The 72,089-nt window shown below is 34.2% G+C and overlaps 1 protein-coding gene and 2 long non-coding RNA genes across 4 annotated transcripts; 1 reads left to right on the top strand and 2 right to left on the bottom strand.

The window, feature by feature from the left end:
• The first annotated feature begins 32,026 nt into the window (after positions 1-32,026).
• LOC130974874 (oxysterol-binding protein-related protein 4B-like) lies at positions 32,027-35,637 on the top strand. The gene is made up of 6 exons (XM_057899714.1): positions 32,027-32,173; positions 32,971-33,216; positions 33,975-34,071; positions 34,362-34,656; positions 34,760-34,862; positions 35,309-35,637. The coding sequence occupies exons 1-6, from the start codon at positions 32,027-32,029 to the stop codon at positions 35,558-35,560; spliced, it is 1,140 nt and encodes a 379-aa protein (XP_057755697.1). The 3' UTR covers positions 35,561-35,637.
• Positions 35,638-56,735: 21,098 nt separating this feature from the next.
• LOC130973702 (uncharacterized) lies at positions 56,736-57,579 on the bottom strand. Its single transcript, XR_009084241.1, has 3 exons — positions 57,532-57,579; positions 57,388-57,454; positions 56,736-56,790 (listed from the first exon to the last, which is right to left on the bottom strand). It is a non-coding gene; the product is annotated as an uncharacterized LOC130973702 (long non-coding RNA).
• A 174-nt stretch (positions 57,580-57,753) lies between these two features.
• On the bottom strand, positions 57,754-60,512 carry LOC130973057 (uncharacterized). Of its 2 annotated transcripts, none has more exons than XR_009084011.1 (3): positions 59,609-59,903; positions 57,979-58,079; positions 57,754-57,765 (listed from the first exon to the last, which is right to left on the bottom strand). It is a non-coding gene; the product is annotated as an uncharacterized LOC130973057 (long non-coding RNA). The 2 variants fall into 2 exon arrangements; XR_009084012.1 differs by lacking the exon at positions 57,754-57,765 and adding an exon at positions 60,343-60,512 and having other exon boundaries at positions 57,959-58,079; positions 59,609-59,879.
• Between the last annotated feature and the right edge of the window lie 11,577 nt (positions 60,513-72,089).

Genomic DNA, 72,089 nt, shown 5'->3' with positions numbered 1-72,089 from the left:
CCTCTTTCTTTATTTCTTTTTGCTTTCTGCTGCTACTAGGTTGTATTTGGGAAGAGGAGGGGAGATATTGGCAGCGGCTAGGTTTAGGGTTAGAGAGTGTGGGTGTGTGTTAAATAAAATTAGGGTTAGAATTTTAATTTAGGAATTTTTGGGTTAATTAAGATAGTGCAATTTGAATAAAATTAGGAGATAGAGTATTAATTTAAAATTTAATTTGATTATTAAAATTACTTTTAAAATATTATTATTTATTAATTTATTAATTGACTTTTAATTAAATATTTTAATTTAAAAATTAAAATATAAGATAATATAATTAATTTTTTATTCATAAAATTTAATAATATTTTATTTAATCTAAAATAATATAATTAATTTTTAATTTAAAATTAATAGTATTTTACTTAATTTTTTATTTATAAAATTAGATTTAAAATTTTAATATTTAAAGTAAATCATATAAAATTCTAATTAGTTTTATTAAAATTTTTAAATTTTAAATATATAAATTATTTAAAATCATAAAAAACATATAAGAATCTTAATTAATTTAAAATTAGATCACCCCCAAAACCGTGAGCATAGACCTTTTTAGGTCCCCCACAAAACTGTGATTATAGACCCCTTTAAGTCACCCCCAAAATCGTGATCATAGACCTCTTTAGGTCACTTCTCAAAAACCGTGACCATAAACCCTTTTAGGTCACCCTTTCAAAAAAACTGTAACCATAGACCTTTTTAGGTCGCCCCCCAAAACCGTGACCATAGACCCCTTTAGGTCACCCCTAAAACCGTGATCATAAACTCTTTTAGGTCACTCCCAAAAATCATGATTATAGACACCTTTAAGTCACCCCAAAACTGTGACTATAGACCATTTTAGGTCACCTTTTCGAAAAATCGTGACCATAGATCTTTTTAGGTTATCCTCCAAAACCGTGACCATAGACCCCTTTAGGTCACCCCCCAAAACCGTGACCATAGAACCCTTTAGGACATCCCCCAAAACTATGACCATAGACCCTTTTAGGTTACCTTTTTTTAAAAAACCGTGACCATAGACCCTTTTTGGTCATTTAAAATATCGTGACCATAGACCCATTTAGGTCACCCCCAAAACCGTGACTATAGATCGTTTTAGGCCACCCCCCAAAATCGTGACCATATATCCCTTTATGTCACCCCCCAAAACCGTGACCATAGACCCTTTTAGGTCACCCTTTTTTGAAAAACCATGACTATAGACCCTTTCTGGTCACTGTAAAAGACCGTGACTATTGACCCCTTTAGGTCACCATCCAAAACCGTGGCTACAGACCCTTTTAGGCCACCATTTTTTAAAAAATCGTGACCAAAAAAACCGTGGTCATAGACTCAAAATGTTGTAGTGCCACTAACCTCCAGTAACTCGTCGACCATGGAATGGGTTTGGCCGCCGTGACAGCAACGAGGTCTACCTGTTCAATTTTTATGGCTTCAAGGGGCTGACACAGAACGAACGATACAGAAAGTATGGGGCGTCCACAGTAGTCTTAGTACTAGAGCCGAGGCAAGTCGCGACCTAGGCTCCTGCAACGTTGAACTACGGCGACAACAAGGCTCTCTGGTGAAGCCCACGTGAGACCCACGACGGAAAGCGGGGGGGCGGGGGGCGGGGGGGAGCGAATTGGCTGCTACCGGCGACGTAGGAGGCGTGCGTTGGAGGGTGAGCAACAGGGGTCTGGTTGCCGCTGATGGAGGTGCGGAGTCACTCGGTGTCGCTACAGTGGAATGATCAAGAGAGGTCTCAAGGGTTGGGTAGAGAGGATTGTAGTTGGTGCTCAAAAAGAAAGGGATTGAGAAAAAATTGATTAGGGATTAGATGGTTATAATTAAAATTGAATGAAAATTTTGAGATTAGGGTGAGAGATGAGTTGATTTTCATTTTTAATTTATATTGGGCTAAATGCACAGCCCATTATACACATTACACATTGTACAAATATTCCATTAGATCTCTAGCAGGATTTAAACTTAAATAGAACTAAAACTAATTCCTAGCATTCACATAAACAGCACAAATGCAATCCTTGAACAAGATATGGACATTGATGGCTTTGATCCTAAATAGGAGGGGCAAAAATAATAAGAGTTAGAATAATATTAGTGAGATAAAAGAAATAGCTAAAATTTGCACCGCCACTCGTCACCATTTAACGACGGTTATTGAAATAAAAAAAAAGAAAGAAATCGCAATTTGTCCAATTTGGTGTGTAATGTAACTAACTAACAATAAATAAAGATGAAACACTAAAGTGACTATCAATAACTTAGAGGTTTACATTTTATATTTAGGATAAAGAATACGTAAAGTATATTTTTTATTTTTAATGTTTATAATTTTTTAAAATATATTTTTAATTTTAATTTAATTTAATTTTTTTAATATTTTTAATTTATATTAAAACTATTCTTAAATATTTTTAATTTTATTCTTAACACGTAAATTGAATTAATGTCTAAAAATAATTTTAATACAAATAAAAATATTACAAATATTTTTTTAAAAAAATTACAAACATTGATACTAAAAATATATTTTACTCTTTATATTATTAACTACACATATTAATAAAATCGTTTTATATCGGCCAAGTAAAACGTAAGGGGGAAAACGCTAACGTAATGTTGACTGTTACAATTTATTCATTTTCAGGGTTTTTTGAACTAACAACTACTTTAACGGATGAGCTTTTAAACGTTCTATTTTCATTTTTTCTTTAAAATGCTGCAGTTGGAGGAGAGAGATCGACAATCTCCACACACATGTCGAGAAGACAGAGTTTCTTTTTAGAGAGACTTTGGATCTAATAATAACTTATCACCTAACAAATTATTTTAAAAATAAATAATTATATTAAATTATAATTAATTAAATAATTATATTATTTATATATTAAAATTAGTTATTATATATTTATGTATAAATATATATATAATTTAACTTATTATTAATGTATATTTTATCTTGATAATTAATTTTAATATAACGTAGCATAATTATAGCTAAAAAAATTGACTAAAATAAATTGAAATTGTTATTCCTTAAATCGTTCTCTAATTTTAATGGATACAAGTGTCCATTTCTCTATCTAAAATATAAATGGATACAAAGGACAGGTCACCATCTTCTACTAAATGTGACACAATACCGGGTTCCATTCCGACTATATGTGGCAACTTCTCACGAGAAGAAATCGCTACCATTATTGCTTGAAAAGATATTTAACGGCATAGGTTGCCATTTGACAAATAATCTGTTGGAAATAACTAGTGTGGTCAAATAGGCTAGCTCGGTCCATTTAGATCTAGCCTGTTAAATTTGTGGGTTAAATAAATTGATTTATTTAATTTTACTTTATTCGTGGGTTAGAATTTTTTAATTCGGACCGTTTATGGTCAGTCTGATGGGTTAAATGGGTCAATCCGTTTATCATTTTATTTTATTTTTTGAAAAATATTTTTGATAAAAAATACCACTTTTAGGTAAAAAATCATTACAAAATAATATCTTTTAGTTGATGGGTCGGATTTTCGGGTCGGATTGGGAGAAATATTAGCTGAAAGTGCTACTTTTTCTAAAAAATGTAAAAAAAATTAAACGGACCATCCGTTTAGCCGTTTAACCCGTCATTTTTTCGGGTTAATCGGACTCAACTCGTTTAGCCCGAAATTTAAACAAGCTTAATTTTAGAGGCAAAGGCCGCCCATTTAAACAGGTAAATGGGCTCCCCACGATGGATTTAGCCCATTTTGACGGCCCTAGAAATAAGAAATATGATCAAATCCAATCAATTATGTGTCAAATAATTTTTTATTGTTATTATATTAAAATATTAATATAATAAATACTTTGATTAAATTTAGAGATTTATCATTGTGATAATAATCATAATATTGAGAGATAAATCTCTTATAATTTAATCTAAATTATTCTTAGTTATAGGATTATTTAAAAAGGACATTAATAATTCGAAAAGATCAAAATATATATATATATATATATATATATATATATATATATATATATATATATAATATGGTCTTCATTGGATGAAAATTAATAGATCTCATTTATTAAATTATATATATAGATAGTCCATATAGTGATATGACCATTGAATTGACTCACTTTGAGAATTCCTAATAGTTATAATAATTACCATATATTTGTCAATAGAATATTTTCAAGATGAATATAGTAATAAAGTTTCCTTTGACCTGCGACTATCATAGTAATTAACAATGTATTTATTATACTTTGATTCCGGACACCTAATACCCTAAGGTGCTAGTTGAATGGATATTAGGTATAATTTAAATACTTGTAGAATTAATGATTAGTCAATAAGAAATCCGTCAACTCTCGGTAAAGAGTTTGAGCTCTATGATTATAATGAAAGAGATGAATAAAACCTTGGCCAAGGAAATTGAATGAATGAAAAAAATAAATTTTTTAAGTCGTTCACAGTTCATTATAATAATGGTAACAAGTTAGAGCTTGACAATTAAACCATACTCTAAGGGTTAACCTAGAGTTAGAAAGATGGAAGGAATTATACTTTGTTCTTTTAAAGTTCTTAGTAAAAATATATTACTTCATACTATCAGGTTGTTGAGGAGTGTTGCTAGACGCCAATCTTGATTAGTAAATTTAGTATGACTAATTTACTACCCACTTAGTATTGAACTTATAGGGTCACACACTAACGACTGTTCTAATCTTTGTTATAGAATTATTTAATTGTTAATTTAATTTGATCAAATAAATAATTATATTAATTTAATTAGAATATTATTTTTTTTGCTAGCACCAATAATATAATAATAATATGATAATTGAAAATATTAAATGAGATTTGAGTGTAATTAGTTATTCTATTTCTAAATTTGGATGAGATCCTAACTGATTCTGTTTTCAAATTGAGTTATGATATGATTCATAAATTCGAAGGATTCAGATTTAGAATTTCAAGATATGATTTAAATTTGAATTGAGATTCAAATTTAAAATTAATAACAAATCTCATACTATATATATGTACGTCAAGAGTACAAGAAAGACATAAAAATAAAACACAATGGTTTTATTCCTTCACCTCTATACACATAAACGTATGTGAGGCTTATTCGTAGAGAAGAACTTCATGGCGTGCAAAGAGTTGTAAGAGGTTTTTCAAGTTAGATCAGATGTTCGTTGGTCAAGGAATTAATAGTAAATGTTGGTCTCGGTGTGGATAGGCATAAAGTCTTCGTACAGTCAAAGAATAAAGTTTTACTAGAGTGTCCAAAGGTATTTAGATCTGATTTATATATTATTATTATTGGAGTAAAATTTAAGTACAAAAATAAATCTTTAGAATTACTTTTTTTTTTCCTTTCGCTGCGTGTTATGAACACATGGTAATTTTTCAGTAGTATCAAAGCATTGACTTTTTTGTGTTTAAATCGTTATTCTTATATTTATAAAAGTTTGTGAATGAATAGGATTAATTCAAAAATTTTAACCATGAGATGCAGTTACTTCCATTGAAATAGTTTTTTAATAAATTAATAGTTAATTTATTTAAATATTAATTATTTAATTGTGATTAAATTATTATTTTTATGGTTATGATTTTAATCAAATTTTATTTGATTTTTTTTTATCATAACTTTGAAACGTCATCTTAAAAGAATAAAAATATTTATTTTATATATAAGTATATATATTGAGAGTGTCAAATTTGATTTGATAGTTTTATAAGGCTAAATGTTAGTCTATTAAAAATTAAATTTTAATTTTATTGATGTGTTTTGAACACTATAATTTTAAAAATTAATTTTTTCTAATGTTATTGATTATAAAGAGCGACTTGATAATCAGAAGTCTTATTTTCAAGATAATAACCAGTGTATACATTTAATGTATTAAGAATTTAATTTTATATTTTTACCTAGATAACCTGGGAGTATAAAATTTAATCCATGAATATTGGTAGAAATTCTCTAACAATTGAAATAAATCCTAAAAGTTAGGAGTTTGCCAAAAATAAATTTATCTCTTGTCTATAACAAACAACCTAACAACCAGAAGACTTGTACTCAAAAATAAAATTTATTTATGCATATGATGATGTATAAGATGAATTAATTTTATACTTGAATATAGACAACCTAGGGGTATAAAATATAATTCAGTTAAATAATTGTCTGACAACTAGATAATTATTTGAGATTATAATTGTATGTGATACAATTTAATCATATTTATTTAGAATAGGTATGAGTAACAATTTGACAACCAAGGTACTTATTCATAATTTTAAATAATTTTAATAGAATGATAGATTTTTTAATTTACTTTCATATTTTAAATTTTTAAATATGCCCATTTTTTTGTGTGGCATACTTGAAAGTAATATATTAACTACAATTTAAGAATTGTTCTCATGTATGAAAGGATTATCATGGACATGATAATTCTATTGAAATAATATTGTCCAATAAAATTAGTGATGGAATAGTCAGTACTTGTGAAGTATTTGAAATATTGCTTTACTGCAATATGTGTTGTTTTTGACAACTATGAGTTTCAATTTTAAATACATCTACCCACTATTTATTATTAAACATCTTGAGAAGATATATCGTGCCCAAAGTAAGATAATATGACTATAAAAAATTTTGTTTAAAATAGTAGGAGTATTGGATGATATATTTTAAATTAAACAACTTTAGAAGTTGAAATGCCATTAGGCAAATGACTTTTACGAGAATTGTTCTTAATTACAAGCATTTTTAGAGATTTATTTTATTACAAATAATTTATAATTGGCCTTAATATGATTAAGATTTGTGATCTTTTTGAAAAAATTCAATATGAGTATTGAAGATGCCAATCAAAATTGCTCTTGAGGGTTGGTTTGACCAATAATAAAGATATTGAGTATTTTTATTATAGGAGTTTAAAGTAAAATCTCTAATTATGTAATTGATATTCTATTGAATAGAGAATGAGATTCTCTCAATGCACGAATATTAGTACTCTATGTACCCTATCATATTTAAAAAAAAAAAACATAAAATTTGATTTAGTTGAGTATCATTGTTTGTTAAATATTTGGACTACATTTTAAAAATATTGCTAAATTAACAAATTTCTCACTAAATCAATTTTTTACCCATATGAGATATGAAAAATGCATAAGAAAAAACTCAAGAATATTAGAGTTTGGAGATGTCTTATATGTGTTAAGAGATTGAATAACAATAGAATTGATATTAGGTCTAATAAATGAGATTTATTGGTTACCCTAAGAAAATAATGAGATTATTTTTATCACTCTTATGGCAAAGTGTCTGTGATAAGAGGTTAAACTCTTTTTTAGAAAAGGGATTACATCTTAAAGAAAGAGTGGAGTATAATTACTTTTATTAGAATTGTATACCTCTCAATACAGGATATACTTACTTTTGAAAATATAAAAGGTTTGATCGTCAAACTAATTTTTTAAAAAAGTAGCCTATTTGTATAATGATACAATTTTATAAAATAGATCTAATAGTTACTTAGATTTTTTAATAATCATGTTCAATAAGGATTGTCCTTAAAATAAAATTATACGCTATTATAGTTGGAGATTTCATGTTTTGAGAAAACGTGATATTTATTATACACTAGGCGTATCTTGCAAAAGGTCAAGCACATGTGCTCAAAAGCTAAGGTGTTTAAGTTCAAAAGAATTTTGATAAAAACAAATGTGCATTAAAAATTATACACATGATTGATTGGCTCTAGTGCAAGTGGGAGATTATTGAGATAATAGTATGCCCAAGATCTAATCTATCATGATTGACCCTCGTACAAGTAGTAGATTGTTGGGAATAATAAGTATGACCACAATCCAATCAATCATGTATCAAATAATTTGTTATTGTTATTATATTAAAATGTTAATATAATAAGGTTCTTAATTAAATTTAGAGATTTATCATTGTGATAGTAATCATAATATTGAGAGATAAATCTTTTATAATTTAATTTAAATTATTCTTGGTCATATAATTATTAAAAAGGACATTAATAATTTGGAAAGATCAATATATATATTGGTCTTCATTGAATGAAGATTAATAGATCTCATTTATTAAATTATATATATTGATGGTGCATATAGAGATATGACCATTGAACTGATTCACTTTGAGAATTCCTAATAGTTATAATTACCGTATATTTGTCAATATGATATTCTCAAGATGAATATAGTAATAGAGTTTTCTTTGACTTGCGACTATCATAGTAATTAACAATATATTTATTATACTTTGATTTCGGACACCTAATACCCTAAGGTGCTAGTTGAATGGATATTAGGTATAATTTAAATACTTGTAGAATTAATGATTAGTCAATAAGGAATCCGTCAACTCTCGGTAAAGAGTTTGAGCTCTATGATTATAATGAAAGAGATGAATAAAACCTTGGCCAAGGAAAATGAATGAATGAAAAAATGAGTTTTTTAAGTCGTTCACAGTTCATTATAATAATGGTAACAAGTTAGAGCTTGACAATTAAACAATACTCTAAGGGTTAACCTAGAATTAGAAAGATGGAAGGAATTCACTACAAGAAAATGAAACATTTGTAACAAAAAATTTGTATCAAATTTAAAATTGTTACAAAAAATAGTATTTTGTAATAACAATTTCTTATTGTTACAAAAGAATAATATTTTGTAACAACATTACAAGTTGTTACAAAACATGATAATATTTTGTAACAATCTGTTTTATTTTGTTACAAATTATGTTAATTTTTGTAACAATATAATATTTTGTTACAAAATATTGTAATAATTTGTAACAAAAAAATAAGTTGCAAAAATTCAAAATATTTTGTAACAATTTTTATTTTTGTTTCAAAAACTCCAATTGTTTTGTAACAAAACAACTTTTTGTTTCAAAAACTCTAATTGTTTTGTAACAAAAAATTAATTTGTTACAAATTCAATATTGTTTGTAACAAGTTAACTATTTGTCATAAAATATAAGTATATTTTATAACAAATTCTTTTTTCAAAATGATAAATACCTTAAAAATAAAAAAATGTGTATATATTTTTTTAAAAATAATTTTATTTTGTTTAAAAAATTAAAATTTTTTACATAATGTATGTATTCATTAATTTTTAAAAATTATAAATATTATTTTATATTCTTTTAAATAATTAATATATAATTTTTATTAATAATCAGATTTTTAAAATTAACTAAAAATTAATTTATGTCACTTAAAGAAATTTTATTAAATTATAAGTATAAATAAAAGTAACTAAATATAAAAGAAAAAAAACAAAATACTAAAAATTGTAAAAAGGGATACACTGTAGTAAAAAATCCTAAGTATCCCCACTCCCTCACTCACGAACACTCTGCGCCGTCTACCACTCTAGGAAGCGCAATGGAGATCTTGTCAGAAGAAGAAGGACCGGCGTAGTTTTTGGAAAACGTTCTCCTCGTCGTCATCTCGTCTGTTATTACCGTCTCCTCCGCCGTTGTGTTGTGAGCGGCGATCTGGTGGTCTTCGGTGGTTTTCGTCCCGTCGTGTGCGTTGTAAGATGCATAAATTTCAGAAAAAATTTTATTAAGAGCTAATTTTGATTTATTTATTTATTAAGTACTTTAATCTTAGAAATCATTTTATTAAAGATAATTAAAGTAAATTTTGATTAATTGAATTTAAAGTAATTTAAGATTTTATCTGATTTTATAATTATCGAATTATTTTCTATATTTAAATAATAAAGTTTAGCAAATATAAAATAATAAGAATTTTATATGATTTAATTTAAATAATTGAGATTTTAGAATTTAATACTTTAATTTTTATAAACAGAAAATAAATTATATTATTTCTAATTTTAAATTAGAATACTTGATTAAAAGCTGATTAATAAATTGATAATTGAGTAATATTTTTAAAGTAATTTTAAGAGATTAAATTAAATTTCAAATTTATACAATATACTTTAATTTTATTAAAAATTTACCAACCCCAATTTACCCAAAATTCTTAATTTCGCTTTTGTCCCAAATTAAACCCTAATTCCCAAATTAAACCCTATAAACCCTAACCCTAATTAACCCATAATTTTTCCCTTTTACCCAGGAACCCTAACGCAGCCTTTTCTTTTCACTTTTCCTCCTCTTCAGAGCAACTTCATCCCCCATTCAGCCATTATCATTAAGTTTGATCATCACCACCTCATCACCACCGTTCACCCCCCTTGTTCCTCAGCGAGCTCACTGCCTCAGCTACCCGAACCACCCTTCTCTTCTTCTTCCTCCTCTGCTCCTTTCTCTTCTCCTCTGTCCGCTGAACCATGGCTGAACCACCATCGTCAGGGACCAGATAGCGTGCGCGAGGAAGGAGAAGTCCCTGTCCTTACGTCCGTCGTCGTCTCTCAGTGTTCCTGCAGACGCCATCGTCTTCGCCACGAAGCCAGCGCCGCCATCGTCACAATCACGGACTGCTGCTGCGCGTGCCGTCACCGCCGCCTCTGAGTCTGTCGCCGTCACTTGTGGGAGCTTGAGGAGAGACACGATCGAGAAGCCGCATCTTGTGGTCGCCGACGAAGAAATCACTGCCACCAAACCCCAGCCGAGCCGTCGCCATCGAACTAGGCAGAGAGGGAGAAAGTAACATCGTTGCCATTGTTAGAAGGGAGCTCGACCATCCTTGCCGCTGAAGCTTGTTGCCGGAAGAGAGGAGGTGACGGCGGAGGAAGTTGCCGCCGCTGTTCTGCCTCACCGAATGGCGCTGGAAAACCACTGCTGCAGCCGCTGGAGGACTCTCCTGCAGCTGCCAAACCCTATCCCACTCCAGTTTTGGTTCTGACCATGGTTCGTTTATGCCGGGTCTTGTTCTTCTAGGTGTCGGAGCTGCTTTCATTGACAAGGATGCGCCTCTTGAAGATGAGGAAATTGAAGGTTGGACTTGTTTGCCAATTTCATTATTCTAAATAAATTTGCCCAGATTTCTTTATTGCAAATACAATCTGTTTTAAAATGGACAATTTTTTTAGTCTTCCTATGTTTTCCTGATAATGCAACACAAGGTCCTGAATCCTGATAATGTAAACTTCATTTTTAATTGATCAAATGTTGAGTACTGTTGTTGTGTGCTTGTTAATACCACCAATATTTACTGATTTTAATTGTTCATTGCTTAGTCATGGTGATTCTTTTAATTATTGAATGCCAATGATATTTTTTCTTATAAATGATAATGAGTACTGGTTTGGGGTTTGGCTTGAAGCCTAAAACTTAATTGAACTGATTGTATTTGCCCACCTATCTACAATGGCTGAAGATGATGCTTTCTTGGTCAAGTAAATTGGCCAGAGTTTTCAGTGTTCTAAAATAGAGGTATATTCCTCTTCTTATATTCATGAATAGTCAGTTTTGTTCCTTGTTAACATACATGCATCATCTATGTATGGAAGACTAAACATAGATCGAATTCATTTTCTTATCAAGACAAGAAGGGAGGAACAAATCCAAGCTGCTCATGACGAAGCCATGGTTGGTGCTTCAGCACTTCCACCTCCTACCAGTACTGACAGTGAGCCTGAAAGGGAGAATGAGAAAGAAGTTGATAAAAAAACTGTTGTTACAAGCCTCTTAAGTGAAACGGTAAGTGGTTTCACTGCAGACTTATGTGGATAAGCATGATGAGTCATTTAAGTAATCCTTGTATTTGTGTGTGCATTTGTTGTTGAATAATTTCTCACATTAAGTTGTTATTGCTGCTCTATACTTGCTGTTAGTTGCTGCTGATTTGTCCTCCTCATTGCTTGCTTATTGAATGATTGTTAAATTCAATGAGAAAGGAAATGCTGCTGAGTTATTGTTGTTTGTGTTGGAATAGATGATGGTTGCTGAACTGAGATTGGTTTTATTGATAAATCTGTTGTTGAAATCGTTTAGTTTGACTTGATTGATTTTCTGTTGAATTAATGGATAAACTGCTATGCTCTTGCTGCTTGCAAGTGTAATGGTTATTGACTTCAATGAATAGAATGCTGCCTAAATCCATTACCTTTGTTCATTTTACTGTTTTGGGTGCTGTATGATGGACCATTGATTGCTGTTCTGCTGAGTGCTGCTTTGCTTCTTGCTGGTTGGATTGGTTTTAATTGTTTCCTCATGTTTTCTTGCTGAATTGGCTTATTTACTTCCTTCCTATGAATTCATTATGATTTTTTGTGTTTTTAACTATCAAAGAATTCATATGAAATTTGAATTGATTGATTGAAATTGTGAAATAGGCAAATTTACTGCTAAAATGCTGCCGAAATTTATTTTAAGTTATTTTCAATATTCATCTTTGATTCAATTAATTGATTGAGTTGGTATTTAATTGCTTTTGGTTTTCAACTGTTGCTAAGCTCAATTGATTGATTATCCGCCTAAGTGCTTCACTGTTTTGGTTATTGGAAGCTGGAAGCTTCGGATTTTGTTATTCACTATTTGGTTGTTGTCCTATTTGGTTGCTCAATTAAACTGCATTGTGTTGTTTGAAAGGGTGCAAGTTGTGAATTGGTTGTGTTTGTTGGAATCGTGGACGGTGGAAATATCTAAGTTTTAGGGGAGGTTTGGCCGAAATTTTTCTAAATATTTTGGATAAAACTTAGTGAAAAAATTATAATTAGTGTTATATCTTGTTTCTAACTTTTTTGTTTCGTTTTTTTTTTATTTACAGGAGTGCTGAAATGGTGACCATATGCTATCTTGAGGGCTCAAGAATGTTTTGATGCATAGAGACACTAATCTATGTTAGAACTTTTATGTTTTGGTTGAACTTTTATGTTAGAACTTTTATGTTTTGGTTGAACTAATCAATGTACTCACTAGCTAATGTTATTTTGTTTCAAGACAATTTTAGCTAAAAGGATCTTGTTTGACTTATGTATGTTTTTACATATTATATACATGTAAACTTGCTTATTAAAAGCGTTAATATCAGTGGCGGAACTTGAAACAAAATTTGGGGGGGGGGGGGCAGATAAAAAATAATTGTCAAAAAGCTTTTGATATGAACCCCATTTAAGATAATCTCGTCTAATCTCATCTCTCTGATTTGGATGATATTGCCAAATTTAAAACCATTTTTCAAGGTCTTGTTCTAAAAAATTAAGGTCAAACTTATCAGATATAACTTTTTGAACTTTTGAAGGTTGTATCTCACTTTCTTCGTGATTCATTAAAGTAGAAGAACTATCTACATGTGTTGATATTGTAAAAGTTATATGTTCTCCTTCTTAAATATTAGCCTTCTTCTTAAAAGATGCATCAATTCTTTGATTTTTCATTATTATTTTATATAAAAATTGAAATATATATCCTATAGAATATGTAAAGAAGAAGTTAGAAGGACAAATATTAAAATTTATAATATTTATTGAATTTTTTTACCAATTTATACAAATACAATAATACTAATACTTATTGAGTATTCTATTATTTTTTATCATATAAAAAATTAAATTAAATAAATAACAAAATATAAATAATATTAAATTAAATAAATAAAAAATATCCAATTTTTTATATTTAAACTTAAAGGTAGAGAGAGTGTTGCTTGTTGAACTTATTAGGTACTTTAAGTCATAGTAAAATATGTAAGCCAATTGAACTATTTTTTATCTTTTGAAAAAGTATTACTAATTTTTTTATAAAAAGTTTGGGCCCCTTGTCTGAACTAAGCTCCACCACTGGTTAATATATTAGTTAATTTAAAAAATAATTTAGTAAATTATGCATGTAATTTGTAATAAAAAAAAAGTTGTTACAAAATAATTAATTTGCTTTCGTAACTAAAGAAAAAATGTTACAAAATCATGTTACATTTTGTAACAAAATTTTTTGATAGGAAAAAAATTGACTGTCACAAAAAATACCTTCAAGATCAAAATTTGTTACCACTTTTGTAACGGCTTCTGATTTTTTGTATCAGGAAAAATTGTTACAAAATATGGTATTGAATTGTAACAGTTCCATTTTTCGTTACAAAAATTTTTTGTAACGGGACTTACTGCAATGGACCCTTTTTTTGTTACAAAAAACTTTTGTTTCAAAATTTTGACGTTTTGTAACAATATTTTTTATTACAAATACGCCTTTTTCTTGTAGTGATTATACTTTGTTCTTCTAAAGTTCTTAGTAAAAATATATTACTTCATACTATCAAGTCGTTGAGGAGTGTTGCTAGACGCCAATCTTGATTAGTAAATTTAGTATGACTAATTTACTACCCACTTAGTATTGAACCTATGGGGTCACACACTAACGAGTGTTCTAATCTTTGCTATAGAATTATTTAATTATTAATTTAATTTGATCAAATAAATAATTATATTAATTTAATTGGAATATTATTATTTTTTTTGCTAGCACCAAGAATATAATAATAATATAATAATTGAGAATATTAAATGAGATTTGAGTGTAATTAGTTATTTTATTTTTAAATTTGGATGAGATCCTAACTAATTCTGTTTTCAAATTGAGTTATGATATGATTCATAAATTCGAAGGATTCAGATTTAAAATTTCAAGATATGATTTAAATTTGAATTGAGATTCAAATTTAAAATCAATAACAAATCTCATACTATATATATGTACGTCAAGAGTACAGAAAAGACATAAAAATAAAATACAAGGGTTTTATTTCTTCACCTCTACACATAAACATATGTGAGCCTGATTCTTAGAGAAGAACTTTATGGCGTGCAAAGAGTTGTAAGAGGTTTCTCAAGTTAGATTAAATGTCCATTGGTTAAGGAGTTGACAGTAAATGTTAGTTTCGGTGTGGATACATATAGAGTCTTCATACAATCGAAAATGAATTTTACTAAAGCGTCCAAAGGTATTTAGATCTAATCTATATATTATTATTATTGAAATAAAGTTTAAACACAAAAAATAAATTTTTAAGATTTTTTTTTCTGTGTATTATGAACACATGGTCATTCTTGGTAATCTTTATACCCTCTTAGTTAGTTGGTGTTGAATTGGTATTCAATAATCATAGGATTCCTTTTTATGGATAGACAATGGAATAATATTTCTGACATTTTTGTCTAAAATATGAATTTAAGAGAGTTTATTTATAAACTGTGATTTAGTCTCATGTTAGTTTTCGTAAGTAGTTCATTTGAATGGTTCGGGAATTTTTGGGCGTCCATTGGGTAGGGTTTTTATTTTGAATGTTTAAGTTTAACTTAATATAAATAAATATCATATCATTTATGGTATTTTTTTTTTTTTTGGTTTCTCACAGTATCTTTCAATCCGGCAGACCAAGGATTAATCTGCTGTGGTACTGAGCTCTATTTAAGGGTTTGTCGTTGGCCAATGAGTTACTGCATGCACAAGGCGGGATTCAAACCCCAACACTTACTTAAGCAGACTAGTGAGCTAACCACAGGACCAACCCAACTTTATTTTATAGTATTATCTTTTATCACAGTGTTGAATAGGATATAACTGTGAATTATATGATATCCTTTTTTTTGTTTTGGATCGAGCGTATAACAAAAGATTTAGAAAAACTCATATTTATAGTTGTTCTAATATAAGTATCTTATTTTTGAATTTTTTTTGGTGAATTTTTAGATGCTCTTTTGGTATTAGGATTCAAATGTTTATTTAGATAATTTGGTATAATTTTTCAATGCGTTAGATATCTTATTTTCGGTTTAATAATTTTTTGAAGATTTTAACTTTGGTAAAGTCATGCGATAATCAACGAGAGGTCGCCTACGAGTGAGGAGGTTATGATAATAATAGTGATGATAGAAGTACGATGCTAGAAGTACCAAAGTTTATACATAATTTATAAAAAAGAAATTGAAATTTAGGGGCCACAGCTCCCCTTTATATATGAGAAGCTCTGCCCCGAGTGTGAATGTAAGAGTTGAAACAATATATTAGTCCTCTAGCGAAAATTATATCAATTTTTTTTTTTTTGCAAAAATGTTATCTACATACAAAAATATTAATTATTATATATTTCAAGTTTCAACACATATTTTATAACGATTATTAATTTAATAGCTGTTTCTTTTATACACAGAACAATATTATTTATATTAAAAATAAGAAATTAAACTGAAAAAAGAATTTGTATATTATTGAGTGTATTTAAATTATCTAGAATAATATAATATAAAAGAATATTTATAAGTGTTAAAAGAATCAAAATAATAAAAATGTAATATTCTATAATAAATATTCAGATATGCTAAATAATGCTAATTAATCCTTATTGATCATAATTATATTGTAACGGTTTGCATTATTCTCTGTAGTCTATGTTATGTAGCTTTTTGCTGTATGTATAGTTACATACGCTCTACCTTTAAAATATTTCCGATTCCTTATATATATTGTCACACCTAAACCACAACTCATCTAACTTGTGCTCATCTTTTTTTTTTTTTTATTTAACTTCCAACTTTTTCTTTGCTTCTGCTTCTTACTCCGATCCATCCTCGTCACTACTTTAGGTCTCTCAACAACTTGCTCTCAACTTAGTCATGGTTTGTGTTCTCTCTTTTAATCTACTCTTTAGTCTTTTCCTATATATTCATTCATATATACTTTAGCATATATACTTAATATATGTTATATTTGTATTTATTATTATTATTTCCCGACATGAATGGTTTTTTTATTGCAACTACAGTTTATTGGATAGCATGTATAAAGTTCTCACCATGTTAAATATATATAAAAATTAGCTATCAAATTAATTATTTATATAGAATATTCATATTGAAATGATTTAAATTTAGATGAAGTTATTTTTATGTGAAGTTTATAATAAAAAATTATTAGATAATAATTTAGTTAAACATATCAAATTATTTAACAGTTTTTAATTATTAACTTCATAGTTCACACGAAGATATCTACATGTGAGTCTCCACTTATAGAAATATAAAATACACATTAAAAATAAATTAAACAATACATGTATTTACACAGAAATACATAATAACTAATTCGGTAATATTCAGAGGCTATATCTAAAGTTATCTTATATAACATAATATTTATAATTTTATACATCTAACATTTATAATATTACATATTTATTATATCTAAAATTACATAATTATTCTAACAATAATTAATGTGTAACAAATGAAGCTATTAGGCCTTATGCCAGCCAAATGAGTGGTATTTCAAACATGCATGCAAACACATAGAATCACATAAGCTTTCTATAATCCACTGAGATTGATGATTTCATCCTTAAATTCGTGCGTACGAATTGGAATTTGGGTATACCAGCAACATACATGTTAATAAGACATTGAAAAAACAAAAAAAAGGCAAGAATTTCATTGAACATTTTATTCCTGAGGATTTCACTTCTGAAACTGTTGCAAATTTTGATATCTACAATTTTTGTATAATTCTTTATTTGTTTAAATCCACACGTGTTTTAATAAAGGAAAATAGTCGTTTCCACGCACGTTCTTTTCATCATAGAAAATACATCCATTTGATTCATAAAAGATTAGAAAAGTCACTTTCCTTAATGGAATTTATGGTTCTTAAAAACTGGAAGATACAAGTCAAATCATTTAAAAAACTAAAAACGATGTTTATGAATATATATAGCTACCCAATTAAATTAGTTATAACGTGTGTATGAATATATCACATGTTTTGACAATTAATGTCATATTGATATTAAAAATTGAAAATTTCTTTGAAACATTCAGGAACTCGTTGATCTGGGATTTCTTTTTTAAATAAATATTTTAATTATTTTATTTATTGAAATAGATATTTTAGATATTATTTACATTTTTAGTTTTTATTACATATCTTGTTTACTGTGTACATTATACGGCATATCTCGTTTGCAATGCTATATTTCATTTACAAGGTAAATACCAAATCAGTATCCGAAAGATTTTGGCGCTGACAAAATGGTACCTGACTTTTGTTATTAACAAAATAGTCCTTAAAAGATTTTAAAATTTGACAAGCGTACCCACGAGTTCGCCGGAGCACATCTCCGGCAAGTACAATACTGACATGGCCACTACATTTTAATGACATGACAAAAACCCTCCACCACCCTAATTCTTCCTTCCCAACGCACTTCTCCTTCTTCTTCCCCCTTCCCAACGCACTCCCCCCTTCCCCTTCCTGAATGCACTTTTTCCCTCCCCAACCCTAATCCTTTCCTCCCCCTCCCTAACCCTAATCCTCCATCTCCAATGCACTTCCCCCCTCCTCGATCCAAAATCTCCCTTTCTAAACCCTAATCCCCTTCCCTTGTCCCTTTGAATCCTAATCCCCTTCCCAACACAGTGTCTCACACTTTCAACTCACTCTCTCCCAAAGCGGCAGTGGAGCTCAATCTTTTCAGTTTTACAGAGCCAGTGTCATTGACACCGCACTGTCGCCATCTCGTCGTCGGGTCTTCTACGTCCGCCAGTGTCGTCTGTCTCCTTCGTGGCATTGCGTCATCTGTGCGCCTTCACTGCTTGTATTTGCTTGCTGCTAGCCCCCAGTCGCTGCCATGCCTCCTCTGTCTGAGTTCTATCTTGACTCCATCGTGTCGTGCCTCCTCTATGTCTGGTGTTCTTCTTCTGTTCTTGTTTTGGTGGTTTCTGTATTAAGTTTTATTTTATTTTGTTTTATTTTGATTATTGTATATGAATTTGTTTGTTTTCTCTGAGTTTTATTGTTATTAATCTTTTTGAATGATAATTTAACCTAAAAATTTGGGATAATTCATGATTTGGGGCAACTCTGTTGATGTTGAACTTGTTGTTGCTATGAATGGTGGTGTTGAGAAAGAGAGAGGGGAGTGTGCGTTGGGAAAGGGGGAGTGATAGAGATTATTGTTGCTGTTGATATTGAGACTGTTGTTACTGCGAGTGATGGGGTTGAGGGAGGGAGGGATAGTATGCGTTGGAGAAGGAGAGTGGTGGAGGTTGTTGTTACTGTTGATGTTAAAGTTGTTGTTGCTGCGAATGGTGGTGTTGAGGGAGGAAGGGAGAGTGTACGTTGGGGAGAGGGTTGTGATGGGACGGGGACAGCGATGGAGGAGAAGTGTGCGTTGGAGATGGGGATTGCGACAGGGAGGGAGAGGGAAGGGGAAAGAGTGTGCGTTAGGAAAGGAACTTTAGGGGTAGTTTGCCAAGTCACCAAAACACAGTGGCCACATCAGTGTTGTACTTGCCGGAAATTTGCTCCGGCGAGCTCGGGGGCACGCTTGTCAAATTTTAAAATCTTTTAGGGACTATTTTGTCAATAACAAAAGTTAGGTACCATTTTATCAGTGTCAGAATCTTTCAGATACCAATTTGGTATTTACCTCTTCATTTACAAACGAAATATATAGAATTTGAAAAAATACTGTAAATGGGATATATGTATTATTATAAAAAAATTTAAAAATTTTATTATTTATCAATTTAATTAAATTAATTAACAATATTTTTTAAATTTATTTTTGAATTTGTAAGGTTATAAAAAATATGTGTCAAGATGCATTTAACTTTTAATTTTTTTAATTTAGCATCTTCTTTCATTATTTATTTAAATTTTTCATTTATTGATTTTTTGTTTTCATTTATTTTTGGTTAAATTACATAGTTGGTCCCTATATTTTTACTGAAATTATAAATTGATCCCTACATTTTAAAAATTTGTAATTAGGTCCCTGTACAAAATATAATTTTATAATTAGGTCCTCAATGATGTTTATTGTAAAAAAAATGTACATTTACCATAATGTCCTCTTCTCCCTTTTCTTCCTCCTCCCCTATTCAGCATTTTTGTTCTTCTTCTTCCATTACCTCCTTGAGCCACCATCGCCAATGCCTGCCCCCGTCCCCTTCTTCTATTATCCCTTCTCGTCCCCTCTTCTTTTTTCTTCTTCCATTTCGTCCACAAATCAACATAAAAATAGTAGCTCAAATCAACATATTATATAATCCAAGAAAAATCCATAATTTGTTTCACAAAAAAGTTTAGATCTTTGTGCCTTCTCACACAATTTTCATTGTCAAATTTCGTGCTTAGAGAGATTCGAACTCTCATCAATCTCTGTCGAGTGAGTCCAAAGGTGAAGGGTGAAGAATTTGGAGAAAGGAGTGTGAAAGAGAGAGAGGAACAGATGAGGGAGGTTCGGTGAAGAAGAAGCTGTTAGTGAATTGGAATTGGAGAAAGAGAAAATTGGAGAAGATGAGAACAAAGAATTGGCGAAGATGAAATAATGTGTTCATTCATCATCAGTTTCTGCATCACATGCTTATATTTTATAGAGTTACATAAGAGCTAATTAACTTAATCTACCTAACTAACTTTGCTAGCTGGCAATTCTAACTGACTAATGCTAACATCAGTAACTAACTAATTCTAAGTCTACTAATGCTAACAGCAACCAATTATATCAGGTTACAGCCTCCCTCAAACTAGGACTATGAATATCCAAAAGGCCTAGTTTGAAAATGTTGCTTGAGAAGGGACCAGGAGCTAAGGCCTTGGTAAGGAAGTCAACCAACTAGTTCGATGAAGAAACCGGCATTAGGTGTGTGAGACCTGAGAGATGCTGGTTTCGAGCAGTGTGGCAATCAACCTCGATGTGCTTAGTTCTCTCGTGGAAGATAGGATTGGTGGCTATGTGGATGGCTGATCTATTGTCGCAGAAAAGTGTGATGGGCTCTGTCAGTGACATGCCCAAATCATTCATGATGTAAGATAGCCATTGAGCTTGGCATGTTGCCAGGGCCAGAGCTCTGTACTCAGCTTCTGAGGACGACCTCGCAACAGTGTTCTGTTTCTTACTTTTCCAACTGATGAGTGACTTTCTAATGTAGAAGCAATGGTTAGTGATGGATTTTCTGGAATCTGAACATGTCGCCCAGTCTGCATCCGAGAACACTGTGAGTTTAAGATCATTAGCAGCTAGGAAGAACAAACCAACTGAGGAACATCCTTTTAAGTATCGCATCACCCTGTGAGCAGCTTGCAGGTGTACATCTATGGGACAATCAATAAACTGACTGAGTCTTCCCATTGCGTAAGCTAAATCTGGCCTTGTGTTGGTCAAGTACAAGAGCCTGGCAACCAGTTGTCTGTATGGGGCTCGATCCTCTAATGCAGTGCCACTTTTCCTTGACAATTTTGATGCAGAAGTGTAATCTATTGGAGTGCTAGCTGGCTTGCACTCTAAGAAGCTAAAGTCCTTGAGGATGTCTAAGGCATACTTGCGTTGACAAAGATGGATCCCTTTTGACGAGCGGGCCATTTCCATGCCTAGGAAGTACTTCAAGTCCCCCAAATCTTTAATTTTGAATTTTTGATCAAGTAGCTGCTTGATTGAATTAATCTCAGCAAGGTCATTACCGGTCAAGACCAAGTCGTCCACGTAAACCATAATGATTGTAACCCCTTGAGCTATGATTTTGGTGTACAAGGAATGATCTGATTCTAATTTGGAGAAACCAGCCGAACTCAATGTTTTAGTCAATTTCAAATTCCACTGCCTACTAGCTTGCTGCAGGCCGTAGAGCGATTTTCGCAATTTATATACTAAGTTTACTACCAGTTCAGATTGTTGAAGCCCTGGCGGAAGCCTCATATAGACCTCTTCATGTAGGTCGCCGTGCAAGAAGGCAGTAGTCACGTCCAGCTGCTTGATATACCATTGTTTTGCAGCGGCTAAGGCCAAAACTACTCTCAAAGTTGACATTTGAACCACTGGACTGAATGTGTCGATGAAGTCGACACCTTCAATTTGTGTGAAGCCCTTTGCAACCAACCTGCCTTTGTATTTTTCGATGGTTCTGTCAGGGAGGAATTTAATCATGAACACCCATTTGTAGCCTATAGCTTTCTTGCCATGAGGGAGTGTTGTGATTTGCCAAGTTTGATTTTTCTTCAAAGCCTCAAGTTCGCTTTGTATAGCTTCTCTCCAGCAAGGGTGAGCAGCAGCTTCCTCATAGTTACTAGGTACAGCGTTTGTAGAAATAGCTAAAGAAAAAACCTTGTGTTTTGGATTGAGTGCATCATAGGAAATATGCTGTGAAATAGGATACCTGCAAAGAGGATGAGTGGAACTAGAAACTGAATTGTTAACTTTAGTCTTTGAGATAGGCTGGCAACCTTTTAATTCTTGTGGATTTTCTAAATTCAAGTGGCTGTGGATTTCGATGTGATGCATGTGATGTGAGATTTTCTGTTTGTTCAACAGTGTGTGTTGAATGTGCAGGTTCATTTACGGTGTCATCAACAAATTCAGAATGCAAATTTGATGGTGTTTGAAGATTTTGATGGTTTTGATGATGTGTAAGTGGAACATGAGTTTGAGGCATGTGTGGTTGATGCGAACTAGGAGCAAATGAGTCAATGTAGTGAGAATCATAAGTGAATGGATCAAAGGTGTAATTTTGCTGTGAAACTTCATTATAATTGTGCATATTGGAATCATCATGGGCACAATATGGAAAGTGATTTTCATAGAAAATGACATCTCTAGATGTTAAAATTCTTTTGGTTTTCACATCAATGAGTGTGAATCCTTTTTTTCCTTCTTTAAAATCGAGAAAAGCACATTTTTGTGCTCTCGGGTCCAATTTAGTTCTTTCATTTGAAAGAGTTGATGCATAGGCGAGACACCCAAAAACCTTTAAATTGGACAGATTAGGTGTTTGGTTAAAAGGTGATTGTTGTTAAGAAATTGGCTTGGCAATATATTGATGATATGCACAGCATGCTTTACAGCAAAATTTCAAAAACATTTAAGCATAGATGAGTGGAATAGCAATGCTCTAGCCACCCCCAAAATGTTTTGGTATTTTCTCTCTACTATCCCATTTTGCTGTGGAGTTTCAACACATGAAGTGTGGTACACAATGCCTTGTGATGCATAAAATGATTGCATAGTGAACTCAGGACCATTGTCAGTTCTTAGACACTTGACAGTGTGATTGAATTGAGTTTGAACAAATTTTATAAAAGTTTTAACCAAGTCTAAAGTTTCTGACTTTGCTTTCATACAAAAAATTCAAGTGTATCTGCTTTTATCATCAACTATGGTAAAAAAATATTTGTGGGCATTAATAGAGGGAACTGAAATTGGTCCCCAGATATCAAGATGCAGCAAATCAAAACAAGCATTAGATTCAGAATTGCTATAAGAAAAAGGTAAGCGTTTTTGCTTTGCTAAATGACATGAGTTACATGGGTTTATTTGCTCATTACAATCAATGAAGGGATGAGTTTTGTGCATTACATGCAATCTATTTTGAGGGATATGACCTAATCTAGAATGCCAAAATGCATTTGTTTGAACTGATGATGCAGTGCAAGTTGCAGTGCTATTATTGGTGGAAAGTGATGTTGTGAAAGTGAGCGGCAGCTTTGCTGAATTATGCATGCTATGATTATTGTGTGTTGCAGAATTAAAAGGTTGGCTATCCATTGTATAGAGACCGTCAGCACATTTAGCTACTCCAATCCTCTTCGAAGTAGCTTGGTCCTGAATCTCACAAATTTTATCATCAATTAACATTTAACACTTCAATCCATCAGTCAGTTTTGAAACAGAAATCAATTTGAATTCAGAAGTTGGGATGAATAGCACATTTGAAAGAAATAATTGATTAGAAAATCTAATGGTGCCAATGATGCTACTTGTCGTGTGGCTGCCATCAGGCATTCTAACAATTATAGGCTTTACTTGGCAGTGTGAATAATAGTCATTCATGTCAAAAGTGACGTAATCAGTGGCCCCTGTGTCTATGACCCAGAGGGGGAATTTTACAGTAACAAAGGATGAAATATTGCTATTGTATTTTAAAACAACAATTTTACCTTGATTCATGGGAGTAGCATTTGGAGGGTGTTGAACCTGGGTTGTGACTTGAGGTTGTTGTTGAGCCTCTTGTCCTTTGAGAAATTTGATAATTGCTTTCTTTTGGATTGAATTGAGATCATAACTTGGCTCCTCACTAGCTTCCTTATGACAATTGCCCAGACTGACTTGGCTGAGATCATCATTTCTCTTCTCAGCATGTGTTTCAGCAGTGGTGAAATTGATGCTGCCAGTTTGTCGTTGCCTTAGATGGGGTGGCAAACCATGCTTTTTGTAGCATGTATCGATGGTGTGTCCTGATTTGTCACAGAATGTACATTGCATTCTGGTACCTCTACGGCTCTGCCTCTACCAGTGCCTTGGTATCTTCCTTTGCCTCTACCTCTCCCTCTATTTTTGTCATCAGTTGGTTGATAAGGAGGTATTGCTTTATTAAAGAAGATCTTTGAATCTTGGCAATCATTGAATTGTCTTTCCTGTTGTGTCAACATGGAGAAGGCAGTGTCTATATCAGGCATGGGAGTCATCAACATCAGCTATGATATGACAGCAGCATATTGGTCATTGAGACCTCTCAAAAATCTTATTGTGTAATCCTCTCTTCTGAATTCTCGCATCACACTTAGTCCACATATGTACGATTGTTCACAATGAGTGCACTCTGGAATTGGCTTGAAATTGTTCAAGTCTTCCCAAATTGATTGCAGCTTCGTGTAGTAAGCAGTTATAGTGGCATCTCCTTGCCTGAGTTGGAAGAGCTCTTCTTGCAACTCAGCAACTCTGAACTTGTCACCTTGGTAGTACCTCCGTTTCAATTCTTTTCACAAGTCTGAGGCGTTGTTGTTCCAAATTACACTTCCTGAGATTTCTGGACTGAGCGACACAGTTATCCATGATACCAGATAGGTGTTGCACTTTTCCCAGGCTTCAAATAGTGGATCGAGTTCATCCGGTTTCACAATGGATCCATTGATGAATTTTAATTTGTTCTTTGATTTCAGAGCTAAAAGCATGTCGCGGCTCCATGAACTATAATTGCTTGCATTCAATTTAACAAGTATGAGAGGATTACCCGGACTTTCACTCGGATGGATGAAATAGGAGCTCGCTGGATCTTGCATCGAATTCACAGTAGTTCTTGCCACATGAGCTTGAATCGAAGATATCTGATTCAGAAAATTTGCAATTGATTGTGCGTTCATAGGAAAGGCTGGATTCGCAGCAGTATTCGGTTGATCAGTTGTCATCGTTGATTGAGGAATTGATGTAGATTCAAGAAATTGAGAAATTGAAAAGAATTAGGTTTTAACAGCTTCAAGTGAAAAGCAAGAAAAGAAAGGTAATCGATGAATCCGGTTTGATTTCAGATACAGATCTTTCACCCTTGGTCTTGTTGATCGGAATTGCGATCTCTCCTCCACGCTCATTGCACCATGTGAAATTTCGTGCTTGGAGAGATTCAAACTCTCATCAATCTCTGTCGAGTGAGTCCAAAGACGAAGGGTGAAGAACTTGGAGAAAGGAGTGAGAGAGAGAGAGAGAGAGGAACAGAGGAGGGAGGTTTGGTGAAGAAGAAGCTGTTAGTGAATTGGAATTTGGAAAAAGAGAATATTGGAGAAGATGAGAAAGAAGGATTGACGAAGATGAAATGATGTGTTCATTCATCATCAGTTTCTGCATCACATGCTTATCTTTTATAGAGTTATATAAGAGCTAATTAACTTAATCTACCTAACTAACTTTGCTAGCTGGCAATTCTAACTGACTAATACTAACAGCAGTAACTAACTAATTCTAAGTCTACTAATGCTAACAGCAACCAATTATATCAGGTTACATTCATCATTAACAGTATGAGGGACATAGTATCTTGTTTAAGTGAAAACATAGTGAATGTATCTAATTACACTTCATGTTCTTCAAGCTACCCATCAATCAACAACCCTTGCATCATTAACCAAACAACACTTTCTTCTTTACCACCTTCAATCCAAAACTCAATTTCCAGTGTCTACAAATTGGTCTTCTCTATCTTGAAGCAGCTCTTGTTCACTGTCACATGGTGCAGAACCAACTCCAACCAAGGACTCACCATAAGCTTCGATAATCATCTATTCATCAGCACCACCAACGTTACAAATTCAAGGTTCTTTAGGAAGAAGAAAGGAAGCAAATTGATTGAGTTATATGATGAATCATCATCAAAGATTGAAGTGTTTTAGGACCTATCAAATGCAAGATATGAATCTGAGCCTGAACCAGTTGAAGGTATCTATTTTGTGATCGTTGTTAACTCAGAAGTAGGGGTGGGGATAGAATTTTTTGATCATTTTCAAATGGTTAAATTATATAGTTGGTTTCTATACTTTCATTAAAATTACAAATTAGTTTTTATTGTCAAACACGTGCAATTTACATGTTTAAAATAGGGAATATGCTGACAAATATTCTGTTAAATTAAATATTGAGGACTAAATTACAAAATATAATTTTATTTAAGGGTTCAATTATAAACTTTTAAAGTGTAAAGACTAATTTGTAATTTTAATAAAAATATAAGAATTAACCGTGTAATTTAACCTTTAATTTTTTTAATTTTCTAAAAATCAGATTTAAAACTGTCCACTACTTTTTCCTAAGGAGGATTTGATAAATATTTTAATTGGATGGTTGGATTAAAAAAACTTATCAAATACAGTGAACAGTTACGAGAATATGTTCATTAGTGAAAACTTTGATAAACTGATGTGGTAGTGTTACAAATAATATTAAACAAAAAATTTAACTTAAAATCACACAAAAATCGTTTCGTGTCATCGTGTGTGTCTGGTGTTTGTTTTGTTTGCGTCAAAATCGTCTCTCGCTCTTTAGTTTTAAAAGTTATAAAATAAAGGGTTAAGTATTAGGGGTATGCATGGCTCGACCCGGTTCGAAGATTCGATCCGGTTCTGAAAACTTTAGGAACTAATTTGGTGTAATTTTATTGGGTTTAGGGTCGGATAAGGGTCTCAAAAATAGACCCGGTCATTATTTCGGGTCGGGTCCGGGCCATAGCTCAGGTCATCCGAAATCGGTCCGGTGGCCCGGTCACCATACACAATAAATATTTTGTATTATTAGTGATGGATGATGGCTATTATTATGTGAAATTTAAATATTGTAAACCTTAATATTTTGTGTTATTAGTCATTATATATAAGACTATAAGTTAATGTTTTATATTTAAAATGCATAAGACTTTAGACTAATGCATAATATTGTGTTATTTGTATTGATTTAAATATTTGATGTTATTAGGAAATATTAGTATTGATTATGGTTATGCTTTAATTTTAGAGAAGAGTTGGTTCTTGTTATATTTTTCTAAGTGAATTTTACCATGTCAAATAATGGTTGGAGTCTTGGAAATATGGATATTTTTACATGCTAACTTACAAGAAGGTATCAAGGTAATATAATATTAACGGCCCGGTTTTCACCCGGTATAGTTGTGGCCCGAAAGGGTATAGGTTTTATCGGATCTAGGGTCGGATTCGGGTCTCAAAAATGGGCCCGGTACATATTTCGGGTCGGGAAGGGGAAAGGGAAGGGGGAATCACGCGGAGGGTGGGGGGCAGGGAAGAAGAAAGGTAAAGGGGGAAGGGGAAGGGGAAGGGGAAGAGAAGGGGTGGAGGGGAATCACTCGCTGCTATGCTTGGCATCACCACCATTGCTGCTCTTCTCCGTCGTCGCACCAGTACAACCGCAGTTTGCTGGCGTCACCACTGACTTGGATTCGCGTCACTGTCATTGCCATTTGAGGTCATGCTAGCGCCGCCGTGGTGAAGGGAAGGGGAATCCTCGCCGCGGCCACTGCTCCTCGTCGTTCAGTCCTCGCCGCTAGATTTTGCCGCCAGATCTCGTCGCTGCTCCTCTTCCTTGCTCGACATCGACGCCAGCAGATCCAAGAGGGTGGATGTCACGCGCCGCTCGCCATTTCTGCTGCTCCTCCTCGCTCAGTCGCCGGTCGTCGCTGCTCCTCGCCGTTTTTGCTACTCGCCGTTTCTGTTATTTATGTTGTTGAATTTGTTTGATTTGTGGATTTGTTGATTTTGTTAATTACATTGATTTCTGATTATGCTCCTCATCGTTTGTTGATTTTGTTAATTTCTACTGATTATGTTTCTAATTTCATTCTGCTTCTAGTTATGGTTCTGGTTGCTTGTGCTTCTGGTTCTAGTATTTCTTCTAATTCAATTTCATTCTACTTCTGCTTTTGGTTGTTTGTGCTTCTGATTTTGGTTTTGCTTCTAATTTCATTGTTTCTACTTTTGCTTTTGGTTGCTTTTTTTTAAATGTTTATTACATTGTTACATTGTTGTTGTTACTGATGCTTTGATGAAGATGATGGTGGTAGTGGTTCTGGTTGAGCTTCAGCTTCTATTCTGTTTCTGGTTAATTTTAGGGAAGAAGGAGGAAGGGTATTTTCGTCCGAAGAACGATTTTAAAACTAAGTTAAACTTTTGAGACCATTTTATAGCAAAAAAAGGTCGGGAATGAAAAAAATTTTCAGCCTCTACATTAAGAAATAAAATCGTACTTAATCCTAAAATAAAAATAAATAAATAAATAAAAATAAGCAGAAATATATAAGCATTTGCATGTTTTACTGTTTCGAATATTTGCGGTCAATTAACTCTCTACATTCTCTACTATATTTAAGCAAATAATTTTTTTATAATCTATTTAAATTTTTAAATCGTGCAATTTCTTTTTTTTTTATTTTAATTTTCAAATTTTAAGAAATTACGATCACCATTTTTTTTTCCGCGTAATTACTATATGTATTCGAAATTTTTTAATCTAATTATTCAACTAAAATATTTGTTAATATTCCATTCGATCTAAATAATAAAAAAATATATTTATTTTTTAATTTTTAAATCAATCAAAATTAAATTATTAATATTTTTTATTATTTTAAAAAATTATATTTTTATACTTATAATACACGTATCTCGTTTATATTATAAATAAGATATGTTGGTATCTTATTTACAGTGTAAATGAAATACATAGAGTATATCAATTTTCATGTATCTCAAGTGCAAATTATTTATTTGTCTAACTTATCTTGTTTACTGTATATTTTATAAAGAATAAAGCCTTATATCCAAGTCATAACTCTAACGAACTCCAATCAAGTATTTTAAATTCACGCGCGCACATTTCACTGCGTCGCTTGTTCGTTATCTTTCTTTTTTATTATCGTCATCACCAACAACAACAACATTTTTCTAACATCTTTATTGGTTCTGATTTTCTCTGGTGGCATCATTAAAAAATTTCGATTCATTTCTTAGTTTATTTGAGGTTTATTTGGATCCAGAAATGAATTCGATGTGTTTTTGTTGATGATTGAGTTTTTTTACTGCTTGCTCAAATTTGAACTAATTTCGATTCATTTGTGAATTAATTGAGGTTCACTTGATACTGCTGATAAGTATTGACCAAATTTATTATTTCTTAAGTAATTTCGGTTTATTTCTTAGTTTAATTGAGATTCATTTAGATCCAAAATTGAATTTGATGTGTTTTTATTGATGATTGAGGCTTTTTTATTACTTATTCAAATCTGAACTAATTTTAGTTTATTTGTGTATTAATTGATGTTCACTTGATGCTGCTAATAAGTATTGACCAAATTTTTTATTCCTTAAGTAATTTCAGTTCATTTTTCAATTTAATTGAGGTTGATTTAGATCCAGAAATGAATTCAATAAGTTTTTGTTTATGATTGAGTCTTTTTTATTACTTGTTCAAATCTGAACTAATTTCAGTTCATTTGTGTATTAATTGAGGTTCACTTGATGCTGCTGATAAGTATTGACCAAATTTTTTATTCCTTAAATAATTTCGATTCATTTCTTAGTTTAACTGAGGTTAATTTGGATCTAGAAATGAATTCGATGTGTTTTTGTTGATGATGGAATCTTTTTTACTGTTTGTTCAAACTCTGAACTAATTTTGGTTAATTTGTGTGTTAATTGAGGTTCACTTAATGCTGCTGATAAGTATTGACCAAATTTCTTATTCCTTAAGTAATTTCAGTTTATTTCTTTCTTTAATTGAGGTTGATTTGGATCCAGAAATGAATTCAATATTTTTTTGTTGATGATTGAGTCTTTTTTATTACTTATTCAAATCTGAACTAATTTCAGTTTATTTGTGTGTTAATTAAGATTCACTTGATGCTGGTGATAAGTATTGACCAAATTTTTTATTCCTTAAGTAATTTCGATTCATTTCTTAGTTTAATTGAGGTTCATTCGCATCCAAAAATAAATTCGATGTGTGTTTTATTGATGATTGAGTCTTTTTAACTGCTTGTGCAAATTTGAACTAATTTCGATTTATTTGTGTGTTAATTGAGGTTCATTTTATGCTACTGATAAGTATTGACTAAATTTTGTAGCAAAGAAGAATGAAATTATTCATTATCACTTTATTCAATTTGTCTTGAATGTCATCCCAACCTTTGGGACAAATTGTTCATCGACAACACACCTGGACTGCAAATGAACTGAAATATTATTATAACAACACCATTGTGTAATAACAAATGAATCGGCAATTTGGCATTCTATAAACTCAGAAACTCCTATAATTTCGGTGTATTTCTGAGTTAATTATGTCGCAATCACTATGTAATTTTGATGCATTTGATCTCGTTGTCCTGCACAATTCAAAGCTCTTCTTCCTCCTCTTCCTCATCTTTCGCTTTGTCGTATTCTTCTTTTTCATCCTTTTTTCTTCATCTTCTCCTTATTTTATTTTCTCAAAATTCTTCTTAATTTACTCTCTTGAAAAGAGTAAAACAAAAAAAAGATATCAAACAAAAAAGAAGAATAAATGATTGCAATAACATGAAAAAGAAGAGGAGAAGAAGAAACAAAAACAAAACGCAGTAATAATATCACCAATAGAAGAAGGAGGAGGAGACACACGAAGAATAAACGCAAAGTGAAGCGAGATTTTGTTTGCGTTAGTGAAGTGCGTGTGTACATGCTACGTATAATGAAAGTAGTTTTTGTTAGGTTTAGGCCAACTTGGTTGAATTTAGTTGCCGAAAATACTTAAATGTGTAATAGCTCTCAATGATAAATATCCCTAAATTACGTATTTCAATAAATAAAATATTTAATTTATTTATTTAAAAAAATTCCATTGATATATGTGAAAATATAGTTCTTATTTTATGTTTATAAAATAATATATGTTTGCAAATTTTCAAAAATTAGGAAAGGTTATTGATTTACCAAAATAATATTTTGTTTCTAAATAGAGAAAATAATAAAAATATATTTGGTTGATTTATTTTTAAAATATATTTTTAAATTAATTCAATGAAATCTAAAAGTATAGTTTGGGCAGAAGAGTATTATATAGAATTCGAATTGATAGCTCATAAATATTTTAAAGAAGTCTCATAATTAAATATTTTATTATCTTTTCTTTTAATGTATGGAATAAAATATATTTTTTTAATTTTTAAATAAATAATTTTTTAATAAAATCTTTTAATTTTTAAATTATTAATTTTTTAATAATTTTTTTAATAAATTATTAATTTTTAATAAAAGAATAGACAGAAGAGTATTGCAAATTATATCATAAAACGTGTGTAGTACGAATCAAGGTAATTCGAATTACCTCTGAAATTCATGCATGTATAATTCGAATTGGTCCAATTTGATTTATGTTGATCAGTTATAATTCGAATTTAATTACTTCGAATTACTCTTGGTTTGTGTAATTCGAATGAGTCTCATTCTAACTACATAAAATTGTACTTCTCATAGATGTTTGTACAGTTTTAAATTTGGTAGAATGGTATAATATATATTTCATTTGGTTTATATATATGATTTATCCAAAAAATTTATTAGGAAACTCAAAACATCTTTAAACAATGTGTAACCAAACACATCTTTAAGGGTTTTTCTTGCTATTATTGCTACATTTAATTTTTATTTGAGGTTATTGATTTACTGCTTTAGAAAATAATATTGGGTAGAATATATAGTATTTGACATGTGATGGTGCATGAAGGAGGGACAGAGGAGAAAAATTGTGGTGACCAAGCCATTGTCGTTAGAAGGCGAATCTGATTTGGACGCTCCTAATCTTTTGCAACGTATACTAAGCCTTTTTAAGAATGTACGGCCAGGATCTGATCTCTCGCGCTTCCAGGTTACTGTTTTTTACAGAAATAAATCTTTTTAATTTTTTTAATTAATAGAATAAAATATAATTTTTAATTCTTCAATATATTTTTATATTTTTTATTTATAAAATATATAATAAAAAACCACATTTTACTTTCTTAAATAAAAAAATTAAAAGAATCTATTTTCGTCTTTTACTTCTCAGCTCCCCCTCCTTCTTATATAAAATAAATATAAAAACCATTAGTTATCTAACATTTTTTTCTTCTCAATTTTGTCAGAAAAATAATAAAAAAAATTATTTTACGTAAATTAAGAAAATAATTAAAAAGTAAGAGTTATAAAAATTAGAAAATAAGTTACAAAATTATTTCTTGATAATAGTAATTACTTTTTTTTATTATTATTATTATTCTCTTTTATCTTTAACAGATACTAATATACATTAATTTGTTAAATATTTGCAAGAGAATTTTTTTTATAAAATGCACACTTATTTAAAAATAGGAGAAATAGTCAAAAAACAATTATAAAAAACTATTAACATTTTATTTTTATATTCTTGACAAATAATTTAAAATTTAATATGAAAAGCCTCTTTTTTGCAGTTGATGATTATTTCTAATCATTAATTTTTCAGAATTTTTTCATAACTAAAATATTTATATTATTAATTATCAAAACAATGTTTTTCATATTCTAAAATAAATCTTACAGGAATAACTAATTTAATAGCTGATTTTAAATATACAGTTATGACAGTTGATATTTTTATATATAAAGGAATATAAAATTGTTTTACCTTATTGTTATGATTTGAAGGTGCCAGCATTGTTTAATTTGCCAAAGTCGCAACTTCAGTGCTATGGTGAGTCAGTGTACAGCACAGGAATGGAGTTAATAAGAGAATGCAACAGAGGGCAGAGTCCATTGGATAGGTTGATAGCAGTGATGGCATGGTCCATTTCCACCACTCGCCCTGCAACTTTTGGTGTTGCTCCCTATAATCCCATTCTTGGTGAGACTCATCATGTTTCTAAGGGAACTCTTAACATATTATTGGAACAGGTATTTAATTAATCATTCTCAATTCTACATTCGCTATTTCTGTTAGGCTTTGTCGATAAATAATGCTTAGTTTGGCTACATAATTCTAAAACTTGAGATTACTTTGATTCGGACAAGCATATAGTGATACAGTTATTTGGTTTATGAAATTTTTTTATTATTATTTTAAGTGTTTTTATGTTTTAAAATGATAAATTAAATCAATGTTAAGGGAAAATGGATCCTCTCAAATTTTTTTAACAATTAAAGAAGTAAAATGTGATCTTTTACTATTAATTTTACAAGTGAAACTAAAAATAAATATGAAAGAACAATAAAGAGCTAGAGATCACATTTTATCCTTTCAATTTTTTTTTTAACAATAGAGAGAATCCACGAGAATCCACTCCGAGTATGGTTCCAGCAATTTTCAAAAGAGAGTATTGCTAGGGAAATCACCAACCAATAAACTAATTTCAGCTAACACAGAAATTAATTTTTTAAAATTACTCTCTTTTATTTTTGTCCTTCTTCCATTTCCTTCCAATACCGCAATTTCACGCACTACGACTAGTTGCTACTACCATCGCCAGCCGATCATGGCCGCGGACGACCGATCGTCGGTCAACCACTGACTTGATTTTCAGATGTTTTTTTATTATTTTTAGTTTTGGATATTTTTTTTTACATTCAATTCTAAATAATAAATATTAGCTATAATATTAGATTATTAGTTGAATACTTCAAGGGCGTTGGCTTATAGTTTTACCTGTTGGCAGATATCACACCACCCTCCAGTAACTGCCCTACATGCAACAGATGAGAAAGAAAACATAGAAATGGTTTGGTGCCAACAACCTGTCCCAAAGTTTTATGGTATATTTTCTCCTTTTAATGGCCAGATATAAGATTCTTCTTCATATGAAATTGAAAAATACTATTCGTATATCCGTATAAAAATACAATTATCATTAATTAATTACATGTTTAAATTATTTTCTAATTAATAAAATAAAAAAATCGTATATATGATTGTTAAAAAAATACTGGTGTCGATTCAGTGTTTATTATAAAAAATGTACACACAGACACACAGTGGAATTGTAATAAATTCTGGCCACACCGTAGGCTACCTTTTTTATTTCCATAGCCAAACAAATATGCAGGTACATCAGTTGAAGCTAAAGTGCATGGTAAACGACAATTGAAGCTTTTGAATCATGGAGAAACATATGAGATGAACTGTCCTCATCTTTTATTCAGAATAATTCCTGTTCCTAGTGTTGATTGGGTTGGTACAGTTAATATAAAGTGCATAGAGACAGGACTTGTGGCTGATTTATCTTACAAATCAACACATTCTTTTCTTGGCTTTGGTGGAAATCAGAAAGTGGTCAAAGGGAAGATCCGTAATTCATCAACTTTGAATGTTCTGTATGAAGTTGATGGTCATTGGAATAGGTATTATATCGTCTTTAAAATTTTTCACTTATCGATTCTTAAACAATTAATTTTATTCTATGTTTAGATTTATGCTAATTTCAAAACCATTTTGATGGTGCAGAACAATAAAAGTAAAGGATACAAATAACGGAAAAATGAGAGTGATATATGATGCAAAAGAAGTCATTAATGGACTGCAAGCACCAATGGTTAAGGATGCAGAGGTAACATATATAAGACTATTCTCTATCCCATTTCTCTTGACTATGTAAGATTCATACTCGAAAAAAAATGTCACATCGTGAGCTCAACATCTAAAAAGGAGTTTTATAAAATCTTATATTTTCTTATCATACGAGCTAATTTTTGTGGTAATACTTCTAAGGACTTATAACTCATTAGTCATTACATAACATTTTAATTTTTTACATACATATTGAACGACCATAAGAACATAATTGAAGTTTTTTTTTAATTCTTTTTCTTTTCATTTCTTTCTTTTTTTAAAAAAAGTATAGAGACTTAGGTTACAAATTTCTTAAACTATAAAGCTAATCACATAAACATCAAACCATAATAATATAGTAGTGTTTTTAGATATTGATTTAAATAATTGTATGTCACGTTTTCCTAAATATGCATGACATGAGATTGTGTTGTTTATGGTCAGAGTGTGTGGCCAACCGAATCAGCTTATGTTTGGAGTGAAGTGAGTGAAGCCATAATGAAGAAAGAATGGGAGAAAGCAAGAGAAGCAAAGCATGCAGTGGAAGAGAGACAAAGGGAACTCTTAAGAGAAAGAGAGTCAAAGGGTCAAACATGGATTTCTAACCATTTTTTGGTGTCTAATACCAAAGAGCATGGCTGGGAATGTTCACCTATGCATACCTCTGTGTCAGATGCCCCTATCATTGCTGAGTGATTACTATTTTATATTTATATTTATATTTATAGCTTTCTTGCAGACATGCATGAATATTTATTATGATACATTACTTAAAAGGCTAATTCTAATATGATTATATTATGGTGACTATAATTATTGTTCGATTGTTTGTTGGGATGAGATGTCGGTCAGGCGGCTAGTCGAGAGCAACCGGAGGGTATAAGGTATCTAGACTTGGGTGCGAGCTTGACGAAGAGGAGTGCAACCACGATCGTCAGTGGTTGGTAGGTGGGTTATTTTGGGGGAGGGGTAGGTCCGGCTAGTCGAGAGCAATTGGAGGGTGTAAAGTGTCTGGACCTGGGTGCGAGTTTGGAGAGTGATGCGAAATTTATAACTCACAAACTAATCAGCAAGTGCACCAAGTCATACCAAGTAGTACCTCAAGTGAATGAGGGTCGATCCCACGAGGATTGATGGACTAACCAACAATGGTTGATTAAATTACTTAGCTAGACAAATAGAAAAGAGCGTTTTGGGTCTCAATTGCACTAAACAGTAAATTCAGAAAATTAATAAAGCAAGCAGTAAACAAGTTGTGAATAATATATGGAGAAAACAGTTAAGACTTCAGAGTTATCTATTTTTCGGATTGACTTTTTTTATTAATTTATTTTAATCATGCAAGATTTAATTCCTGACAAACTATATATGACTAAACCCTAATTCCTTAGACCTTTTTAGTCTCCTCTAAAATTCATCAATCGCCAATTCCTTGGTCAATTAATTCCAATAAGAGGGTAAAGTTCAATTCTAGTTATATGCCACAAAAATCCTAATTACCCAAATATAAGAGGATTATATGTCACGTATCCCGTTAAATCCAGATAATTAGAAATTTAGGAGAATATGTTTTCAAGCTGTTGTTCAAGTAAAGAGCTCAATTAGAAGAACTCAATTAGAAAGGGGATCATACTTCCGTTCCACCCAATTTCATAAAATAAAGAACGAAAATAATTCTTGAATTATATGAATCAATACATAAATTAAAATAGAAAAAACAAGAGAATCAATCCATACAATAGACAGAGCTCCTAATATTAACAATGGAGGTTTAGTTGCTCATGGTTCAGAGAGAAAAACTAGGATTCAGGTAAACTGTAAATTGAAATGAGATGGAATAGAAGAGAAGTTTCTTTTCTCTTTTATATCTAATCCTAATTAATTTAAAATCTATTTTCTAAAACTAAAATAATATCTTTTCCTATTTTAAAATAAAATAAAATTTAAATCAAAATTAATTAAAAGATCTCGCACAGCTTGTAGGAGAGGCGTGGGGACCACCTGATTGGAGGAGGCCTTGCGCCTAACTTGGAATAGTGTGCACCTTACTTGAAATGCCTCCTCCAATATTGCTTGTTGTGTTGTGCATTGCTGTGCCTTACTTGAGGAGTTGTTGTGTCTTACTTGAGGTGGGCAGCACATCTTGGTGTGGAAGGCTTGAAGCTGCGCCTTACTTGGAGACATCTTGCGCCTTACTTGAAGAGTCAAGGCTAAATGTTACGTGTTGTTGTTGTGTATTGCGCCTAACTTGAGAAATCTCAAGTTAGGCGCAGCCTTGGCCGTGTGTCTCAGAAGAGAAGTATGAACTATTATATATCGTTGGAAAGCTCTGAAAGTTAGCTTTTTAACGCCACTAAAATCACGTCCATTGGATCTATGTAGCTCGAGTTATTCAGGTTTGAGTGCAGAGAGGTCACGGTTGGCATCATCATTTGCCTTCTTCTCTTTTTCTGCGAAAACTCCATCAAATCCAGCCAAATACTATCTAAAATAAACAAAATTGCACACGACTCAAAGTAACATCCATAGTGGCTAAAAGATAATTAATTATTGATTAAACTCAATAAATTAAATGCAAATTCATTAGGAAAAGATAGGAAAGATGCTCACGCATCAGAGAGGAGGAGTGCAACCACAATCGTCGGTGGGTCGGCGAGTGGGGATACATGCAAAGACACTCCGATACTAAAATAAGTGTTCGTACGACGAGGAGGCTAATTAGGATAAAAAATGACGTACTTTGGGGGAAGGCTAGGTTCCTCCCCTTTTATACCTTGTACTCGAGTGGACCCTTTTAACCCATCCACCTGAAAGCTTCCGCCAAATGTCCAGATCTTTTCCACCAGGTGATGTGACGCGTGGGTCAATTTGGCTCATACGGGTTGGGAACCTGTCAGGTCAGTAGTCCGCTGAATGGAGCCCAGCCTTTATTGGGGTGGGCCATAACAGTGCTCCGAACATAGTAAGCCGTGAGGATCGTGGTTGGCACGTTCATCTTACTCGTATCTTCTCATGCAACTGTCTTCCCCTGCTCGTGACTCTGTTTGTGAGATTCATGAAGGAGAAGACTGTGTTGCCATGATTCTAGCCGTTAGTAGCAATTCTGTGGTTGCTGAAACAACCGCCGGGCTGTCGCTACTTGGCTCAGTCATTTTTCTTTAGTTGTAGTAAGCATTTTCGTTCTGAAAATCCCTTTAATCGCTGTGTTGTTATCATATGCTGAGGTTTTGCGGCATTGTTTGCCATAGGATTCAGTTCCAATTATTTCATGTCGTAATTAGAATTGTTGTTGTTGCTGCGAAAGTAGTTCGGAGCTTGGTTGTGGTTGTCACTGTTGCGGGCTGAGGAAAAAAGGGATTTAATGCATTTAATTATGTGAATTGCAGTAAATCGAGGTAAGGGGATGGTACATGAAATCGTGATACACAACTTCGTGTAGGTGACCAGCAAGTGCACTGGGTCGTCCAAGTAATACCTTACGTGAGTAAGGGTCGATCCCACGGAGATTGTCGGGTTGAAGCAAGCTATGGTCACCTTGTAAATCTCAGTCAGGCAGATTCAAATGGTTATGGGGTTTTGATAATTAAAAGAACGAAATAGAACATAAAATAGGATAGAAATACTTATGCAATTCATTGGCAGAAATTTCAGATAAGCGTATGAAGATGCTTTGTTCCCTCTGAGCCTCTGCTTTCCTATTTCCTTCATCCAATCATTCATACTTCTTTCCATGGCAAGTTGTATGTAGGTGGATCACCGTCGTCAATGGCTACCATCCATCCTCTCAGTGAAAATGGTCCTCTACGGTTTCCCGCATGGCTAATCATCTGTCGGTTCTCGATCATGTCGGAATAAGATCCATTGATCCTTTTGCACACTATCACTGCGCCCAACACTCGCGAGTTTGAAGCTCATCACAGTCATCCCATCCCAGTACCTACTCGGAATATCACAGACAAGGTTTAGACTTTCGGGATCTCAAGAATGCTGCCCATGTGATTCTAGCTTATACCACGAAGACTCTGATTGCACGGAATGGAAGCTCTGTTGTCAGGAGAGGCAACCATGCGTCATGAACCAGGAGGCCAAGAGATACGCACTCAAGCTCTTGCAGATAAAACGGAGGTGGTTGTCAGGCACGCGTTCATAAGGAAGGATGATAATGAGTGTCACGGATCATCACATCCATCAGGTTGAAGTACGAGTGAATATCTTAGAATAAGATTAAGCTTGAATTGAATAGAAGAACAATAGTACTTTGCATTAATTCATGAGGAACAGCAGAGCTCCACACCTTAATCTATGGTGTGTAGAAACTCCACCATTGAAAATACATAAGTGATAATGGTGTTCATTGGCTTCGGTCCCAGAGGGGGAACCAGAATAACCAAGACGTCTAATACAATGAGAAAAAGTAATATTTATACTAAAACTAGTAGCTAAGGTTTATAGAGATAAGTAAATGATGCAGAAATCTACTTTCGGGCACACTTGGTGTGTGCTTGGGCTGAGCATTGAAGCTTTCATGTGTTGAGACTTTTCTTGGAGTTAAACGCCAGCTTTGGTGCCATTTGGGTGTTTAACTCCAGCTTGTAACTCAGTTCTGGCGTTTAATGCCAGAATAGGGCAGGAAGTTGGAGTTTAAACGCCAGTTTGCATCGTCAAAACTCGGGCAAAGTATGAACTATTATATATTGCTAGAAAGCCCAGGATGTTTACTTTCCAACGCAATTAAGAGCGCGCCAATTGGGTTTCTGTAGCTCTAGAAAATCCACTTTGAGTGCAGGGAGGTCAAAATCCAACAGCATCTTCAGTCCTTTTTTAGCCTTTGAATAAGATTTTTGTTCAGGTCCCTCAATTTCAGCCAGAAAATACCTGAAATCATAGAAAAATACAAAAACTCATAGTAAAGTCCAGAAATGTGATTTTTGCATAAAAACTAATAAAAATATACTAAAAACTATTTAAATAATACTAAAAACTAACTAAAAACAATGCCAAAAAGCATATAAATTATCCGCTTATCACAACACCAAACTTAAATTGTTGCTTGTCCCCAAGCAACTGAAAACAAAATAGAATAAAAAGAAGAGAATATACAATGAATTCCACAATATCAATGAAACTTAGTCCTAATTAGACGAGCGAGGCTAGTAGCTTTTTGCTTCTGAATAGTTTTGGCATCTCACTTTATCCTTTGAAATTCAAAATGATTGGCATCTATAGGAATTCAGAATTTTGGATAGTGTTATTGATTCTCCTCGTTCAGTATGTTGATTCTTGAACACAGCTACTTTATAAGTCTTGGCCGTGACCCTAAGCACTTTGTTTTCCAGTATTACCATCATCACATAAATGCCACAGACACATAATTGGATGAACCTTTTCAGATTGTGACTCAGCTTTGCTAAAGTCCCCAGTTAGAGGTGTCCAGAGTTCTTAAGCACACTCTTTTGCTTTGGATCACGACTTTAACCACTCAGTCTCAAGCTTTTCACTTGGACCTTCATGACACAAGCACATGGTTAGGGACAGCTTGGTTTAGCCATTTAGCAAGGATTTTATTCCTTTGGGCCCTCCTATCCACTGATGCTCAAAGCCTTGGATCCCTTTTTACCCTTGCCTTTTGGTTTAAAGGGCTATTGGCTTTTTCTTGCTTTTTTTCTTTCTTTTATTTTTCACCATTTTTTTCTTTTTTTTTTCTTTTTTTCGCAAGCTTTGTTATTCACTGCTTTTTCTTGCTTCAAGAATCAATTTCATGATTTTTCAGATTATCAATAACATTTTTCTTTATTCATCATTCTTTCAAGAGCCAACAATTTTAACATTCATAAACTTCACTATAAAAAAATGCACTGTTCAAGCATTCATTAAGAAAACAAAAAGTATTGCCACCACATCAAAATAATTAAACTAATTTCAAGATAAAATTTGAAATTCATGTACTTCTTATTCTTTTGTAATTAGGCACATTTTTCATTTAAGAGAGGTTAAGGATTCATGGAATTATTCATAGCTTTAAGGCATAGGTACTAGACACTAATGATCATGTAATAAAGACACAAACATAAAGCATCAAATTCGAAAAACAGAAAAATAAGAACAAGGAAATCAAAGAACGGGTCCACCTTAGTGATGGCGGCTAGTTCTTCCTCTTGAAGATCCAATGGAACGCCTAAGCTCCTCTATGTCTCTTCCTTGCCTTTGTTGCTCTTCCCTCATGGCTATTTGATCCTCTCTAATTTCATAGAGAATAATAGAGTGCTCTTGGTGCTCCATCCTTAGTTGCTCCATGTTGGAACGCAAATCTCCCAAAGAGGTGTTGAGTTGCTCCCAATAGTTGTGTGGAGGAAAATGCATCCCTTGAGGCATCTCAGGGATTTCTTGATGAGGAACTTCCTCATGCTCTTGTTAAGGTCCATGAGTGGGCTCTCTTATTTGCTCCATCCTCTTTTTGGTGATGGGCTTGTCCTCTTCAATGAGTATGTCTTCCTCTATGACAATTCCAGCTAAACTACATAGGTGACAAATGAAATGAGGAAAGGCTAATCTTGCCAAAGTGGAGGGCTTATCAGCCACCTTGTAGAGTTCTAGAGGTATGATCTCATGAACTTCCACTTCCTCCCCAATCATGATACTATGGATCATGATGGCCCGATCCACAATTACTTCGGATTGGTTTCTAGTAGGAATGGGAGCGTTGGATGAACTCCAACCATCCTCTAGCCACATGCTTAAGGTCTGGTCATCTCAATTGAACCGGCTTGCCTCTTGAGTCTCTTTTCCATTGAGCTCCTTCTACACATATGTCCATGAGGACTTGGTCCAACTTTTGATCAAAGTTGACCCTTCTAGTGTAAGGGCGTGTGTTTTCTTGCATCATTGGCAAGTTGAACGCCAACCTTACATTTTTCGGACTGAAATCTAAGTATTTCCCTCGAACCATTGTAAGCTAATTCTTTGGATTCGGGTTCATACTTTGATCATGGTTCTTAGTGATCCATGCGTTTGCATAGAACTCTTGAACCATTAAGATTTCGACTTGTTGAATGGGGTTGGTAAGAACTTCCTAACCTCTTCTTCGAATCTCATGTCGGATCTCTGGATACTCGTTCCTTTTGAGCATGAAAGGGACCTTGAGGATCACCTTCTTCTTAGCCACAACTTTATAGAAGTGGTCTTGATGGACCTTTGAGATGAATCTCTTCATCTCCCATGACTCGGAGGTGGAAGCTTTTGCCTTCCCTTTCCTCTTTCTAGAGGTTTCTCCGGCCTTAGGTGCCATAAATAGTTATGGAAAAACAAAAAACCAATTCTTTTACCATACTAAACTTAAAAGGTTTGCTCGTCCTCGAGCAAAAGGAGAAAGAAAGAAGGGAAAGAAGAGGAAAATAGAGGAGATGGAGGGTGGTATGCGGTTCGGCCAAGGGGTAGTAGTGGTGTTGGTAATGTGTGAAAATGAAGGAGTGTGGAGGGGTTTATATAGGAGTGGGGGGGGGGGAGAGGTAGGTTCGTGTATTTGGGGTTGGGTTTGGGAGGGAAAAGTGTTTGAATTTGAAAAGTGAGGTAGGTGGGGGGTGGGTTTTTTGGGGAAGAGGGAGGGAGGTGATTGGTGAAGAGAATATAGGGAAGATGATAGGATTTGATAGGTGAGTAGTGTTTTGGGTAGAGTGTTATAGAGATGTGTGAGGGGGAGAAAGAGAGAGGTGGGGTAGGTGGGGATTCTGTGGTGTCCACAGATCCTGAGGTGTCAAGGATTTCTCATCCCTGCACCATTTAGGCGTGTAAACGCCCTCTGTATGCAATACTGGCGTTTAGCGCTAGACTGCTGCTTGTTTCTGGCGTTAAACGCCAGCTTTATACCTTTTCTAGTGTTAAATGCCAAGCTATAGCCTGTTTCTGGCGTTAAACGCCAGTCTGTTGCTTCTTTCTGGCGTTAAATGCTAGTCTGGTGCCCATTTCTGGTGTTAAACGCCCAGAATGGTGCCAAACTGGGCGTTTAACGCCCATCTTGCTACTCTTACTGGCGTTTAAACGCCAGTAAGTTCTTCCTCCAGGGTGTGCTGTTTTTAATGCTGTTTTTGAATTTGCTTTGATTTTTTTGCAGTTGTTTTTGTGACTCTACATGATCATCAACCTAAAAAAAACATAAAATAATAATAAAAAATGGAAATGTAACATAGATAAACAAAAATTGGGTTGCCTCCCAATAAGCGCTTCTTTAATGTCAATAGCTTGATAGTGGGCTCTCATGGAGCCTCACAGATAATCAGAGCATGGTTGTGGCCTCTCAACACCAAACTTAGAGTTTGGTTGTCGCCTCCCAACACCAAACTTAGAGTTTGAATGTGGGGGCTTTGTTTGACTCTGTATTGAGAGAAGCTTTTCATGCTTCTTCTCCACGTGTACAGAAGGAGAACCTTGAGTCTTGAATATAAGGTATTTCTCATTCAATTGAAGGACCAACTCTCCTCTGTCAACATTAATCACAGCTTTTGCTGTGGCTAGAAAAGGTCTGCCTAGGATGATGTATTCATTCTCATCCTTCCCAGTGTCTAGGATTATGAAATCAGCAGGGATGTAAAGGCCTTCAACTTTCACTAGCACGTCCTCTACTAGTCCATAAGCCTGTTTCATTGATTTGTCTGCCAGCTCTAGTGAGATTCTTACAGCTTGTACCTCAAAGATTCCTAGTTTCTCCATTACAGAGAGTGGAATGAGGTTAATACCTGACCCTAGGTCACACACAGCCTTTTCAAAGGTCATGGTGCCTATGGTATATGGTATTAAGAATTTACCAGGATCCTGTTTCTTTTGAGGTAAAGTTTGCTGAACCCAGGTATTCAGTTCATTAATGAGCAATGGAGGTTCATCCTCCCAAGTCTCATTACCAAATAGCTTGGCATTCAGCTTCATGATTGCTCCTAAATACTGGGCAACTCGCCCTTCAGCAATGTCTTCATCCTCTTCAGAAGATGAAAAGTTATCAGAGCTCATGAATGGTAAAAGAAAGTTCAATGGAATCTCTATGGTCTCTATATGAGTCTCAGATTCCTGTGGTTCCTCATTGAGGTACTCCTTAATGGCCAGTGGACATTCCCTGAGGTCTTCCTCACTGGGAATCATCGCCTTTTCACTCTCTCCATGTTTGGCCATGTTGGTCACGGTTTTGGCCTTACACTCTCTTTTGGGATTTTCTTCTGTATTGCTTGGGAGAGTGCTAGGAGGAGTTTCAGTAACCCTTTTACTCAGCTGACCTACTTGTGCCTCCAAGTTTCTAATGGAGGACCTTGTTTCATTCATGAAACTGAGAGTGACCTTAGATAGATCAGAGACTATATTTGCTAAGCTAGATGGATTTTGCTCAGAATTCTCTGTCTGTTGCTGAGAGGATAATGAAAAAGGCTTGCCATTGCTAAACCTATTTCTTCCACCATTATTATTGTTAAAGCCTTGTTGAGGCTTTTGTTGATCATTCCATGAGAAATTTGGATGATTTCTCCATGACGGATTATAGGTATTTCCATAGGCTTCACCCATGTAATTCACCTTTGCCATTGCAGGGTTCTCAGGATCATAAGCTTCTTCTTCAGAAGATAATTCTTTAGTACTGTTGGATGCAGCTTGCAATCCATTCAGACTCTGAGAAATCATATTGACTTGCTGAGTCAACATTTTGTTTTGAGCCAATATGGCATTTAGAGCATCAATTTCAAGAACTCCCTTCTTCTGAGGCATCCCATTATTCACAGGATTCCTTTCAGAGGTGTACATGAACTGGTTATTTGCAACCATTTCAATATGTTCCTGAGCTTCTGTAGGTGTTTTCTTTAGGTGAATAGATCTACCTGCAGAATGGTCCAATGACATCTTAGACAATTCAGACAGACCATCATAGAATATATCCAGGATGGTCCATTCTGAGAGCATGTCAGAAGGACACTTTTTTTGTCAGTTGCTTGTATCTTTCCCAAGCTTCATAGAGGGATTCACCTTCTTTCTGCCTGAAGGTTTGAACATCCACTCTAAGCTTGCTCAGCTTTTGAGTAGGAAAGAATTTGGCTAATAAAGCCGTGATCAACTTATCCCAAGAGTTCAGGCTATCTCTAGGTTGAGAGTCTAACCATATTCTAACTTTGTCTCTTACAGCAAAAGGGAAAAGCATAAGCTTGTAGACCTCGGGATAAACTCCATTGGTCTTAACAGTATCATAGATCTACAAGAATTCAGTTAAGAATTGAAAAGGATCTTCTGATGAAAGTCCATAAAACTTGCAATTTTGTTGCATCAGAGAAACTAATTGAGGCTTTAGCTCAAAATTGTTTGCTCCAATGGCAGGGATTGAGATGCTTCTTCCATGGAAGTTAGAAGTTGGTGCAGTGTAGTCACTAAGCATCTTCCTTGTATTGTTGGCATTGTTGTTATTTTCGGCTGTAATGTCTTCTTCTTTTTCAAAAATTTCTGTTAGGTTCTCTCCGGAGAGTTGTGCTTTAGCTTCTCTTAACTTCCTCTTAAGAGTCCTTTCAGGTTCAGGACCAGCTTCAACAAGAATGCCTTTATCTTTGTTCCTACTCATATGAAGGAGAAGAAAACAAAGAAAGTATGGAATTCTCTATGTCACAGTATATAGATTCCTTGATGTGTCAGAGGAAAAGAAGAATAGAAGGATGAGGTAGAAAGAGGAATTTGAACTTATAGAGAGGGAGGGGGTCCGAATTATTAAAGGAGGATAGGTGTTAGTGATTAAATAGAAAGAGATGGGAGAGAGAAGAAATTCGAAAATTAAAATTAAAATAATTAGTTAATTAAAAAGATTTTTGAAAAATGGTTAATGGTTTTCGAAAATCAAAAGTGAGAAAGTGGTTAGGTGGTTTTGAAAAAGATAAGAAATACTAAATTTGAAAAGATAAGAAGTTAGAAAGAGATTTTGAAATTAGAATTTTAAAAAGATGTGATTTGAAAAAGATTGGATTGAAAAAGAAATTTTTTGAAAAGATATGATTGAAAAAGATTTGATTTTTAAAAAGATATGATGGAAAAGATATGGTTGAAAAAGATTTTTGAAAAGATTTGATTTTTAAAATTGATGACTTAGACTAACAAGAAACTAAAAGATATGATTCTAAAATTCAAATATTGAACCTTTCTTAACAAGAAAGTATCAAACTTAAAATTTTTGAATTACAACATTAATTGTTAGCAAGGATTTTCAAAAATATTAAAAGAAAAATGAAAAAGATTTGATTTTGAAAAAGATATGATTGATATGAGAGGATATGAAAAAGATAAGATTTTGAAAAATTAGTTTTAAAACTTGAAGATTTGAAAAAGATTTGAATTGAAAACAAAACTACCTCTTTGGTGCTATCCTAGCGTTAAACGCCAAGAATGGTATCCATTCTGGCATTTAACGCCCACTTGTCTACCTCTTTGGGCGTTAAACGCCCAGCCAGATACCTTGGCTGGCGTTCAAACGCCAGAATTCCTTCTTCACTGGGCGTTTTGAACGCTAGCTTTTTCTCTGTGATTTCTCTGCTGTATGTTCTAAATCTTCAATTCTCTATATTATTGACTTGAAAAGACATCATTTTGAATTTTTTTTGAATTTTTAATGAGGAGAAAGAAAAACAACAAAATGAACTAATCATGAAAAATTAGAATCAAACAGATAATGCATGCAAGAACACTTTGAATGTCAAGATGAACACCAAGAACACTTTGAAGATCATGATGAACATCAAGAACATATTTTTGAAAATTTTTAAGAAAAGAGAGACATGAAAGACACAAAACTTAGAAATTTTCATACTTGAGACACTAACAATTTGAGAATGCACATGAGAAACAACAAAAGCCACAAATCAAGAGAATTTAAAGATCAGACAAAGAAAATCATCAAGAACAACTTGAAGATCAATGAAGAACACAATGCATGTATTTTCGAAAAATGCAAGAAAAATAGAAACATACAATTGACACCAAATTTGAAAATTGACACTAGACTCAAATAAGAAAAACACAATATTTTTTATTTTTATGATTTAAAATTTTTTTGTGATTTTTCGAAAATATTTTTTTCTGAAAAGGGAAATAAGAAACTCAAAATTTTTAATAAGAATTCCAGGAATCATGAAATGTTAGTCTAAAGCTTCAGTCTAAAAAGATTAGACATGGTTAACCAAGCTTTAGCAGGACATTACATACAACAGCCAAATTGATGAGAATCAACTGGCTCCTGTGATGATAAAAGCATCATCTGAAACTCTAGAATTCATTCTTAAGAATTCTGAAGAACAAAATAAAAAAGAAAAATACCTAATCTAAGCAACAAGATGAGCCGTCAGTTGTCCAAACTCGAACAATCCCCGGCAACGGCGCCAAAAACTTGGTACACGAAATCGTGATACACAACTTTGTGCAGCTGACTAGCAAGTACACTGGGTCGTCCAAGTAATACCTTACGTGAGTAAGGGTCGATCCCACGGAGATTGTCGGCTTGAAGCAACCTATGGTCACTTTGTAAATCTCAGTCAGGAGGATTCAAATGGTTATGGGGTTTTGATAATTAAAAGAACGAAATAGAACATAAAATAGGATAGAAATACTTATGTAATTCATTGGTGGGAATTTCAGATAAGCGTATGAAGATGCTTTGTTCCCTCTGAGCCTCTGCTTTCCTATTGCCTTCATCCAATCATTCATACTCCTTTCTATGGTAAGCTGTATGTAGGTGGATCACCGTCGTCAATGGCTACCATCCATCCTCTCAGTGAAAATGGTCCTCTACGATTTCCCGCATGGCTAATCATCTGTCGGTTCTCGATCATGTCGGAATAAGATCCATTGATCCTTTTGCACACTGTCACTGCGCCCAACACTCGCGAGTTTGAAGCTCGTCACAGTCATCCCATCCCAGATCATACTCAGAATACCACAGACAAGGTTTAGACTTTTCGGATCTCAAGAATGCTGCCCATGTGATTCTAGCTTATACCACGAAGACTCTGATTGCGCGGAATGGAAGCTCTGTTGTCAGGAGAGGTAACCATGCGTCTTGAACCAGGAGGCCAAGAGATACGCACTCAAGCTCTCGCAAATAGAACGGAGGTGGTTGTCAGGAACGCGTTCATAAGGAAGGATGATGATGAGTGTCACGGATCATCACATCCATCAGGTTGAAGTACGAGTGAATATCTTAGAATAAGAATAAGCATGAATTGAATAGAAGAACAATAGTACTTTGCATTAATTCATGAGGAACAGCAGAGCTCCACACCTTAATCTATGGTGTGTAAAAACTTCACTATTGAAAATACATAAGTGATAATAGTGTTCATTGGCTTCGGCCCCAGATGGGGAACCAGAATAACCAAAACATCTAATACAATGAGAAAAAGTAATATTTATACTAAAACTAGTAGCTAAGGTTTACAGAGATAAGTAAATGATGCAGAAATCCACTTCTGGGCCCACTTGGTGTGTGCTTGGACTGAGCAGTGAAGCTTTCATGTGTAGAGACTTTTCTTGGAGTTAAACGCCAGCTTTGGTACCAGTTTGGGCGTTTAACTCCAGCTTGTAACTCAGTTCTGGCGTTTAACGCCAGAATTGGACAGGAAGTTGGCGTTTAAATGCCAGTTTGCGTCATCAAAACTCAGAAAAAGTATGAACTATTATATATTGCTGGAAAGCCCAGGATGTCTACTTTCTAACGCAATTGAGAGCGCGCCAATTGATCTTCTATAGCTCCAGAAAATCCACTTCGAGTACAGGGAGGTCAGAATCCAACAGCATCTTTAGTCCTTTTTCAGCCTCTGAATTAGACTTTTGCTCAGGTCCCTCAATTTCAGCCAGAAAATACCTGAAATCACAGAAAAATATAAAAACTCATAGTAAAGTCCAGAAATATAATTTTTGCATAAAAAATAATAAAAATATACTAAAAACTAAGTAAATCATACTAAAAACTACCTAAAAACAATGCCAAAAAGCGTATAAATTATCCGCTCATCAGGGACTTTCCTTAAACTTATTTTATTCTCAAGAAAGGTTACAAATCGATATTGATGCAAATAATATATTTTTGGTGATTATGTGAGTCTTATGGATTGAATTAAATTGTTTTGGATAAATGATTGATTTATTGATTAATTAAATTAGTTTTTGAATTGTGATTCAATGATTATTGAGCGTTTGAACGCATATTGATAATTGAGGTTGAATTGTTGTGATTTACTGGATTGGTTTTTTGAATTCTGGGTTTTTTTTAAATTTTCTTGGGTTGAGTTGCAGTTGTTGAGATAATGATTTATTGGAAATGATTTGAATGACCGAGAGGTGTTTTGTTTGGTTGTTGGGACCCTTGAAGGGTGGTAAAGTTCGAATTTTAGAGGAAATGTGCCGAAATTTTTATAAAATTATGAGATTTTATTTGAAGCGTTATTTAAAAGAAAATTTGATTTAATAATCATATTATTTGATTTCAATTTATTACAGAAAGGGTCATGTTTTCAGTTCGATTCATTAAGACAAGAATTATGTTTTGAGTTTTATTTATTAAGAAAGGAATTATGTTTTGAGTTTGATTTATTAGAAAAAGTATTATGTTTTGAGTTTAATTTATTAAGAAAAGGATTCTGTTTTGAGTTTAATTTATTAAAAAAGAAGTTATGATTTGAGATCGATTTATTACGAAAAGGGTTTTGTTTTAAGTTTGATTTATTAAAAAAAGAATTATGATTTAAATTTGATTTATTAAGAAAAGGATTTTCTTTTGAGTTTGATTTATTAAGAAAAAGATTATGTTCTGAGCTCGACTCCATATGAAAAGAACTATGTCTTGAGTTTGATTAAAGAATCCCATTTTTAGAAGTTTTGGTGAACTTATAGTATTTGAATTTGATTGGTGAAGAAAGATGATTTTGGATTTTTGGAAAATTATTGAACTTGAGAATGAATTTAAAAGGGAGCTTTAAGCAATTATTTCAAATCTGAGAGTTGCTTTTAGGAATTTCAAACAGAATTGAAGAACAGATTTTCGAAATTGATTTGAGACTCTTGATTTGGTGAAAAGGAGTTTTATGAAAGAGAAATAGATTTGAATTATTCTTAAAAAAGAGATTGTGATACTTGAGCTTTCGAGGTGGACGTAAGGATTGTTGTTTTATCCCGCTTGCTCCCGGTTGGTATTTGAGTTTCTTGGTTAGAGGTGAGGACGGTGGTATTGTCCCGCTCACGTAAAAGTGAGTTGAGATTGAGGATTCTCTCTCTTGCTGCGATAGACAAGTTGAGGTTGAGAATTCCCTTTCTTGTTGTGGTGGATAAGCTCGAGGTTGAGGATTCCCTTTCTTGTCACACCGGGGGAGTTAGATGGAAAGTTGAGGATTTTTTTCGGTTCAATTCTGCATTATTATTTCATTTTTTGGTTATGATTAAGATTGTGTTCAATTACGTTTGATGAAATGAGATTTGGATTGACGTTATGAAGATGATGGTTTGATCCCGCTCACGAATAAACAAGTTGAGGTTGATGATTTTCTCTCTTGTTGCGGTGGACAAGCAGGGTTGAGGATTTCCTCTCTTGTTACATCAGAAAATTAAATAGAGAAGGTTGGGGGATTTCCTTCAATTTAATTTCTGTCTGTGGTATGAATGAGTTAGGTTGAGAATTCCTTATCGTTACGTCATAGTCTCTCTCTAATTGGGAGGTTGAGAATTCCCTCCTGGAAGGTTGAGGATTCCCTTCATGAGATGATATCCGGATCAGCTATTGGGTGTGTCGGGTTTAGCTGTATAACCGACAGATGAGCTCATTGGCCATATGGCAGGCATGCATCATATGCATTTTTTTGGATAATTAATTGTTAATGTTTTGAATAGATTAATAAGATGAGCGATAATGACTGCAATTGAAATAAATTCTTTTCTTATACATATCCTCCTATGACAATTCTTAAAAACCCTTTATTGAGGACCAACGAGGACGATGCTTTCACCCTCTGTAGATTTTTCTTTTCAGGACGGATGAAGAGTTTAAGGAATTGCTTCTGTGAATCTAATTGTGTTGTATATCGTTGTATATATTATAGTTTTTCCTTGCCTTTATTATTATATTTTGTAAGAAGGATGGGAGTTGTAATGATACGTATGCTTATACTATTTATAAGTTACTTGTATATGAAGTCTGGTATGTGTGTATATATATATATATGAGGAATGTGATTGAATTTGGTTATATAGGAATGTTTGATAAAGAAAAAGTATTTTTCGATTTTTCAAAGAAAACAGCGATATGATTTTAAGTCAAAGGCTCCTATTCTATTATTAAGTATATAGAAGTCGTCGTAATATACTTGCTATCAGTGTGTTGCAGCCAAAAGCGCGACATTTTGATAGTAAGGGTGTTACATCACGGGAAACACACGTCATCTAACGGTGTCAGCCATGCCTTCCAAGTTCATTCTGGCTTTAAAGGCCATTAAGTACTCTTGTGGATCCTTGGTTCCATCATACCTCATGTTCGTTGGCTTGTAGAAGTTTTTTCGCAGCTGGACCTTGAGGATGGATGGGTGAAAAGGAGTGGCCCCCATTATAATGGGATCTCGCCGTTTCTTCTTCCGATCTCCTCTTCGTTCTCCACAGGCTACTGATCTGCCATGAGTGTAGGTGAGGGAGTGAGCATTTGTTCGATCGCGCTCATCGTCCCTCTTGGTGCTGTGTTGGCGATCTTCCGACCTCCTTGATGGGGATCGGGTACGTGAAAGGCTCGGATGGGTCTCTGAACGTGAACGAGAGTCTTAGTTATACATTAGATAGTAGCGGTCTTTCGCCGCCAGTTCCCTCTCCAAGTTATAGACCCTGTGCCTGAGCTCTTGCATGAATCGAGAGTTGTCACCGCCGATACCGCCAAGCGGGTACATTTTCAGAGATCGGGTATGGGAGTCACTGGTAAGTACACCGGGTCGTACCAAGTAATACCAAAGATGAGTGAGGGTCGATCCCACGAGGATTGATGAATTAAGCAACAATAGTTAAGTGATTTACTTAGTTAGACAAGCAGAAAATAGTGTTTGAGTGTTCAAAAGTATTAAACAGTAATTCAGAGAATCAGAAAGCAAGCAATAAATTGAGGTAAAATATATATAGAGTAACAGTTAAGGCTTCAGAGTTATCTATCTTCCGGATTGACTTTTCTTACTAGCTATTTTAATCATCCAAGATTTAATTCATGGCAAACTATATGTGACTAAACCCTAATTCCTTAGACCTTTTTAGTCTCCTCTAAAATTCATCAACCGCCAATTCCTTGGTCACTTAATTCCAATTAGAGGGTGAATTTCAATTCTAGTTTATATGCCACAGAAATCATGATTACCCAAATATAAGAGGATTATATGTCACATATCCTGTTAAGTCTAGATAATTAGAAATTTAGGAGAAATTGTTTTCAAGATGTTGTTCAAGTAAAGAGCTTTTCCAAGTTATACAAGAACTCAATTAGAACAAGGGTCATACTTCCATTCCACCCAAATTCATAATATAAAGAACGAAAACAATTCTTGAATTATAAATCAGTACATGAATTAAAATAGAAAAATAATAGTATCAATCCATACAATAGACAGAGCTCTTAACCTTAACAGTGGAGGTTCAGTTGCTCATGGTTCAGAGAGAAAACTAGGATTCAGGTAAATAATATCTTTTCCTACTTTAAATAAAATAAAGTTTAAATCAGAATTAATAGGAGATCGCGTGCTTACTTCTTGGAGAGTTGGGGACCACTTGATTCCTTAATAATCCACGTCTAACTTGAGAAATCTCAAGTTAGGCGCAGCCTTGGCCGACTTGATGGAGAAGAAGTATGAACTATTATATATCATTGGAAAGCTCTGGAAGTTAGCTTTCCAACGCCACTAGAATCACGTCAATTGGATCTCTGTAGCTTGAGTTATTCAGGTTTGAGTGCAGAGAGGTCAAGGTTGACAGCATCATTCGCCTTCTTCTCTTTTTCTGTGGAAACTCCATCAAATCCATCCAAATTCTACCTAATATAAACAGAATTGCACACGAATCAAAGTAGCATCCATAGTGGCTAAAAGATAATTAATTATTGATTAAACTCAACAAATTAAATGAAAATTCACTAGGAAAAGGTAGGAAAGATGCTCACGCATCAGTCACCTTGGTGAGAGGGGGTCCTTCGACGTTCCCGGGAAGTTCCTGAACTCACTTTGCTCCTAAGGCGCCCCCCGGGATGCCCGGTAGCTCCTCCCTCCTCTCGTACTTCCTCTATACAAAGGATAAGCTCCATGCTTGCGTCAGGTACCTACAGACAGCGCCAATGTTCGGTTACTCGTTGGGATGAGATGTCGGTCAGGTGGCTATTCGAGAGCAACTAGAGGGTGTAAGGTGTCTAGACTTAGGTGCGAGTTTAGCAAGGAAGAGTGCAACCATGATCATCAGTGGGTTGGCGGGTGGGGCCACCTTAGGGGGAGGGGTAGGACTGGCTAGTCGAGAACAATTGGCAGGTGTAAGGTGTCTGGTCCTGGGCCCAAGCTTGGCAAGGAGGAGTGCAACCACGATCTTCGGTAGGTCGGTGGATGGGATACCTGCAAAGACACTCCGATGTTAAAGCATGTGTCCATACGATAAGGAAGCTAATTAGGGTGAAGGATGACATACGTTGAGGGAGGGGTAGGTCCCTACCCTTTTATACCTTGTACACGGATGGGCCCTTTTGCTTGGGCTCATCTGCCTAGTAGTTTTCGCCAGCTGTCTAGGTCTTTCTTAGGAGGTGATATGACGCGTGCGTCACTTTAGCTCGTACGAGTTAGGGACTCGTCAGGTTGCCAGTAGGGGTGTTCAAAACTGATCTGGACCAAACTAAACAGATGAACCGAACCGAAAAAACCAAAAACCGAATTAACCGAAAATAAAAAAAACTGAAAAATGATGTGTTCCTGTTTTTTTGCGGTTCGGTTCGGTTTTCGGTTTTCACCACCAAAACCCTAACCGAACCGAACCGAACCGGTTCTTCTCAGAACCCTAAAATTAAAAACTACCTACCCCACCCCCAGACCCAGACGGCCAGACCCCCATCCCCCCAATTCCAAATGCGTCCTTCTCCTTCCCCAAACCCATGCGCGAGTCCCTCTCCAAATCCCTCTCCAAATCCCAGATCGGAGCCAGCCTAAGCCAGTGAGCCACCATATCTCATTATCTCGCCCTCTGCGTCTGCGGCCTGCGCACCCAATCACCCAGCCACGGATCCAGCCTGAGCCACCCACCCCCTTCAGAGTCGAAGCCTTCCTCAGTTCCTCCAAATCCCACTGCCGAACAGAGGAGATCTCCCCCCACCGGTACACCACGAAGATGAAGACCCAGCTCAAGTGCTCAACACAACACCTCGCCTGGCTCGCCACCTACCCACCCAGCCTCCACCCAGCAGCGTTTCTGGAGCCACTTCCGACCTCGCCACCTCCGACCTCGCCGCCTCCACCCAGCAGCGTTTCTGGAGCCCACCCACCCAGCCACCGATTCAAGTGCATATAGAGCCCGAGCCATCTATTCAGGTAAACTTTGCTGATTTGTTGTTTAGTTTAGGCCTAGGGTTATCAGTTTATCAATTTATTGTTTATTGCTGATTTATTGTTTATTGCTGGTTATGGATTTAAATTTCAGTTTAGGCCTAGGGTTATCATTATTGATTTGTTCAGATTATCAGGTTTTGTTCAGTTTATTGCTTGTTTATTGCTGCTTAATGATTTAAACTTCAGTTGCTTGTTTATTGCTGCTTAATAATTTAAACTTCAGTTGTTGGTTTCTGTGCTTGATTTATTATTCAAATTATCAGGTTTTGTTCAGTTAATTCTTGCTAGTTATTGATTTGTTCAGATTATCAGGTTTTGTTCAGTTTATTGCTTGTTTATTACTGCTTAATGATTTAAACTTCAGTTGCTTGTTTCTGTGCTTAATTTATTGTTCAGATTATCTGGTTTTGTTCAGTTTATTGCTTGTTTATTGCTGCTTAATGATTTAAACTTCAGTTGCTTGGTTTTTTATTTTCAGTTGTTTATAGCAGTACTACTGTGTTTCTGGCCTGGCCACCCACAACACAGCAGCCACCGATTGGCCTTCTTCCAATGCTCTTCCTCCTTCCCATCCACTTGACTTCAGGTTTGATTTTCTCTCCTTCTATATATCTAAAGCAATTAGACATATTGGGTTTATAATTATGAAATAGTTAGGGTTTGATTTTGTTAATTATAATTTCTATGATTCTGAATTGCTAGATTTGTTTAGGATTTTGTTAATTTCTTGTTAATAACTCTGATTCTGTGCTTCTGAGTTGCTGGGTTCAAATTTGCTTGTTTTGCTTAGTTCAAGTTCTGTGATTCTCTGATTCTGTGATTCTGATCTGTGATTATGTGATTTTGAATTGATTTTCGGTTTTCTGCACTTATTTTGCTTGTTTTGAAATTTTGTTAATAATACTAATGATTACTGTGCTTGTTTAATGATTTTGTTAATTTGAGTTGTTTGTTTTGAGTTGATTTTGTGATTTAATTTATTAATAATTATGATTCTGTGATTCTGAGCTGCTGGGTTTAATTTATTTTTGCTTGTTTTGAGTTAATTTTGTAATTTATTTGTATTCAATTTATGTTCAATCTATTTGTTCATTGTTGTTGATTGTTGTTCATTATTTGTTCATTGTTGCTGATTGATGTTCATTGTTCATTGTTGTTGAATGCTAGTAATTTTTTATTTTGTTGTGTTTCTGCTTCTATTTTTTTAATTATTTGTTTATTGTTGTTCATTGTTCATTGTTGTTGATTCCTAGTATTTGTTATTCATTATTTGGTATTGGTCTTTGGCAGGATATAAGAAGAGAACTTGGAATCAATATAATTGATGAACAGAAGGTGCAATTGTCGAAGGTAATTGGTCTTTCTACACATGTCTCGGTTGCGGCTTGTAGTTTCAAGAGAACTAGGTGGGCACAATGTATTTATGTATTGCCACTACAAGAAAAACACCCATTCAAGTACATTTGAAAAGTGTAGCCAAAAACGTAAAAAAGTGATGCCTTAGGAAAAGGCTACGTTTTTTAGGCTTCGGAGACACTTTTGTAGGGGATGCCTATACTAGTGTTGCCTATTCTCAAAGGCTACGCTTTTCTGCACCAAGGGTTACGCTTTTGGCGTTTGGGAATAGGCTACGCTTTTCAAGTGATGCTGTCCAGGACCAAAGGCTACGCTTTTCAGCACTAATAATTACCAGAATTCAAAAGAATAGGCTACACTTTTCAAGGTTACTGCATCACTTTATAAACGTAACAAATAGTATACTTATAGCTACTCTATATAAGTGTAGCCTTAGGTCCCTCATTATTTTTTTTTAATTTTTGATATATATATATATATATATATATATATATATATATATATATATATATATATTCCAATAATCTTTTGTACAATATAATACTTAATAATATAATTACATATATAATTTTGTATTTTTAGTTAAATGAATTAAATAAAATAAAATAAAAATAAATATAAAATTATACTAAATTTATTTAAATAATAAAAATTATCTGTAAACAAAATATATTTATAAAGAACCAAAAATATTAAAATGAAATTAATTTTGAATATTCATACATCTCACACCAAATTAAGCATAGTCATATCAAAATAAGCAAGAGACCACTTAGAATTTACTACTAATACTCTACGAAAAACTAAAATATTATATCTTACATAAGTATTTTCTAATAACTAAACCATATTCCACAATCCATGAATCTCTTCCTCTTGTTGCTACTGTTTGGTCTTCATGTCTCCAAGTTCATCTTTTAAAGTTGTCGCTTTTTCTTTGAGCTGTTGCTTTAAAATGTGGTGACCACAGAAAATAACTCAAATCTGCAATCAATTCCAGCAACCAAGTGAATCCTTTTTTAACTTATAAAGTCTAAAGGCAGCAACTTTGACAGGCAACAACAAAAGAATCACCCCATCAATAAAAGAATAACCTATAACTCATCAAATCCCAAATGCCAATATCTCTTACAAGCATTGTTTATAGCATTCATAGCCATCCTAAAAGGCATAAAGATATAGCAGTGAAAGCTTACCAAACCTACTACTCTTTTTATTAACCTCCTAATATGTACGCTCAACTTCACATTAATATATATACACACATATATATCCATTGGAATTTAGTTAAATTTAGTTAAATTCATACATTTAGTTAAATTCATACATTTATTGTCAATTGTGCCAACAAGTGTTGTTTTAGACAAAAAAATTTCATAAGACAAAAATATATAAGTGGAAAATTAAAAGATAACAGTCAAATAGCAATCACAAAGAGCAGAACCATTTGTCCTAATTGGCTTTTGAAACTAACAGTTTAAAACTACATTATGCACATAACTCTGACTAAGCCAATTAGATTCCAGCCACAATACAATTCTACAAAATTTAATCAGAATGTAGCACATAACATTAACATACCTTAACTGCAAGTTCTCCAATAGCCCAGCATGCATTATTTGCTATTGAAATAGCCTGATAAACCAGGCTGCAAAACAAGGAAAGAAGCAGTTCATATGGAAATTCATTAGACACAAAAGAGCACAATCGGTTTTATCATTCTACCTGCCCCAGTTTCGGACATCTGTCCCTCCTCCGAGTCCAAGTCCTTCCATACTAACTACAACAACACAAACACCATCATGTCAGTAAACAAAATAACTATATATTCTTAATCAGCTGAGGAATTTTGTAGAAGAAAAATTCTACAGATCGATGCAAAGTGAAGAAAACACAAGTCCTCAACCTGAGCCATTACTTGAGCAGCATCCTATCTTTTTCAATAGTCTTCGGTACTACCTATACCACAAAGAAAACCAGTTTATATTAAGCTATTCAACAACAAAGTGTTTTCATAAGTCATAACCAAATCAAATAACTCCTAAGCGATTTCGTAAATTTTGTATTAGGTCTTCTCTCTTTAAAGCCAAGATAAATCCAAGATAAATCCTAAAAAGTTAAAACCCCAACACCAACAAGCATGGTTAATGAAATTGCATAATAAAATCATACATCTGAAGAGCTAACATGGCGAGGGGTGATGGAGCCTCCAATCTGCACCAGTCCATCAGCGGTGAACAATGTAATTCTATCCTCATGAACCCATTGAATTTCTGAGAAATCATTGAAACAAATTAGCAATATAGTACTTAGCAAATAAATTACACCTGTAACAATCCAAATGAATACCATCTATCGTACATTCTTATTCATTTCTTAGCTTGTTTAGCCTAATACCCTTTTGGCGACCGGTTTTCTATCTAAAGATTAATATCACAAACGGACTCGGACTCACACAAATTTCAAGTCCACATGTTCGTATTAAACTCAAGTTTCTAAAGGTCTAGAAATCATATTTTTCTGGGCAGTCTATCTCCAGCTATTGAGGAAAAACCGAGACTGTTATTCTAGGTTTGTAGGAACAGCACCTTGCTGTCTTGTTATGTGGTTTTTATGTTGTGAAAGCCTACGCACGGACTATCTCTCTTATCAAAGTAACTCTAGAGATCCTAACCTTTACTTTGAATTATATTTTACTACATTTGGACCAGAATTGAATTTTATACAAGGTTTTAAAATTCTGCTACTGCACTTGTAAAGATTCAGAAAAACAGCAAGCAGCAGCGTTTTTATAAAATCCATAATAATTTCAATTCTAATCCGCTGCTTCTAAATTTTGGGTAGATTACACTCAACTTTCCTAAGTTTCAAAACAAACAAGTTTTAAGTTCATATCACTTCATTTGATTAATTATTCTCCATTGGAAGTAATGCCCTGTTTTCATAAATCAGTTTAGAATTTCCAGCAAGCAACCCAGCTTCCAAGTGACTTAATTAAGTCTACAAAATAGATATGAATATGAAATTTGTACTCAATTAAAGTGAAGATGCAGATCTTCAAACCCCTTTGGTGGCAACTTAAAATGTTACGTAAAACAAAAGTTCCAGTGGTTTGAAATCAATGTTGCAGAACCAGAAAACCAGAAAAATTCTGCAGCAGCTACTGTTTTCAAAAATTCATATCTTTTAAACCACTTGGCCAATCCCTTGAAATTTTTATGGCACATTCAAGACACACCTGAGTTTTACAGAAAAATAATTTTATCCAAAAAGGTGGTCTGGACTATTACCAGAATTTATTTTAAGTCACTGCCAAATATGCAGAAATTCTGCATCAAGTAATTCCAACAACCTCACATACCAAATCTTATATTTAAGCCAAAAACTCCCCTAAAACCATAATTCCAACTTTCTTGTGACTAACCAAAGTTGCTAGAGTGATTAGCGCAGTCCCAAAAATCCAGAGTCAATATTTTCCAAGTTTTCAAGTGCTTATACACAAGTGAACATTCATTTTTCTGCATCATGTTAAAAACAGAATTTTCACATGTACTTTCTATCATTCATTCACATAATAAATCATCATTCATCATCATCCAACTGGGTTTAGTTATAACAGAACCCATCTCAAGCACAACAACTTATACTACCAACTAATTCAATCATAAACATGGCCTTTAGCCTTCAAGTAAATTCTGCACATAGCAACTTAAAACCCCAAATAACATTATCAAACCTACAATTCACCAACAGCACCATCAATCAGTCACAAACATATCCTTCTAAACACTCAAACCCTTACCTCTTTTGAAGTTCAAAATTCTGTTTGTGCTTCTTCCTTGAATTAAAAATCCTAGCCACACAAAATTGAAGTTTCGGTCACTCCTCCCTTCTCCCTCAACTCCGTTTCATTCTTTTCTTTCTTCTATTTGTGTGTGTCTGTGATGACCCAGATGAAGCAAGCACTCATATAAGTAGAAGAAGAAGTGGAGGAACTTGTCCTGTCTCTCCTTCTTTCCGTCTTGGTTCTGCTCTCTCTCTCTCCCTCTCTTTGCTGCCTTCTGTTTCTTACTCTGATGAAGGCAATCTCAGTTATCGATCAATTAAAACTTAAAAAGTACCAAATGCCATGAATCCAAAAAGCACTGCACCCTTTAATAACCTAAAAATCCTCTGAAAGTTTATAAATTATACTTGAAGAATACCTAACTCAACTAAAGCAGCAAAATCACTAGGCCTTGAAGAAACAAAATAACCATAACTTAGAGCACATAAACATCGAAAAGAAGAAGCAAAAGCTCCACCATTTCATTTCAACAAAACTAATTTTAATTTTCAAGATTTCAGCTCAAATATTCTAAAAAAGCACACACATTTGAGTATTATATATACAAAAATATGTTTCACAACTTGCACAATCACAACTAGCACTGCAGAATCAAATTCCGCAATTGAAATGAACTTCAATTACAACAATTAGTGAAAGAAAAATCCAGCTACTTGAATGAAATTTCAGGAAAAAGAAGGAAAGATTACCAGAGTCGGATTGGAACCACGGGAAAGATCGAAAAAGATCATCACCGGATAGGTTGGAAGAGTCATCGGTGGCTTTGACCACGATATGATGGCGAGAAGAACGAGATGATGAGAAATTTAATGAGGATCTGAAAAGCGGGGAGAGAGGAGATGATAGCGTGGAACGAGAAATTGATGCAAGAGAAGAAGGAAATCTGAATCTTGAGGAGATGATAGCGGTGGAAGAAGCCCTAGCAATGGCGGTGGAGTTTCAGCGGCGACCAAGCACCCCTTTCTTCTCTCCTCCATCGCGTTTTCTCTCTCCCTCGAGCTCTCTTTCACTGGCGCTCGACAGCGGTGGAGCCATATGCGGCGTCGTCGTTTCTTTTCTTCCTTCCCCTCTCCTCTCTTCTTCTCTTCTTCTTCCTGTGCTCCCCTTTTCTGATTTCTTCTCTTTCGTGTGTGTGAGTTGAGGGAGGATGAGAGTGCGTGAGTGAGGCTGAATGGATACGAAAAGGGGGGAAAATTTTACCTAATGTGAGAGCGCAGCGAACAGAAGCGACGATGAAGACTAGTGATGGCGTGGTGAGTGGTGAGTGACGAATATGAGTGACTGGTGGAGATGGTGAGTGGTGAGTGGTGAGTGTTGACTAGTGATGGCGATCCCTTTCTCTGATTTGGGGGTGATGAGTGGCGCGAAGAATTGAAAAGCTAAGGGTAGTGATGATCGAGTGTTATGTTTTCAGTGGCTAAGGGTTATGTTTTCTGATTTGGCTAAGTGTTTGTACGCATGTATCATTTGGGGAAAATTCAAAAAATTTACTAAGTGTTATTGGACATTTCAGTTAGATATATTAGGCAACACTTTTGAAGCGCATCCAAAACTTAATAAATAGGCTACTCTTAAAAAGCGCTCTCTTTGATATAAAAGTGTACCCATAGATATTAACATACGGTTACGCTTTATAAGTGATTTCTATAATATCTAAGGCTACACTTTTTAAATGATGCCAGAATTGTGTTTCCTTTTCTCTAAAAAACAGGCAACACTGAGAAAAGCGTAGCCTATTCTATGAATAGGCTACGCTTTTCAAATGTAGCTTAAAAAAAGTGTGGCTGAATGGGTATTTTTCTTGTAGTGTGCCTGCCTTTTTTGTGAGAAAGTGCATTTGAATTGTAAGTTATAAAGTTCTTTGTACTATGAAAGATGTCTTCAACATTCTAAATATATTGATATAATGGTATTAAAAATAGAAAGGAAGAATTTTATTGTTGTATATACCTTTAGATGTGTTCTTTTCTTGCATAATGCAATGACACTTCTGTTAGCCTTGTGTTATTTTGTGTCATTTAATAGAGTTAGTTCATTTGTTTTACTACATTTAGGAATTCCTTGATATGTTTGTGAAATTGTGATTCTGAGTTTCATTTATTTTAATTTCTTTTGTCGTTGAATTTCATTGAATCAAGGCTTTTGTTACTTATTGCGTATTTATGTTAGATGATTTTAATGTTATAATTTTGTGAAATGGTATGGCAGGCTTTTCTTTGAGTTGATTGAAAAAACCGAACAAACCGAACCAAACCAAACCGATTTTAATTGGTTTGGTTTGGTTCGGATGGTCTTGAGAAAAAACCGAACCGCAGTTTAATTAAACTATTGGATCGGATGACTTTTCTCAAAAAAACCGAACCAAACCGCACCGCGAACACCCCTAGTTGCCAGTCCGCCGAATGGACTTCCGGCCCTTATTGGGCTGTGCCAGAATAGTGCCCTAACGCGGCAAGCTGTGAGGATCGCGGTTGGCGTGTTCATCTTACTCGTATCTTCTTGTGCAATTATCTTCCCATGCTCGTGATTCTGTTTGGGATATTCATGCCTCTGGTGCGCATGAGCTGCCCCCAACTGTTATTTAGGAGTGTTGTTTCAGTTTTTGTGTTCAGAGCATTTAATGCTCTCTATGGGTGATTTGAAAGCTTAGCGAAAAGTCTTTTTTGCCCCTGGCCTTTCACACTTCCTTATCCTACAGTTACCTCTCTCTTTGCCTTATTACCATTTCACCATTCACCTTCCCCTTTTTCACTTTCTTCCACAACTGCCACCTCTCAACCACCATTTCATTCTCTCCTTGTTTTGTGATTTACTGCACTTGCCTTCAAGCCATTCATGAACTTGGGAGTATCACAATCCTTCATTTTCTCTTTCTTTGCTTCGCTCACTGGTAAGTGGATCTTTTTGTGCTTATTTTATTCATTTTAATACTTTTTTGTTGCTATTTGTTGCATTTTGTCATTGCTTGCTTGAACTAAACCCGTGCTTATTAGCTAGCTCATAGGGGGTGCTATAGGTATTCATTTTTTAGATTTAGGCCTGGAAATAGTGTGGTATAGTATAGGATAGTGATAATGTAGAACATAGTTTAGTTTTGACTTTTGTCGATCTTCCGACTTCTCATTTTGACTTAAGTGGTGCCCCCACTGTAGGTATAGTGCAACAACTTTCCCATAAATTGTTACGCCTGGGTTACCTTGGACTTCATGAGCACATCCTCTAGGATAATTCAGGAGGATTTTCAAGAGTTTTAGAATTTAGGAGCGTTGTGTGGGGGTGGTCCTGAAGAGGCCAACTACGATGTCTTCGTGCCAGGTGCCCAGGAGTGCATCTGCCAATTTAATCTATCGTCTCCTCGGGTTTCCGACTGGCTATGGATGTACAAGCCCATGTTTACCACACTAGGCGTTCGAGTTTCCTTTTCCCCTTTTGTCATGGCTCTTCTGAATCAGTGTGATGTTGCTCCGTCACAATTTAACCTTGACAACTGGGCTACCATCCGATGCTTCAAGATGGTATGCAAATATTTAGAGCTCCCGGCCTCTGTGGAGGTCTTCCTCTATTTTTTCCTCCTTACCAACCCTTCCCGGAAAGGTAAACGTAAAAAATTTATCTTTCTTTTCGATCCGTGCAAAACTGATGAATCTTTGGTCTGTTCGAGAATTTGTTCCACAGCTTCAAGAAAATGTTCTTTAAGGTACATCCAGCTCGAGGTCGTCACCCCTTTTGGTGAGGGGAAGAGGCGTATACCGACCTACTGGAGCTTCGGCGCCGGCTCCACTTACTTGATCAAAATGACTTACAATGGGTTAGTTGGTAGAACCAACAAATCATTGACGTTTTGTTAGCGATTTTTGGTTCCAAGAACCTCACACGAAGGAAGTGTTGCTAAAATTAAGTAACATTTTTTTATTGTTAAAAAACATCTTTTTAAAAGTATTACTTAAAAAAAGTGTTACCAAAATATAAAAAAATATGACTTTAATTTTAACAATATTTATATAGTTATCATAACCACTATAAAATAGTCATACTAAAATTCACCTATTTAAAATTATGAATTTGGTGTTAATAATATAGATATTAAATTTTAAATATTTATTTTATATGATATGTTGTGAGGTTCATAAATTTAATTCTTTTTTTAAACATTATAAATAGTTAAAAGTTAATGTTTATACTATTGAAAAGCAACTTGAATCCATAAATATAGATGTAATTAGACGCCTTATACTATAGAGGAGGAGAAAAAAAGTATTAATAAAATAATTATTTTGAAATTAAAAAAAAAATATGAATTCACGCATGTCAAATAGCTACGCATTTAGATAAGAAAAATTGTATTTTGGACAAATATAAAAGTGTTTAATTTTGAGACATGGATATTGTAAAATATTTTATATAATTATACAATTATCACTATAAAAAAGTTATCGAATAACATTAAATTTATAAAAAAAATTCACTGATAAACTATTTACTACTAAATTTAGTGACGGACTAAACCAGACGGTAAAAATCTTATCGATAATTATTTATCGGTGGATTTTTTGTCGCAAATTTTTGTCAGATATAAACTTTTTAATTTGCAAAATTTTGGATATTGTTACCGTCGAAAATTTTTTGAAGGTAACTTTGGTGCTATAAATTAAGTTTTCAAGCGTTCAATACTATCGAATTTATCTATTGGTAAATCTGACGATAATATATTATTTACTAATAATTAAATTAATGATAACCAGTGGATTCAACTGATGGTAAACTTAAATTTATTTTTTAATTTTTGAATGGCTAAAATACCTGTTATAACCTAATATTACTGCTCTATCTTTGTTGTTCTTGTTAATTAAGCTCCAAGTCGGATTGTAAGAATTGGAGCGGGAACAAAAGGACGAGAACAATGAAGGTTGACAAGTTCAACGTTCAAGGAGACAACATCCTTCGAACTCAAGACGACTGCATGTCCCTGGTAATGAAGATATAGGTGGTAAGTGGCTAAATATAGAAAGAGGCTCGCACACTATATTTATGGATGGTCTCGTTGAAGATATATCGAAGAAGGTCTTATATGAGGAGTTCAGTTGGGCGAGTAATGTTGTTGATGTCTACGTATCAAAGAAGGTGAGAAGGGGAGGGAAGGGTCTTTTGCCTTTATCAGGTTTGATTCTGTAGGAGGAGCAAGAAGAGCCATTGATAGAATAAATGACTGATAAACCCATATTTCATGAGTTCTTTTGTGCTTAATTTGAGTGATTTATACAATCCTTCACCTACTTATTCACAGTAATTGCATGGTTTTACTTTCCCTTCCTTATTATGTGATGTATGTGAAAAACATGTTTCCTAGGCTTTAAAATTAATTATTTTAATTACCTTTATTTCCATTCGATGCCGTGATTAGTGTGTTGAGTAGTTTCAGATTTTCTAAGGCAGAATGACTTAAAGGATGAAAAAGGAAACATACAAAATGGAAGGAGAAGGCAAAATGGAGCTTTAAGGAAACTGGTATCCACGCGACCGCGTGGACGACGCGATCACGTGCTAGAAGCGAAGATGCAGCGACGCGGCCGCTTGACTGGCGCGACCGCGTGGCAAGGAAAAGCTCCGAATGACGTGACCGCGTGACCCACGCGGACGCATGACAGAGGCTACGAATCAGAATTTACAGAATACGCCCCAGCAATTTCTGAAGCCCTTTTTGGCCCAGATCCAAGTACAAACAGTATAGACTAGAGGTTATAAAGGGTGGGAATGCATCCATTCAAGGGGGCTGGCATTTAGATTTAGTTTTGAGGGAGGTTCTCTCCTCTCTCTCTTAGGATTTAGGACTTCTCTTAGTTTTTAAGAGTGACTCTCGAACCCAGGTTTTATATTCCTTTGTTTTAAAGATTACCTTTCACTATGTTCATTTATTCCAGCTTTGAATTGATTATTTACTTTTATGATTCAAGTTATGAATTATTCCATGTTACAGATTATTATTAATGACATTTGAAGTATTTCAGTTTATGATTGTCCCTTTTAATTATCATTGTTTCCGATTTGAAGATATTTTTATTCCAGTAATTTACTTTTTCCCTTTTTGGTCTTGGTTAAGAAATCAGTAACTCAACAGTTATCAAACTCAGCGTAAGTGATAATCGTTATCTTGCTAATTGAACTGAACTTCAATAATCCCAACTTTTTCTTAGGAAATAAATAGGATTTGAAGATCAAGCTAATTAGTCCCTTGACTTTCCTTTACTTTAAAGGTTGACTAAGTGGAAATTAGATATAACTTTCATTATTGTTGAGAGGGATAACTAAGTTGGACTTCTAATTTCTCTCACCTTGCCAAAAGTTGCTTTACAGTATTTATTTATTTTAATTGCCATTTATTTTACTTGCCATTTATATTACTTATTCCTCATCTTCTAAACCCCGATTACAAACCTTATAGCCAATAATAAGAACATACCCCCTTGCAGTTGCTTGAGAAGACGACCCGAGGTTTGAATACTCGGTTAACAATTTTTAAAGGGGTTTGTTACTTGTGACAACCAAAACTTTGTACGAAGAGATTTATATCGGTTTAGAGACTATATCTACAACGCGACTATTTTTATGAAATTCTTTACTGGCAAAAATTCTAACGTCAATGACACAAGATTTAGAGGTAGGAAGTTAAAAGTCTCAATGTCAAGTCATTCGAGAAGGTCCAATGATACTATTAGGGATCGAAGAAGTTGGAATGATATAAGGGAAGTTGGACGAAAGGTCTTGTCTGATAGGGGGCTTATGGAGTGGAGGAGAAAGAAGTTTGAATGGAAGGATGTCATGAAGTTAAGGGATAGGGATAAGAAGTATGATATCTACAAGTTGGATTATGAAAAATCAGCTCCTATCAAAAGAAAGAGGTTGAACTGGAGATGTCTGTTGAGCAGGAAGAGCTTTTAGGAAGGAGTTTTATAGGAGCCAGCTTTATGCCTATAAACTTTGGTCGGATGATGAATAGCTTGAACAAGGAATGGAAGGGTCCTGTAAGAGTGGAATGCAGAGACCTTGGTCCATACAAATACCTTATTACTTTGGAATCTGTAGCATTCAAGGACCAAGCATTTGAAGAGTGTTACTCTTTCATCACTTTTTGCTGAATTGACTCCTATTCGGGGGTGCATTTGTAACTTGACTAGGAGGGTGCCAGCGGAATTGATGGGACTTCCTATCAAGGATGGTCTAATGAGACGTTCTCCAAGATTGCTAAGGTGTGGGGTAATTTGGTCATGTTGGAGGATATTACGGAAAGTCGCTGCTCATTTAGCTTGGCCAGAATATTTGTAAAATCCGCAAAATTAGTAAATAATTAGTTAATAAATTAATTATTAATAGAAGAAATTAAGAATATTAAAATTTTATAGTTTAATGAGATAGAGCTAATTAAAATAAGAAGAAATTAAGGAATGTTTCCAAAACCCTTATTTCCATTTAAATCACCATATTTTCTCACTTTGAGCTCCGATTATCACATCGTTTGTAGCCACGCGTTGAGCTCTACAAAGCCAGGTAATCAATTTGGTAAGAAATATCATTTCTCATCTCAGCCTCTCAATTCCCTTTATTTTCAAAATTTTGGGGGTTTGGTTGTTAAAAACTTGATGTCTTGATATTTAGGCTCAAATTTGCTTGAGGCATTTGTGGATTTTTCTTTAACCAAGTCACATAGAAGGTAAGGGCTCTCAAAACCTTACAAGTTCTTAAGTTATGTGAGTTTGAATATTGAAAATTGGTATATAAATATGGTAATGTGAATTAGGTGGTGTATGTATAAGAATTGGAGCATATTTGAGGAAATTGGAAGCTTGGTGACAAGGCACAGATACCCTCTAATGGTGACAGGGCACGGATACCCTCTAATGGTGACAGGGCACGGATCCTTTCTAATGGTATTAATGTGTAACCTAGAGACCATATCCGGGTTAGCTACCGGATGTGTTGAGTTCTGGCGATTTAACCAACACTTGAACTCACAGCCAGTAGGAAAGGCATGCGTCATATGCATTTGTATATTTTGTTTGAGTATGCATTGTCTTGACTTGCTTAATTGTTTATTCATGTTAATTGCTAATTGCCTACTAGTTATATATGCTTTTTGTATGTGCTTGACTTGTCTATTTTGCTTGTCTGTGCACCGGAGTTGGATGATTGGAGGAAAGGAGGAGAATTTAAGGGTTTTAGTACGGTTTTGGTTAAGTTTAGAACCTTAGAGGACCACCCCATTTATGGTTTTCCATTTTAAATCTTTAAGTGTTATAATCTAAGTGTCGGAGTTCTAGGATTGCCTCTGGCTTTCCCGGGAGCTTATATATTATGTATGCGGCACCACTACAATGTTGAGAACCTCTGGTTCTTGTTTCATACGTGTTGTTGTTTTTCAGATGCAGGTTAAGAAGCACCACACTATGTATTCTGCAGACTCCGAGGAAGCGAAGAACTCTTGGGACTCAGGGTTGTATTTTGTTTATATTTATATATGTTTATAGATTCTCCACCTTGTATTTTATGTTTGTCCCTCTTAGAGATTTACTAAGAGAAACAGGTTGTCTATATATATATATATATATATATATATATATATATATATATATATATATATATATACTTTGGTCGGTCTTTGCTTCGCAGGCCAAGTCTAGAGCTTGTTTATTGCATTTTTGGAACTCTGATCTTATATATATTATCTTTCCGTTCAATCTTATCTTCCTTTCTACTTTTACCTGATCGTGAGTGTTGCATTATTCTGCTTGTATTTTGTTCATTAACTTTTCTTCAAAGGCTCCTCGATAAAATTTCTTTTCAATTTTATTATATATATAATTTTACTTTTGGAGATCGTAATACATTGCCACCTCAGTTTCTTGACTTAAACATAAGACTTTGTGTGGTATGGTGTTATAATATTAATGGATAGTTACAAGTGGGAGTCGATCCAAGAATGGTTAGGGGTGAGCATAGGTGAATCTCAGTTCGAAGTTTACACCAGAGAGGTTGGAAGGGAGGTGTACAATGCTCAAGTACACCCTGAGCTGGACATGAATTCTCTTAAGGAGGTGGGGTTGGGCAGGTCTGACTTGAGATCTCATGCTATACGGATGTGATTGTTGGTGCCACCGTGAGAAGGAATTTAGATGAGCAATTGGTGGATAGTTTTAAGTGGGAGTCGCTCCAAGAATGGTTAGTGGTGAATGTAGGTGAATCTCAGTTCGAAGTTTATGCCAGAGAGGTTGGAAGGGAGGTGTACAGTGCTCAAGGACACCGTGAGCGGGACATGAATTCTCTTAAGGAGGTAGGATTGAGCATATTTGATTTAAGATCTTGTGCTGTACCAAATGTGATAGTTAGCACCACCATGAGAAGGAATTCAGATTAGCAATCCGTTCATGTGGTGGTGGTGGAGTCTAACCTTGTGGAAGTGGAGAGTGACGTTAGTAAAGACCCGATTCTCAAGGAGTTATTGGCGCGTGATTGGGGATGCCTGGATACATGCATGGGGATCGTGTTTTTGATGGCTTTGATGTGGCTCTAGAAAATTTTGGTGACAACGTAATTAATGAGAAGGAAGATAATCTGAATAAAGAAGTATGCTGCTGGGAGTTGGATTATTCGGGTGATATTGGGCTTAAATTAAAAGAGGCCCAAAATGGAGAAATGGTTTACTATGGGGCTAATTTGGGTTAGGAAAACAATGTAATGTTGGATGAAAGTAATGAAAATAGGTTGAAAGTAATTTAGGTTTGGGCCTTGTGGGGAAGGGGGACAATATGTGCACAAATGGAAAAGTAAGAGGGCACATTCTGAAGGAGGAAGATGTAAAGGCTCTCCCTGTGAGTTTGAAGGTGAAAGTCGTGCATACCAAAACACGCTTCATCTAAAGAAAGTATTGCAGCTATGAAGGAGGCAGAGATAACAAAATCTCTATGTGAAGCTGGAGGGATGAATTTTGTTTCCAATGACAAGGAAGAGGTCTTGGAGGTACTAAAAAGGAAGAAGAGCGCAAGAAGGAAGATGGAGAAAGAAAACTGTACCAATCAGAAGAAGGCTTTGACCTCTACTCAGAATAACCATGAAACCTCCATAAGAACTCTACGTTCAGGTGTGAAAATTCCATCTTAATGAATTTACTCTTTTGGAATGTGAGGGTTTTGGGGGTGTGGAAAGGTAGAGATGGTGAAAGGTGTGTGTAAGAAATATAGGATGGATCTTGTTAGTCTTATTAAAACAAATATGAATAGTGTCAATAGAGGTTTGCTAGTGAGAAATTGGGGAAGGGGTGACAAAGGGTGGGCAGAAGTGAGTTCTAGCAACAATTCAGGAGGGATTTTGTGCATTTGGAATGAAGATTTTTTTTATTGTGTTGACATGATTAAAGGGAGTAGATGGATTGTGTTAAAAGGATAAAAGATGTCGTTAGGAAGACAAGGTTTGATTGTGCTTTGGGGTAGTTTACAGTCCTCAATTGAGGGAAGATAAAGTGCGATTATGGTAGGAATTGGCAGCAGTCAAAGTGACTATAAGGGTTCTTTTAATTCTCAGTAGCAATTTTAATGAGATTATGAAGGAATAAGAGCATACGGGTTATGTGTATTTGCCATGGAGCAGTTGTGATTTTAGAGAGTGGGTAAACTCTATGGAGTTGATTGATGTGGATTTAATTGGGAGAAGATTTACGTGGTATGGTGGTCGGTCATGCAGCAAGATTGATTGTGTCTTGATGGGCAAATAATGGCAGGAAGAGTTTAACTGTTTGAGCCTGAAGGGACTATCTAGATCTTTCTCTGATTACTGTCCTCTCCACTTGGGTTTGGGGGTTGTCAGCTAGAGACCAAAACCATTTAGATCTTTGGATGCTTGGCTTTCACACCATAATTTTGCGAGTGTGATAAAGAAAGAATAGGATAAGTTGGGACAAAAGAATGCGGTGGAAAAATTGATATGTCTGAAGGCTTCTTTACAAAGATAGAATAAAGAGAAATTTAGTCATATTGAACAGAATATTGAAAAGCTCGAATATGAGATAAGTCAGGTGGATGATTATATGATAAAAGGGCTAGCGGATTATTGTACTGTGGTAAGAGGAAAGATTTTAGATCCATGGTAAAAATTTGGTATGGAAGGAAGGATGTTTATTGAAAATAACTGGCTAGAATGAACTTGGCTACAAAATGGATAGAAATGCAAAATTTTTCCACGCGATTGCTAAGTTCAAGAAAAGACATATCACTTTGGTGTAGGTAAAAATCAATGGGCATGTGAACCGGAGACAAAAGAGGGTGTGTTGCAAAATTAAAATTTTTTTCAAGAAGCTCTATATAGAGGAGAAGTTTAATATTGATTTTGATGAATTCCTTGTGAGTAAAGTGAAGCCAGTAAATGCAAAAAAGATTGAGAGAAGGATAACTAGAAATGAGATAAAATTAGTAGTGTGCGACTATGAGTCAACAAGAGCTGCGGGGCCTGATAGTTTTAACTTTAAGTGCATTATGAAGTTGTGGGGAATCATTGACATTAAAGTGACTTTTGCAATTCGGTATTGGATTTTTTTTATAATGACATTGCTTCAAGTTACGCATTAGCGTATAAAGAAAGAGGCACAAATGATCTGAAGGATTATAGACCGATAAGTATGGTAGGTTATATCTATAAGGTGATTGTAAAGTTATAATCTAATAGGTTAAGGACTCTTATGTCTGATTTGGTGGGAGAGGTTTAGTCAGCATTTGTAGGAGACAAAAAGATTTTGAACGGTGCTCTCATTGTTTGTGAGATGGTTTATTGGCTGAAGAAGAAACGAGTGTCAGCTTGGTTGATCAAGCTAGATTTTTAGAAGGCGTACAATCGTGTTAGGTGGAGGTTTGTTGACTTGGTGTTTATGAGAATGGGGTTCGGGATAAAATGGAGGAGTTGGATACAATCGTGTTTTGATACATCTATATCAATTTTAGTAAATAGAATGACTACAAGGCCTTTTAAGTTGGAAAGGCGTTTAAGGCAGCGGATTTATTATCCTCCTTTCTTTTTGTTCTAGTGGCAGAGGAGTTAAACGCGGTGTTGGAAAAATTGTGCTCTAGTGGATATATTAAACCGCTAGGTGTCAGAAAAGAGAATATTAATATTTTGCATCTTCAATGGCAGACGATGCCATTCTCTTTTGTTCTTGTAAGTTGGAGACGGTTAAAAATAGGCTACTATATAGTTATGAGCTCATGTTAGGATTAAAAATAAATATTAAAAAATGTGCAATTATTAAGTTAAATTGTGATTAAAATTCCGATGGATGAAGTGTGCAATATTCTAAACTGATCTGAGGTGAAACTACCAATACGATACATTGGTATTCCTTTTGGTGCTAACCCACATAGGGTGGAGACTTAGAAACCAATTATTCAAAGAGTTGAAGATA

The sequence above is a fragment of the Arachis stenosperma genome, chromosome 4 (assembly GCF_014773155.1).
Source record: "Arachis stenosperma cultivar V10309 chromosome 4, arast.V10309.gnm1.PFL2, whole genome shotgun sequence".
NCBI lineage: Eukaryota > Viridiplantae > Streptophyta > Magnoliopsida > Fabales > Fabaceae > Arachis > Arachis stenosperma.
This window is presented reverse-complemented; position numbering and strand designations above follow the sequence as displayed.

Excerpts from the sequence above, each read along its gene's own strand:
- LOC130974874 (XM_057899714.1), top strand. The coding sequence starts at position 32,027 with ATGAAGGAGGGACAGAGGAGAAAAATTGTGGTGACCAAGCCATTGTCG. Across the intron at positions 32,174-32,970 it reads CTGATCTCTCGCGCTTCCAG|GTGCCAGCATTGTTTAATTT; the intron begins GTTACTGTTTTT and ends TATGATTTGAAG. Across the intron at positions 34,863-35,308 it reads CAATGGTTAAGGATGCAGAG|AGTGTGTGGCCAACCGAATC; the intron begins GTAACATATATA and ends GTTTATGGTCAG.